The sequence below is a fragment of the Sceloporus occidentalis genome, unplaced genomic scaffold (genome assembly GCF_023333645.1).
Source record: "Sceloporus occidentalis isolate IW3139 unplaced genomic scaffold, rSceOcc1.0.p SCAF_14, whole genome shotgun sequence".
Lineage (NCBI taxonomy): Eukaryota > Metazoa > Chordata > Lepidosauria > Squamata > Phrynosomatidae > Sceloporus > Sceloporus occidentalis.
Window position 1 is genome coordinate 8,022,298 of NW_028316994.1, and position 54,156 is coordinate 8,076,453.

General features: G+C 46.8%; 9 protein-coding genes across 12 annotated transcripts; 6 read left to right on the forward strand and 3 right to left on the reverse strand.

Annotated features, from left to right (window-relative positions):
• Positions 1-899: 899 nt before the first annotated feature.
• Positions 900-8,234, forward strand: FIZ1 (FLT3 interacting zinc finger 1). Of its 2 annotated transcripts, none has more exons than XM_089480346.1 (2): positions 900-1,319; positions 4,727-8,234. In XM_089480346.1, exon 2 carries the CDS (start codon positions 4,743-4,745, stop codon positions 6,192-6,194), a length of 1,452 nt encoding a protein of 483 aa, XP_089336472.1. In that variant the 5' UTR covers positions 900-1,319; positions 4,727-4,742; the 3' UTR covers positions 6,195-8,234. The 2 variants fall into 2 exon arrangements, with proteins under 2 accessions (XP_089336472.1, XP_089336473.1); XM_089480347.1 differs by having other exon boundaries at positions 900-1,114.
• Positions 8,235-14,004: 5,770 nt separating this feature from the next.
• On the forward strand, positions 14,005-14,316 carry LOC149303748 (histone H4). Its single transcript, XM_089480809.1, has one exon. The coding sequence runs from the start codon at positions 14,005-14,007 to the stop codon at positions 14,314-14,316; it is 312 nt and encodes a 103-aa protein (XP_089336935.1).
• A 7,725-nt stretch (positions 14,317-22,041) lies between these two features.
• LOC149303749 (uncharacterized) lies at positions 22,042-22,767 on the forward strand. Of its 2 annotated transcripts, XM_089480394.1 has the most exons (2): positions 22,042-22,485; positions 22,579-22,767. In XM_089480394.1, exons 1-2 carry the CDS (start codon positions 22,042-22,044, stop codon positions 22,765-22,767), a joined length of 633 nt encoding a protein of 210 aa, XP_089336520.1. The 2 variants fall into 2 exon arrangements, with proteins under 2 accessions (XP_089336520.1, XP_089336518.1); XM_089480392.1 differs by having other exon boundaries at positions 22,042-22,767.
• Positions 22,768-24,414: 1,647 nt separating this feature from the next.
• LOC149303750 (histone H3) lies at positions 24,415-24,825 on the reverse strand. The gene has a single exon (XM_089480810.1). The coding sequence runs from the start codon at positions 24,823-24,825 to the stop codon at positions 24,415-24,417; it is 411 nt and encodes a 136-aa protein (XP_089336936.1).
• Positions 24,826-25,572: 747 nt separating this feature from the next.
• Positions 25,573-25,884, forward strand: LOC149303751 (histone H4). Its single transcript, XM_089480811.1, has one exon. The coding sequence runs from the start codon at positions 25,573-25,575 to the stop codon at positions 25,882-25,884; it is 312 nt and encodes a 103-aa protein (XP_089336937.1).
• Positions 25,885-36,233: 10,349 nt separating this feature from the next.
• LOC149303752 (histone H4) lies at positions 36,234-36,545 on the forward strand. Its single transcript, XM_089480812.1, has one exon. It carries the CDS (start codon positions 36,234-36,236, stop codon positions 36,543-36,545), a length of 312 nt encoding a protein of 103 aa, XP_089336938.1.
• Positions 36,546-38,689: 2,144 nt separating this feature from the next.
• LOC149303753 (histone H3) lies at positions 38,690-39,100 on the forward strand. Its single transcript, XM_089480813.1, has one exon. It carries the CDS (start codon positions 38,690-38,692, stop codon positions 39,098-39,100), a length of 411 nt encoding a protein of 136 aa, XP_089336939.1.
• A 1,647-nt stretch (positions 39,101-40,747) lies between these two features.
• LOC149303754 (uncharacterized) lies at positions 40,748-41,473 on the reverse strand. 2 transcript variants are annotated; one of them, XM_089480472.1, is made up of 2 exons: positions 41,030-41,473; positions 40,748-40,936 (listed from the first exon to the last, which is right to left on the reverse strand). In XM_089480472.1, the coding sequence occupies exons 1-2, from the start codon at positions 41,471-41,473 to the stop codon at positions 40,748-40,750; spliced, it is 633 nt and encodes a 210-aa protein (XP_089336598.1). The 2 variants fall into 2 exon arrangements, with proteins under 2 accessions (XP_089336598.1, XP_089336597.1); XM_089480471.1 differs by having other exon boundaries at positions 40,748-41,473.
• Positions 41,474-46,296: 4,823 nt separating this feature from the next.
• CUNH19orf85 (chromosome unknown C19orf85 homolog) lies at positions 46,297-47,262 on the reverse strand. The gene is made up of 2 exons (XM_089480814.1): positions 47,060-47,262; positions 46,297-46,792 (listed from the first exon to the last, which is right to left on the reverse strand). The coding sequence occupies exons 1-2, from the start codon at positions 47,260-47,262 to the stop codon at positions 46,297-46,299; spliced, it is 699 nt and encodes a 232-aa protein (XP_089336940.1).
• Positions 47,263-54,156: the final 6,894 nt, after the last annotated feature.

Below are 54,156 nucleotides of genomic sequence, written 5' to 3' on the forward strand. Positions count from 1 at the left end.
CTCACCCTCAGAGGATGGCAATGACAAACCCCTCTGAACAAATCTTGCCAAGAAATCTTGCTAAAGTGACCTTAGGGTCGACATAGGTTGGAAACAACTTGAAAGCACACAACACACACATACACATTATATATATAATAAAATATATGTATTATATGTATGTATGTATAATTTTATATATTAGATATATATACAATACTATATATAATTATATATAGAATATATAATTATATACATATATTGCTTTATAATATATATGTATAATATATATTATATATAAAATAATACATATAAATGTATGTAAGTATAATTTTATACATATATGTATATAATATTTTATGTATTATACATTATATATAAAATAATATATATATATGTATAAATTTATGCATACAATTATATATATAATTATATCTAATTATATATCTAAATATATCTAATTATATCTAATTTTATATATACTGTATATAATTAGGTACATATTATATTATATTGTAGAATATATATGTATAATACTATTATATATGTGTGTATGTGTATTAAATGTATGCATATATATATATATATATATATATATAAAATCTTCTTTGTTATTGCTGCTGCCCAGAGGCAACGAAGATGGTGCCTAGAAGAAACACAGCAGCCCTTCTCTGGCTCCCATAAATCGTTTGCCAGCTCTTCCTCGACTGAAAGGATCAGGAGAGTCTCTACTCTCCCACCGCCGCCATTGTTGTTAAGGGCTGAGGGATCTTGCCCTTCCTTTCTGCCCACACCCAAAATGGCGCCGAAGAGCAGCCCTCGAAGGCTTCCCTCCCTTCGCGTGCCCGCAGTAAAGATGGCGGCGGTGTGGTCGTTTCTGCTCCGCCCCGCCCCCTCCTTGCCCTCAGCAAAGATGGAGGCGGGGTGACCTGTTAACTTCTCCCTCCAGAGGGGCTGGCTCTGGCTCTGGCTCTGGCTCCGAGGGTGGCGGAGGGACAGTCTGTGGGGAGAGGGCAGCCCCCCACAGGGCTCTGGGGCAATGGAGGAGGAGCTGCTGCTGCTGCTGCTGCTGGTGGCCCCCTTCCTCTGGAGGACTGGCTCCCTGACACTAAAATGTCGCCGCCTCTAAGAAGTTGTGAGTACCGGCGAAGGGGTTATGATGGGGCTCTTTGGAGCGAGAGAGAGCAAGGGGGCTCCGGGGCATTCCTCTCTGGCAGAGGAAGGAGAGACCAGACAGACCCCCATTTCCTCATCCTAATACCCGCTGCACGCTTCTTCCGTGTACAAGGGACGTGTGAACGCCAAGAGAGTCGTGTCAATGAGAAAAAGAGGCCCAGGAGGTGAGGCAAATGGGGATTGGTTTAGGACGCCTGGGGTCCTTAGTTTGTGGGACCCTAATAACAATACACAACCAGGACTTGTCTCATCAGGAGGCATCTATCCACGCTGCAGAAATAATCCAGTTTGACACCGCTTTAATTGCCCTGGCTCCTTGCTATGGAATTCTGGGATCTGTATTTTTGTGAGGCATTCCACCTTCTCTGTCAGAGCTCTGGTGTCCACAACAAACTACAGTTCCCAAGGTTCCCTAGCATTTCAGCCTTCTGCATCCAAACTGCAGAAATAATCCAGTTTGACACTGCTTTATCTCCCATGGCTCAATGCTATGGAATCCTGGGAACTGTAATGTGAGACATTTAGGTACAAAACACACTGCAGAAATAATCCAGTTTGAGACCACTGTAACTGTCCTGGCTCAGTGCTAGGGAATCCTAGGAATTGTAGTTCATTGTGGCATTAGAGCTCTCTGACAGAGAAGGCTTAAATGTCTCACAAAACTACAATTCCCAGAGTTACCTAGCATTGGGCCAGGGCAGTTAAAGTGGTCTCAGACTGGATTATTTCTGCAGTGTGTTTTGGACCTTAGTCTTCTCTGTCAGAGAGCTCTGGTGTCCAGAACAAACTACAGTTCCCATGATTCCCTAGCATTCAGCCATGGTGGTTAAAGTGGTGTCAGACTGGATTATTTCTGCAGTGTGGATGCAGCCTAAATGCAGGTGACCAGACGTCCTCTTTTTCCTGGACATGCCCTACATTTCAGCCTTCTCCCCAGGAGGAATTCTAAAACTTTGCTTTGCTCTGGTGCCCCAACAAACTCCAGTTCCTAGAATTCCACAGCACTGAGCCTTAGCAGTTAAAGTGGTGTCAAACTGGATTATTTCTGCATGTGAATAGGCTGTGTATGGGAACATTTTGAGTGTTGAATGTGTGATTGAAAGTTACAAGGTTCAGGTTTGGAGAAAGGATGCTTGGATGAAATGGCTTACTTGGGAAGAAATAACATCACTTCCTAGCTGTACATCTTACAGCTGCAAACCTAGGCTTTCTGCTTCTATGCCCCTATCAATAATTAGGTTCATTTTTCACACTACACTTTAATACCTATTTAACTCCCATGGCAGCAGTATGTCAAATCCTGGGATTTGTAGTTTGGTGAGGCACTAGAGTGGCAAGGGTGTGTTTTTTTGGCAGAGAATTCACAATACCATAGGTTCTGAATCCCTTCCGTATGGTCTGAACTCGACAGTGATTGTCCTCCAGGGTACTGTATATGCTCAACTATTGGTCAACCTCATGTATAAGTCGAGGGCAGGTTTTGGGGATTTTGCTATGACCCATGGATAAGTCGAAAGTAACATTTAAGAGCATGTAACAGAGGGATCTGACACAATCCTTCAATGAAGCAAAGGAAAACAATGCCAAAGAACTTGTAAAATTCCAGCAGGCATAACTATTTGTGCTCACAATAAAGGCTGGATGGATGAGAGAGCAGAGGAGGGTCAGTGCTTCCAGAACAGATAACACCTTTCCTCAGGGAATGGTTCCCTTTTTTAAAATAAGAGTTAAGGTACAGTACTTACATTGACCTGTGGATGTTGACTCAGTTTTTTTGGTTCAATTTTTAAACTAAAATTTCTAGACTTATACTTGAGTATATACAGTATTTTCTCATTGTTACAGGCCTCTTCATTTTTCTTGGCAGTTTCCTCCTGTTGGTTCCATAGGATCAATTATTTCAGTGTTCTAGCTAGTCTTCATGTTCTCTGATGCATTGAAGGGACTCAACATGTGGCCACGGTACACTGACCTTCATTTCCAAGAGAGCTATCAATTTGCTGCAGGTGATGTTTTCTTAAAAATAGACAAACATTCTACATATCTTGCAGCAGTCAACTGTGGATCTTTCTGCCTCTATTTCTGCAGTTATTTCTCTCCCCTTCCTTCCTGTAATATCTATATGGGATATAACTGCTGCTCTCTTGAAGTTACAGGAGAGTAGATTTCAACTGAACATTAGAAGGAACTTCCTGACAGTAAGAGCAGTTTGGCAGTGGAATCAAATTGCCTAAAGAAATTGCGGGATCTCTTTCTCTGGACATCTTCAAAAAGAGACTGGACAGTTACCTTCTGTGGATACTTTTCTTGGAGACCCTGAACTGAGTAAAGGGTTTGGAATCAATGGCCCATGAGGCCCCCTTCAACTCTGTTTATTCTATGAGTTTATGATTCATGAAATTACAGATCCTGTGGGAAAAGAGCACCACACATTTGCCTTCAAGAAAGTCAGCAGCTAAAAGACTTACAAAGGCGCGTTACAGACCACCCAAAACAGGTGGTCTCGCGCCGCTGCCGGTTGCTGCGTCCAGGAACCGCAGCAGCCAAACTGCGCGGTTCCTGGGTGCAGCAGCAAAGAAGCGCCAAAATGGGGCTTCTTCCTGGGTCCTGGAAGAGGCGCCGCAAGGCACGAGGCACATATTCGCGGCGCCACTTCCGGTGCGCAACGTCCGGACACTGTGCATCCGCGATGTCAAAGTGGCAGCGCCCATCTGTATGTGGTGCTGCCATTTTGACGTTGTTACACGCGAGGGGCAAGGCGTGTCAGGAAGCGCCGCCCCTCACGCGTAACGACAGCGCCCCATAGGGCCCGTCTGGAATGCGCCCACATTTCTGACCATGCTGCATTGCTCTACAACAGTTCCCAAACTGGGCTTTCCCAGATGTGATTGAACTACAGTTCCCAAAATCTCTGAACATTGGCTGTGGTGGCTGGGGATCCTGGGAGCTGCAATCCAACCACATCTGGGAAAGCCCAGTTTGGGAATCACTGCCTTGCTGCTACAGAAAGGTAATAGGTAGGCTTACTTCTTGTCCTTGCCCAATCACTTTAGAATAAGATGTACAATACAGTTTTTAAATGGGTATAATAAATTCTTACCTCATTTATGGGTCATATCAACCAAGTAAGTCCAATTAGGGTAGGAACTCAAATGGGGGCTTCCTTGAGGTCAACCTTATCCATCATGGCTGGTTACAGATTTTGACAGCCAGCCTAATACCTCTGCTAGCTAATGTCATTTTATAGAACTGAGAAGATTTGAGAATTCCTCAAACTCTTTGGCTTAGTTGCTATTTCCATAGGCTGAACTATATCTTAACCAAATTACTGGAAGAACTTGAAATTGGATCTGAAATGTACCTTCCAGGGATGTAAAGGCTCCTGTTCACACTTCAGAAGACTTCTAAGGTAGACTCTGATAGTACAGATTACTTAATTTTATCTGGAAAAGAATGTGTGTTTATATAATGAATATATGTTGCAGGTGGTGGTACTTGAGATTTGGCCTCATCCTCTTTGGGGTCCTGTACAGCTCTCTGACTTTATGTATCTCTTCTTTCTGCTCCCTAGAGGCAGTGCTGGATAGATGGATAATTGCAATGAAGTGTGGCCAGAGGGCCAGTGTTCCCTCGGAGCTCCAGGTGGCATTCATACCACCACTGGATCTGTAGAAGTGTGCACAGTTCTATACTCAGATGTTGATGATGACCCATCCCTCCTGACAGACAATGGGATGAGCGCCCGGGCTCCTTTTCACTGCTCTGAGTGTGACAAGAGTTTTCGCTATCGCTCTGACTTGCGTCGACATTTTGCCCGACACACAGAGCTGAAGCCTTTCCAGTGCCCGCACTGTGTCAAGAGCTTCAAGCATTCCTTTAACCTGGTGAACCATATCCGGAGCCATACGGGAGAGCGCCCCTACCGCTGCACCATGTGCCCGAAAGGTTTCCGGGACTCTACAGGGCTCCTCCACCACCAGGTGGTTCATACTGGGGAGAAGCCTTACTGCTGCCATGTCTGTGAGCTCCGGTTCTCCTCCCGCAGTAGTTTAGGCCGCCACCTCAAGCGACAGCACCGCACTTCTGCTGCAGCAGCAGCCCCACAAACACCCGTACCCCGCTGCCTCGCCTGCGGCAAAGAGCAAAGCCCTCTTGGCCATCTATGCAGTGCCGGGAGAGGCCGGGCTGCCCCCTTTGGCTGCGGGGCCTGCGGGCGGCACTTCCAGTTGGCGTCAGAACTGCGCCGCCATTGGCTGGCCCATACTGACATTAAGCCCTTCAAGTGCCCTGAATGTGAGAGGGACTTTAATGCAGCTTCCTTGTTAGAGCGCCACAAACTTACCCATGTGAAGGGCAAGCCACCACCATGCCCAGTTTGTTCTGAGAAGGTCCAGCAGAGTGATGGAGTGCCTAAACTGCCAGGTCTGGAAGAAGAGCCAAAAGAAAGAGAGCAGGAGAAGAGGAAATCCCAGCAACATAGCAGAGGCTGTCCGACTTGCCAACCTCCAGATGCTCGTCCCCCAGAGACTCTGTACCAGTGTGAGTGTGGGACCTTTTTCGCCAATGGCAACACCCTGGCCACTCATTTGGCTGCCCACGGAGGGGAGCCCTCCTTCACCTGTGGCATCTGTGGGCAACCCTTTGTAAACTTGCAGATACTGGAGGAACACCAGCTTAGCCATGCTGTATCCCCTTCACCAATGCCTGGCCCGGGCAGTGAGTTGGAACGCCACCTTTTGCCCCAGCTGGACCTTCGGACATTCCCATCCCGTCCTGGCAAGAAACTTTATAAATGCAGTGAGTGCGAGAAATACTTCCGCAGCCCACGGGATTTGGACCGTCACGTTTTGGTGCACACCGGGGAGAAACCCTACCAGTGCACCGAGTGTGGCAAATTTTTCCGGCATGAGTGCTACCTGAAGCGGCACCGGTTGCTTCACAGTGGTGAACGCCCTTTCAAGTGCACTGTCTGCCACAAAGGCTTCATCACCTTGAGCAACCTCTCCCGCCATCTCAAGCTGCACCGTGGCATTGATTAGTGAGGAGAACTCCAATCTTTGCCTAATAATAGCCCCCATCCTGCCCAGCACAGTTTTCCTCTACCTCCAACCTACTGTGGCAACAGAAGTAATTGATTTTGTTGGAGTATCACTCTGACCAATGTGGTAGAACTTTGTTCATTCTCACCCTTTTTCTTGGTCCATTATTCTAGAGCAAGGACATGCAACCTTGAAAGGAATTGAGAAAAAAAGTATTATTATTGTTATTTACTAATGCTCCACTACTGTTAAATAGAGTATGTTGCACATGCTTGGCAGTTATAAACTCTTTGGACAGGGGTGAAGGGTACTTGGCTGGATGTGCTTGGATCAGAAACTGAGATTTTTAGATTCCTGCCCATAATAACCCAAGGCAGAGTGAAGCTATTCCCAGAAAATTTCATCCCTTGCTTCTGTAGGTACTTGGCAATAGTGCTAAAATGGTTTTGCCCCAAAGAGTTTCAATATTCAGTGGTTCACAGAGTACAAAGTGCGTCTTCCAGTTATCATACAGGATACAAGGTCCTCCAGTGGCATTATCAGGAGACAGATTACAGCCTGTAGCACTTTCTAGTCACTACAGTATAGGAATCTTTAGTCCAAGGCTGAGTAAAATGTTGGCCCTTCTAGTGTTTTGGACTGCAAGTCACATCAGTCCCACCCAGTATGGCCAGTAGTAAAGGATTATGGAAGCTGTAGTCCAAAATATTGGGAGGAGCAAAGGTTCCAATCCCTACTCAAGCTTTTGGGTTAACAGGCAAGTGCAGCTAGAGAAAACACATTTACAGGAACATATAATCCTGTAGTACAACAGATCTCAGTCTTTGGTCCTCCTGGTGTTTTGGACTTTAGCTCTCAGAGTCTGTGACCGTTGACCACTCTGGGTAAGCTTCTCAGAGTTAAAGTCCAAGCCTCCTGGAGGCCCAAAGGGTGGGAACTCCTCCTGTGGCACTAGGTGGCTCTGCTCTTTTCTTCTTCCTTGATTTCTTTACCTCTGACAAGAGTGACCAAAGATATGTGAAATTTCTACCTTTTCCTTCCAAACTGAAAGGTATATTGGCATCAATATATCAACAGAAGTTCATGCTCTTCACAACATTTTGGGCTTTGTAGTTCTATAGTATGGGGAGAGTGAATTAAAGATCAAAGAAATCTCTGCAGCCTCACAGAACACCTATTTCAGAGGCTTCTTTGGCTGCATCTACACTGCAGAAATAATGACAACACTTTAACTGCCATGCCTCCATCCTATGGAATCCTAGGATTTGTAGTTTGCTGAAGCAAAAGAGCTCTCTGGAAAAGAAGACATAATATCTCACAAGAACTACAAACCATAGAATCCTATAGCATTGAGCCATGGCAGTTAAAGTGGTGTCAGACTACATTATTTTTGCAATGTAGATGCAGCATTTGAAACAAGCTAGACAATGAAACTACTTCACAGTCCACTTAAGTTTGTAGGATAACTGTACCCATTATTTATAGAGGGACTCAGACATTTAGAAAAGTTGCTTTAGAGAACAATATATGTCAGCCCTCGTATATGTATCCCAGAAAACAAAGAAAAATGCTGGTATTGTAGTCTTCAGAAAAACTAAGTATATAATCACAAGATTGTGAAAACTTGCAAAATTAACTAGATAAATCAATGAGTTTCTGAGTTTCTAGCTGCCCTCTGGTTTCTTAGCTTTAGTTCAAAGGCTGTTGTTTTATTTCAAGAGATTTTCTTTATATTCATAAGAAATAGAAATCTAACCTTCAAACACACTGTAATCATTTTGTTTGTTTCATCCCTAGTAGAGCAAAATTGCCTTGATGACCAACATGCTGCCTGTAGATTTTATAGCAGTCAGGTTGTCTATAGGCATCCGATGTTAAACGAAGCCTTGCATGTTTGCATAACTTTTATCCGTAGGCTTTCTAACTTTGTTAAACCATGCACTCTTTTCTTATAGGAGGGCTTCTGCTTCATTCTTTTATCCTGACACTGTTTCCCTTAGTTTTAACTTGCCAAGCATAAAGATGTTTGTTTTGAATATTTTTCTGTTTCTCAAAACTAGTCAAAGGTGGAAGGGATGCATTTGCTCGGATATTCACATGCCGTCCTTGAAAATGTTTTACATTCAATGCAGAGTAATATGGAATAACATATTTCATTGAACAGGTAATACTTAATGTGTGTTGACCCTAAGACAAATTCCACAATTTGCAGACATACCTTTCCTTCTACAGGTTACTTTAAGTCAATCAAAAAAGGCACAACATTTTTTTGTGCAAGCTTTTGGGACAACAGGTCTCTTAGGTCTAATCTGCACTGCATAAATAATGCACGTTGACACTGCCATGGCTCAATGCTATGGATTCCTGGAATTTGTAGTTTGCTGAGGCACCAGAGGTCTCTGACAGAGAAGGCTAAATATCTCACAAAATTACAAATTCCATAGCATTGAGCCATGACAGCTAAAGAGATGTCAAACTGCATTATTTATGCAGTGCAGGTTAGATCTTAGTCGGGTGAAGATATTTCAGCAAAGAGCTAAGCTAGAGTGTTTGAAATTATATTGGAAAGCTGGATAAATCTGTCCTTCATTATGAGCTGTATGTGGGCTGGAGGTGAGGAAAGGTCCTGGATTGACCTTGGCTTATATGTTCATGTTTCAGTTTGGTCACCAAAAATTCTGGCCTCATGAAGGAGATCATAGCATTTCAGGAAGAAATTTGGGTCCCTTGCGAGTTCAGAAACTACATTTAACTTCATTCTTGTGGTCAAATAATGAGAGAACCACACAGGAAAAAGAGAGGCATATTTTATATGCTGAAAAATTAAGATGCAGGTTAGGTGTTGCCAGTTTCCCAGTTTTGTCATACAAAGAGAAAAGCCAAAGTCCTGTAAACCCTTGGGTCGGTTCATCTTAGCCTGCTTGTGACCATCTCTATGGCCTCTTGCTTTGGACAGATTGGTTCCTACATCTCTATTAATTAAATCAGATTCCAGAATCGAGATCTGCCCTCCCTCACCCCTATGGAATTATTTACTAAGAAATAGTTGGCTCTCTCTGTGTGTCTTTCTCTCTTTCTCGTTCTCTCTCTCCCCCTCTCTGCTGTGTTTCGTTTCTTTCAGCTCTTGGTAGGCCCTTGAAAATAATCTAATAAAAGTATGTTCCTGGCCAAATTCCAGTTTCTTATCTGCTGTGGAGGGCAAGCTTTCTGGCTGAGCATTCCTAAGAGTATGTATGTACATCACCTGTGTTGGAGAGAGCAAGGTTATCTTAATATACAGGTAAGATGGCCATATGCAAGATGACCTTTACAGAACACAGTCCTGAATTTCAAGGCACCCTCTATTTCAGGGGTGGTCAAGCTCTGAAGGTCTGGGTCCAGTTTCCACTGAGATCTATGACACGCCATTCCACCCTGAAAAATGAAACCAGAAGGGAAGGAAGTCCACTTTGGATTTTGTAAAAATGCTTTTTGGGACAACACAAGGTGTGTTTTGGCTCTGTGTGTTGTTTAAAAGGGAAGTCATTACTTCTGTGCTGTTTTTGATGGGAAGGAAAAATTGATGCAGGGAGGGTGCAGGCCTAGAAAAAAAAACAGGCGGTACAGCCATTCAGTCCATGTCTTCCTTCATGCCCAGCTCCTTCAACCTTCCCTCATATGTTTTGTCCTTCATATCTCTTATCATTCTTGTTGCCCTTCTCTGAACCTTCTCTAATTTGTCTGTGTCCTTAAAACGAAGCACCCAGAACTGATGGCCTGCCCAGTGCAGAATATAGTGCGACTATTACTTTTCTTGACTTGGAAATAAAATATTTAAATAAACAGAAAAGTAGAATGGCCAGAAAGGAAGTAGGGCCAGGCTTACAGTTAGGACTAGAGTGAAACACTTTAGTGGCTCCTCTGGGCTGGGGAAGTAGGAATAAAAGTACAGTGGCCCCTTGGTATTCATGGGAGTTTGGAATATTTTCAAGCTGTGGATGGTTGAATCTGTGGATATGGGGTGCCAGCTGCAATCATACCCAAGATCTTGGGATAGGTTTTTTTGTTTTAACTGTCTTACCATTCTCCTATACAGGGATTACATTGTCCTATACAGAGAGTCAACAGAACCCCCTGATCCCCTTGTGCCAGAATCTCTGCTTGTGTCCTCTGAGAAAGACAACCATTTTGATTCTTCTCAGGGTGCAACTCAGCAACATTCTCCACTTCTGTGTTCTGTCTGTTCAAAGGCCTTATTTTTCAAAGCAGCCACTTTTGCATGTTTGTGACAAGGAGTTCAGATTCTCTTGTGACTTGTGACATGGTACTGCATTACTGTTTAGCCAGTTGGCATGTATGGCAAGCTCCAAGCACAGCCATTCTGTGCAACTAGGCTGCACCAATTTCCACTTTCATGAGCTGAATAAAATTCTCCAGTATCCACAAGCCTCAGTGAGGAGGAAGGGGAGCTGAGCAATTCCTAAAATTGCCGTGATTGCCACTTCCACTGCGAGAAATGAAAAACAGATGATTCTTCATGAGGACATTACTATGCCTTGCCTGCAGTGAGGCTTTTGAGACCAAGAGTGAACTGACTGAAAGCCAGTAGGTTTTTCAGAGAGGTGACAAGTCAGGCTGATGTGGAGGAGCAAGTGGTGGCAAAACAACGCCAGTGTGGCATTTGCCACACAAAATATTTGCTCAGCCCTGCATCCTGTCTTATCATGACCTGGTCCACACAGGTGAATATCCCCCCATTTTGCTGTGATTTTTGTATATTTACTGCTCCAACCTTTTCCTAAGGCAAAGGGCTATCTATGCTAAATAATTAGCACTCTTTAATACCAATTTAGGTCTCACAGCTCCTTCCTATAGAATCATGGGATTTGTAGTTTTGTAAGGAACTTAGAATTTGCTGCCAGAGTCCTTGTGCTGTACTGCAAAGGAATGGAGTAAAGAGAGAAGTGTGTGAATGACTAAAAAAAATACAAAAATTACTCCTGCCAAATAAAGATCCAATAACACCAGCAAGGGATTGCTGCCAATTTATATGTGAACTGTAGAAAAACAGAATAAATGTAAATCATTACAGTAGGCAGTTAATTAAAATTTCAGAGTATTCACACAATTTGTCGAGTAGAAAGACAACATGTATGTGAAACTTTGTTTATGGTGTGTGTGTGTGTGTGTGTGTGTGTGTGTGTGTGTGTGTGTGTGTGTATATATGGTCACTGCATATAATTAAAATAGAATTAGGGTTTCCCATACAATCTGAGCTAATAAAATAATAAAAATATATATTAAACATTAGCTCTCTAAATTTTCTATCCTTACATTGTGATTATATAGGACCATTTTCCTTTATGGTGTCATCTGATATCCAAAAACACTTTAAAGGAGAATCCTGCAGAAACCCCTTTCCCCATCTGCACTGGTCACCAGCAACATGTCTTGTGGGCATTCAAATACATGTAACAACACTACCTCTGCAGAGGTTGGGGTTTTTAGTTTGGGGACTATAGTTTCCGCAATCCCCAGGGAATTGTAGACCAAAAAGTAACTTTTCCAAACTTTGCTTCTTGTCAACAAGGAGTGACCATCATTACTGTATACTAAGTTTTTCTTTCAGGAACATTTTCACCTCCTACAACTCTCCCCATTTAGCAGGGGTGGCTTCAATTCATCTCCTGCTGTTCCACTTTCTCAGTTACTTTTAAAATGGCCCACTTTCTCTCTCCTTCTCTCACTTTCCTTCATCTTGGCTTATTTCAACTGCTGCTGAATTCAAAGGGCAAAGGAAGCATTCAGTTAACTCAGCAGGAGGGAGAAGAGATGAAGGGTTAGAGACTCTTGCAGGCTCAGGCTTTCCTAAACAGTAAATAAATTCCAAGGGTTTTCTACTTTAAACAGTAGTTTTGTGTTCTTCCTCATTAATAATTTCCCCCACTTGGTTTCCTGGCCACAGCATTTTTATTTCATATAAGGTCCTTCTACCCACCCCCACCCCCCAATTATTGATTTAATAATTCCTCTGATCCCCCTTCACTACCTTTGTTGTTGTTTACCTTCAAGTCATTTCCAATTTATGGTGACCCTAAAGTGAACCTATTATAGGTTTTTCTTGGCAAGTTTCTTCAGAGGAAGTTTGTCATTGCCAGCCTCTGAGGCTGAGAGACTGTGACTTGCCCAGGGTCACCCAGCAGGGAGTTTAACCCTAGTCTCCAGAATCCTAGTCCAATGCTCAAACTACTGCATTAATCAGGTAAATAGGCAAATTAAACCACCTGGTTCTGCAAAGTGAGGGTCTGTTTAAGCCTCTTGGTTCTCAGAGTTCCTTGGCAAAGAGCAGAGAGGAAGCTAGAAACTTGCAAATATTGTTGCCACTTCATTCTTTTTTCTGCTTGCATTCAATTCCACATTTGTAGGTTTTTGTTGTCTCGAGTTGGACCCTTGAATTTTAAAAATGCAAAACATAAATTGTTAGTTTTCTAAAGTAAAATAAAAAACTTAATCGACAGTAGTGTAATGCTTGCATTAATCCAAAGAAATGTGCTAGAGCTGGAGCCTTCCTAATCTCTTAATCAGACAATTTCTTGCAAAGTAAGCCGCTTGGCACAATCGGAATTTTCCAATTGGCAACCACACATAACCTTTTAAAAATATACATATACATACACATATACCAGTTTAAGAGGCCAGCTTTAAAAAGTCAGATTAACAATACTGTGTCTTTGAATATATCTATATATATGTGGGGGTGTGTATGTATACTATTTAAATACATATACTGTATAGTATATATTTTCAAAGACATAGCCCTGCTAATCTGGGTTTTTAAACTAAACCTCTTAAATGTATAAAAATATATAAAAATTCAGCCCTGTTAAACTGGCTTTTTAAAGTAAACCTTATATACATAAAAATTCAAACACACAGCCCTGTTCATCTGTTTTTTTTTAAAGTAAACATCTTAAAATATATGAAAATATATAAAAATTCAAAGATACAGCCCTGCTAATATGTCTTTTTAAAATTAAACTCTTAAATATAAATTCAAAGACACAGCCCTGCTAATCTGATTTTTTAAAGGAAACCTCTTAAATATGTAAAATATATATATTAAAAGTCAAAGGCAGAGCCCTATTAATCTGGCTTTTTAAAGCAAACCTTTTAAATATATAAAAATGGATATTAAAAGTCAAAGACAGAGCCCTGTTAATCTGTCATTTAAAAGCAAACCTCTTAAATATATATACATATATATATATATATAATATTTTATATTAAATTTTATAATATATTAAATATTTAATATATTTAAGAGAATATATATATATATATATATATATATTTAAAATTCAAAGGCTCAGCCCTGCTAATCTGGCCGTTTACAGGAAATCTCTTAAATATGTCAAAATATATATTAACATTCAAAGGCAGAGCCCTATTAATCTATTTTTTAAAGTAAATCTCTTAAATATATCAAAACTTATAAAAATCCAGCAGGCGCAGCGCTGCTAATTTGCTTTTTTAAAGTTAAATATATAAGAATCCTCCTGCGCTCTGATTGGACAACGCTCGGCGAGCTCTGATTCGCCTGTCTTTCCATCTCCCTTTGCCTGATTGGTCGAGAAGCAGTCGCGTTGCCCTCTGGAGGGAGGCGAAGCTGGGGGAGGACTGGTGCCATGGGGGCGGGGCTAGGGCAGTCTCAAGGTAGTTTTCACTCAGGTCCGATACCAAAGTATATAAACATCGGCTGAGGGGGTGTTGTTTTCATTCTCCGCGCCGGAGTTGTAGTTGTTGGTGCTTTGAGATTCATTTAGCTGCAGCGATGTCTGGACGCGGTAAGGGAGGGAAGGGTTTGGGCAAAGGAGGCGCCAAGCGGCACCGGAAGGTCCTTCGCGACAACATCCAAGGGATCACCAAGCCTGCCATCCGCCGCTTGGCTCGCCGCGGGGGAGTGAAGCGTATCTCGGGGCTGATCTATGAAGAAACCCGCGGCGTCCTGAAGGTCTTCCTGGAGAACGTGATCCGCGATGCTGTGACCTACACGGAGCACGCCAAGAGGAAGACCGTCACCGCCATGGACGTCGTCTACGCCTTGAAGCGCCAGGGCCGCACTCTGTATGGTTTCGGCGGCTGAAAACAACGCTTTTTCCTACTTACTAAAGAAAACCCAAAGGCCCTTTTCAGGGCCACCCACGCTTTCTTGGAAAGAGCTGTTTTCTCTTTGGGCGCCATATTGGTCTAAAATACTAGACCAACTTTGAGACTAATGAGCCTCGGCCTCAGAGGATGGCAATAGCAAGCCCTGCTCTGAAGAAGCTTGGCAAGAAAAGCCCATGACAAGGTTGCCTTTAGGGTCGCCAGAAGTGATGGTAGAGTTGAAAGGCATAGATCCAAAACACTGCAGAAATAATCCAGTTTGGGACCGTTTTTACGGCCCTGGCTCAATGCTAGGGAATCCTGGGAACTAGTTTTGGGAGACGTTTAGCCACAATAAACTACAATTCCTAGAATTAAAGCGGTCTCAAACTGGATTATTTCTTTAGTGTGTTTCGGACCATAGCTGTCTTAGTCTGGAGGAACCAATGTGCGAAGAAGGGACCTTGTTGCAGCTCGTTTGCGACTGAAACAGGAATAATTACAGTGAGCTAACTCGTTACTCGTATTCCTAATGAGTTATTCTTTATGCCGCACAAAGAATAGCAATACCTTCCCTATTGTTTCGATAGATATTTATTTCTTAATTTCCTAGCTGGTATTGCACTTGATTCATAGGAATGGGGCGAAGATGGCGCAGGGCTCGGTTCTTCTCCCGCCATGATGGCCGGAGAACAAAGAAAGCCTCGGAGAAGGAGGGAAAGGTGTGGTTTTCTAGTTGCGCGCCGCAAGAAAGGGCTGGAAAGCGCGGGAAAATTCAAAATAAAGGACAATGTCAAAACAGGGCCGTTTGCAATGAAGGCGAGCTGCCGCCAGGTGGCAGCAGAGAACAAAAGGGAGCCTGAAACCTTTATGGGCCCAATCCAAATGCACAAAACAGGCAGCTCTTGGGATTGTGGTTTATTGTGGCACCACAACTCTGACAGAAAAGCGTAAATGTCTCACAGAACTACAGTTCCCAGAATTCCCTAGCATTGAGCCAGGGCAGTTAAAGAGGTGTCAAACTGGATTGTTTCTGCAATGTGTTTTGGACCTAACCGAAAGAAGTTGCCAACTAAAATGCACAAAATAGGCAGCTCTTGTAGCACCTTTGAGACTAAGGACCAAAACACACTGCAGAAATAATCCAGTTTGACACCACTTGAACTGCGCTGGCTCAGTATTAGGGAATTGTAGTGTAACTGTGGCACCAGATCTCTCTGTCAGAGGAGACTAAATGTCTCACAAAACTACAGTTCCCAGAATTCCCTAGCATTCTTCCAGGGAGGGTAAAGTAGTGTCAAACTTGGATATTTCTGCAGTGTGTTCTAGGCCTGACTGAAAGAAAGAAGCTGGTAGCATGAGCTTTGAAAGATAGCAAGATAAAGACTCAACCAATGCAAATGAGAAATCTCCCAGGGTCAGGGGTTTCCCAGCAGTCAATGAGCACCAACTATCAAGCAGGCATTAACCCTCTTGTGCAGACCCTCCCACCCTGACAATACACATGCAAATCACTCCTGCCTTTCCAGGTCACACAGTGTGTGTGTGTGTGTGTGTGTGTGTATATACACACACATACACACATACCCACCTTTTTCCAGGCAAACATTCTCTGAAGATGCCAGCCACAGATGCTGGCGAAACGTCAGGAAGAAATTATTCTAGAACATGGCCACAGAGCCCAAAAACCCCACAAAAAAGCTTTGGTAGACTTCAGTCTAATTCCTCAGATGCCTTTGGTGGAGTGAAAAGCCAAGGACAGACCTATATATGCCATTGAGAAGACTATAGGGAAATGCACAAAATCTAGAAAACACTGATACCTTTATGGAACCAATCAAAATGCACAAAATACACATTGCAAGCTTTTGAAGCTCCACTGGCTTCTTCATCAAGCAAAGGTATTTTTAAAAAATCATACAGGAGAAAGAATGCAGAGAAAAAGACTATCATAGCCCTACATTTTTATTATATATTATAATTTTTATTTTTATTATATATATATATATATTGTTATATATTATATTTTTATTTTTTGTTATTATATTTTATAATTTTATTTTTATTATATATATTTATTTTTATAAGTTATTATATATGTGTGTGTTATTATATAATATAATTTTATTTTCCTTATATATTTATTTATTTTTATAAGTTGTTATATATTATAATTTTATGTGTATTATATTTTTTTATTTTATACATTATTATTATTATTATATAATTTTATTTTTATTTTTATATATATATATATAAGTTGTTATTATATATTATTGTTTTATTTTTATTTTATATATATATATTTATTTTTATAAGTTATTACATATTATAATTTTGTTTTTATTATATATTTTTATTTTTTTATAAATTGTGATGATATTTTTATTATGTATTATAATACAGCCCTGCATTTGGTCAAAAGGTGTTTTGGTTGTTGTCCGCAGTTCAGATGGCATGGGAGGGTATTCATGCAGATGGTCCCCTCTTCCTTCTTGCCATTTGGTTTGGGATATATAGCTCTCTAAGCACGTGGATTGTGTATTTAATGTTTTGCAGAATTACTGCAATGTAGTCACTGTGTATAAACAATTCATTATTGCTTACATGCTAAGAGTGGTGGTTTCATTCCCTTACATATTTATTCCGATATATATCACAGTTGCATTGGCTTTTGCTTGCATTTTTTCTTTTTCCTGTCAGGGTTACAGTTTGTGAAGAGCATGTTTGCATTTGGCACATGAAGCTCTTCAGGGTCAAACCAAGGCAGAATGGCAAATGTATGCTGCATTTTATAGTAAGAAATCTGTGGGTGAAACAGCGTTGTTTCCATTATTCTTGGTCTGGGCAACAATTCCCAGAATTCCCCAGCATTGTCTATGCAGGGTCAAACCAACATGATGATAGAAATTATAGTTCTCCAAAATCCGAAAGACTACAAATTGCTCACCTAATTCAAGTGAATTAATAACTAAATAAATATTCTATATTCATTCATTTATTCAATGTTTATTGTGCTAGCCAAAGGCCATGACAAAAAGCTTATCTAAATACATAATTGGCACGAAGGTACAAAGGGCGAAAGACATCCCATCAATTTAACATGCGCTTAAAAATTGTTACTGATATGAGGAGGAAAGAGGGGAGAAAACATTTTCTGAATATTGGTAAATGTATACATTATGCCATCATAAAAATCCAATTAATACTTTGAGCCTCCGTGGCAATTTATGGCCATTTAATGTAATTCTCTCTTCCTAATCTTTTTTGCAGCCGTGGCAAAAAGAGCCTCTCTGTGTGTTACATTGGAGTCATTGGAGCCACTCAAAGAAATTGAACCGAATCTCCCAGAAAGCTCCCACTTTTGTTTATTCGACATGCGTGTTAGGGATTTCTCTCTAGGGTTGCTATACAATGGACAAAGGAGCATGCATTGGACAGTGTCCTCCGCCTGAGACTGACTGCAGACACATAGTCTCTTCTCAAACAGCACTTTGTTGTAGCATCCATCTAAAACCACAGCCGGCATTACTTGAAATCGTGGCTCAGGGAAGGCAAGTCTTAAGGTAGGTGCCTTAAGTTTGGCCAAGTATCTGGCTCTAAAATGTATATTCTATATTAACAGTACAGTCTCTGTACTGTGAGTACAATACTCCAAATGATGTTGGTTGTCAACTCCCAGCATTCTCCATGACTGTCTATGCTGGCTGGTGCTGATGGGAGTCACAGTCTAACAATATCTGGAGTATAGAACATGGCCACATAGCCTGAAAAACCCACAGAAAACTATGGATGCCAACCATTAAAGCCTTCAACTTCTCAATATCTCGAGTACTTCATGTTGTCCACCGGTCATAGAGTGAAGTAGATATCTCAGGGCTCATGAGTTCATTGTTGCACACATTTAATTAATTCTTGATTTATGTCAATCCTATCACAGGGTTTTGTTGCCCATAGTGATTCAGAAGAGGCTTGCCATAGCTGCCCTGTGAGGCTGAGAGAGTGTGACTTGCCCAAGGTTACCCAGTGGATTTCCATGGCTGCCAAACATGGCATTTCCATATTTGAACCCTGGTCTCCTGGAGTCTTAGCCCAGCATTCACATTGCTACTCCATGAGGCTTAAGACCATCTATCTATCTATCTATCTATCTATCTATCTATCTATCTATCTAATCAGTTTCCTTTAAAGTCAAGAATAAACTTCTTCAGTTCTTATCTTTACACCCTCCCTGACCTCCAAATACTTTCCAGTGCCAAGGTATGTTCCAGCTCAGCTGCTGTGTAACATTCATTTTGAACTGCAGTCTTATAAACTTCAGACCCGTTTCTTAAATGCCAAAGCCAGGAAGGGATTTATTTGCCCAGGTCCAAAGGATCCTTTTCATAAGAAAAGTGCTGATTTCAAATTGATACCTGTCTTACTGGATCTCAGGTCATCCTTCTGTACTTACAGGTCAGGCTGTTGCAGCTGAATACACACACACACACTCATCCCTCCATATTTGAGGCCTTGATATTTGCAAATTTGATTAATATGTTCTCTCTAGGAATATCTAGGTCCTCCAGTGCAACTCTATGGTCAACTTTAACTAAATGTTGCACTGAAAGACCTAGAGATTCCTCAAGAGAATACTCTACTTGGCATTTGTAGCTTCTCCAGTGCAGTTCTATGGTCAGTGTCTGTCGGATATTGGCCACAGAGTTGCATTGGAGGACCTAGAGATTCCTAGAGAGGTGTCTTCTCAGCTAAAAACATGGTGTTTTTGTTATTTGCATTTTTCCATATTCACGGGGGACTTGTGCCTTGAACCCTAGCTAATATGGAGGGACAAGTGTATATATAACTTAAAAATCTGACAAACACACAAAGATGGCATTAGCTTTCTCCAGTGCAGAAGGGTATGAATTACAGTTAGAAGACTTGCACAGAAACAGATGCCTGTTGATAACAAGACAGAGGACACAGAGTAGATCAAAATGAGATCCTATTGAAAAGATACAGTCTGAGTGTTAATGACAGAAAGTTGTCAAAAGGAGGTGAATGGTGTGCACTACACCAAATGAGAGAGAGAGAGAGAGAGAGAGTCCCTTTGTTAAAATGAATTATCCAAATCTCATCAGAGTCGAGATGAAATCTGATAGAGGCAAATCTCCTAAAGAAGTCTGCTCTGTATAAATGAAAGGATACCAGTTTGCCAGATATGAGCAAAGTTACAGCACAACTAACTCACCGAAACACAACTAACCCAGACTGACACAAGTTAGTTGTTTTTCAGTGCTGCAACATGCCTCACATCTGGCAAATTGTGGCCCCAGTCCATCATTAGCAGAGCTGCTTAACTCTTTCTGGCTGAAGGCTATGGAATTCTGGGAGTTGGAGTTTGTTGTGGGACCAGAGCGGAGCAGAGCTCCGCTCTGGGCCCCACAACAAACTCCAACTCCCAGAATTCCATAGCCTTCAGCCAGAAAGAGTTAAAGCAGTGCCAAACTGGGTTATTTCTCCAGTGTGGATGCAGCCTTTGTTTCTTTTGTTGCAACAGGTTGATTCAACTGTCTCTTTGCAAATGGTTATGCTGTCCAAGGCTTTGGGAACACTTGCCTTTATCCACTTGCGCATATTTAGGGGTTTGAACTGTAACAAGTCTGTTGTCACATGTTTAAATGCATCCCATGTTAGGATGTTGGGAAGCTGGAGCGTGTCCAGAGGAGAGCGACCAAAATGGTGAAGGGTCTGAAAACCATGCTTTATAAAGACCAACTTAGAGAACTGGGTATGTTTAGCTTGGAGAAGGTTACGAGGTGATATGATAGCCCTGTTTAAGTATTGGAAGGGAAGTCATATTGAGGATGGAGCAAGCTTGTTTTCTGCTGCTCCAGAGAACAGGACCTGGAACAATGGTTGCAAGTTAACAGGAAAAGAGATTGCAGCTAAACATTAGGAGGGATTTCCCTGACAGTAAGGGCTGTTTGACAGCAGAACACACTCCCTTGGAGAGTAGTGGAGTCTCCTCCTTTGGAGGCCTTTAAACTGAGGCTGGATGGCCATCTGTCAATGGGGATGCTTTGACTGAGAGTTCCTGCATGGCAGAATGGGGTTGGTCTAGAATAGATGGCCCTTGGGGTCTCTTCCAACTCTAGGATCCTGTTATTCCAAATTAGAGGCTTTTCTCTGGACAATCCTGGTCCAAAGGGCATGAATGAATGAATGAACAAATGCATGAATACATACTTGAGACCCTTCCAAGGGCTTTCCAAACTGGAACCTTTTCTGTGGACAATCCTGGCCTCAAAGTGAGTGAGGGAAGGAAAGAGTGAATCCATGCATGCAGAGAGATCTTGTAGCGCCTTTGAGACCAACTGAAAGAAAGAGGTTGGCGACCTGAGCTCTCTGAGGGATTGAATGGCTCTGACTGTCAGAAAGTTCTTCCTAACATTGAGGTGGAATCGCTATTCTTTTAGTTTGAATCCATTTTTCCAGGTCCTAGCTTCTGGAGCAGCAGAAAACAAGCGTGCTCCAACCTCAACATGACACCTCTTTAAATAGTTAAACATGGACCAAATGCATCTGAGGAAGTAGACTGAAATGTACGAAAGCTCATGCTGCCAAATTCTTCCTTTCAGGGGCTACAGGATCTCTCTACATGCAGACATTCATTCATTCACTCACTTTGGGGCCAGCTGCAAGATCTCTCTACGTACAGATTGTACAGACTAAGGTCCAAAACACACTGTAGAAATAATCCAGTTTGAGACAGCTTTAATACCCCTGGCTCAGTGCTAGGGAATTCTGGGAACTGTTGTAGTTAGCCTTCTCTGTCAGAGAGCACTGATGCTAAAATAACAACTCCCAGGATTCCCCATCACTGAGCCAAGGCGGTTAAAGTAATGTCAAACCGGATTATGCAGAGGAGCCCCCAAAACTGGGAGGGAGAAGCCCCTGAGGGAGGGCCAAGAGGGCCCAAAGGGGTCCTCCCTCCCTCCCTCCCTCCCTTTGGGGCCCTGAAGTGGGTGGCCTGGAAAGTGTTGTGGGTACATTCCGGACTCAGGTCTTTCAAAGCAAAGGAAGAGGTTGAACGTGGGTTTTAGAAACCGTTTAAAGCTTTCCAAACTGGAGGCTTTGCTCCGGGAAATCCTGGCCCCGAAGTGCGAGAGTGAAGGAATGAATGGATGGATGAATGAATGTAGAGAGACCTCGCAGCCCCTTTGAGACTCACTGCAAGAAAGACGTTGGCAGCAGCAGCAGCAGCATGAGCTTTCCGTAGACTGAAGTCCCCGCTCCTCGTGCGGCTGCCAGTTCCTTTCCTCCAAGCTCTGTCTGCCTCCTGATTTTAGAGACTAACACAGCTATACCTTTGAATTTATTTTGAAATGTCCTGGTGCTTTTGGCAGAGGAGCCCCCAAAACTGGGAGGGAGAAGCCCCTGAGGGAGGGCCAGGGCCGAGAGGTCCAAGGGCTCCCTCCCTCCCTTCCATTCCTTTGGGGCCCAAGGGAGGACCCCCCAAAGAGCCAGAGCCAGGAGGGGCGGGGCCAATCTTGGGGCGCGCGAGGGGGGGCTCCGGGGGCTGACCAATCAGGGCGCAGCGCCTGCCCTATAAATACCGGGCGCCGGGGAGCTCGCGCTCAGTCGGAGTCCGGCGCTTGGAGGGAGCCCTTAGTGCCTCGTTTAGAAGAAGCATCAGAGAGAGCGGGGGCCCCTTCCATTCAGCCTCGCCCTCATAATCATGTCGGAGACGGCGCCCGAAGCCCCCGCTGCAGCCCCCGCGGCCACGGCCTCCTCCCCGGCGGCCTCCCCTCCGTCCAAGGCTCCGGCTAAGAAGACGGCGGCGGCGGCGGCGGCGGCTCGGTCCCCGAAGAAGGCCCCTCGGAAGGCGGCGGCGGCGTCAGGGTCGGGGGGTCCGAGCGTGACGGAGCTGCTGACGAAGGCGGTGTCGGCCTCGAAGGAGCGCCAGGGGGTCTCTCTGGCCGCCCTGAAGAAGGCGCTGGCGGCCGCCGGGTACGACGTGGAGAAGAACAAGAGCCGCATCAAGCTGGGCCTCAAGAGCCTGGTGGGCAAAGGCACGCTGCTCCAGACCAAGGGCTCCGGCGCCTCGGGCTCCTTCAAGCTCAACAAGAAGCGCCAGGCGCCCCAGGGCAAGCCGCCCAGGGCCCCAGCGGCCAAGAAGAAGGCCAGGGCCACGGCTGCGGCGGCGGCGACGGTCAAGAAAGGCCCCAAGAAGCCGGCGGCGGTCAAGAAGGCCTCTGCGGGAGCCAAGAAGAAGCCCCCGCCCAAGAAGAGCCCCAAGAAGGCGGCGGCGGCGACGGGGGCCAGGAAGGCCTCTGCGGGGGTCAAGAGGAGCCCCAAGAAGGCCAAGGCAGCGCCCAGGAAGGCGGCCAAGAGCCCCGCCAAGGCCAAGGCCCCCAAAGCCAAGGCTAAGGCCAAGAAGGCCAAGGCCCCCCGGAAGAAGTGAGCCTCCGTCCCCCGGACTCAGGGAGCCCTCCTTCACCCCAAAGGCTCTTTTCAGAGCCACCCACAAAATCAACCTTAAAGAGCTCGGACGCTGGCGCTAATCTTGCTCCAATCGAAGGAATAACTAGGCCTCAAAGAGGAAGCGGGGACCAAGCGGGCAAAAGGGGGCCAGTCCTGGATCTTGGCCAAGTCGCCCTCGCCCTCAAGGAAAGCCATGGCAAACCTGGGCGAGAGAGCCCCAGAAGAGGAACGTCTTGGGGTCGCCATCGGTGGCAAAGCCGACAAACAAAGCCAGAAAGAGCGGGGAGACCTGCTTCTCCGGGCGCAGAGAGAAGGAAGGGTCCCTGGGGACACTATCGTTGGGGAGGGCCTCTGCGAGTTCAGTGCTGGCTTTCCCAGCTGCAAAGGCTCCATGACATGCCCCTAGTCAAGGAGGCACCGTCCCCACGGAGACAGTTCTGCCCAGAACTAGGACCTGCCGAGATCCCTCACTCCATGTGTACACACACACACACACACACACACACACACACACACACACAGATATATAGATATATATATCTCTATGGCCCATTGGGGGCAAAGGGGGAGGGAGGCCCAAGGCGCTTAAAAGGATCCCTCCGTTAAAAGCCACCAAGGAAGGCGGCCTCGGGCGAGGCTGCAAGAGTTAAGCAAATCAAGGAAGTCGAAAATCAAAGTCCTCCGGCGCCTTGGAGGCTTCCTGGGCTTCCCTTCGGGATTTCCCTGGGCCAATAGAGTGCCTTGCTTTGGGGACTGGGACGGAGCGACACAAAGGACAGGACTTGCCCAGAAGGAAACCATACTCGCCCATCGGGAGGGATAGGAGAACAAAAAAGATACATAGGAGAAGACTTGTCCTCGGTTTCCCGTTGGAAAGAGACATTTGGAAACATACAGAAGCGAATACTTGCCGAAAGGGAAAGGTAGCGCAAGTGTTCCCCTAGGTATCTCTATGGGCGCGTAGGACTGTCCTTTGGCTCCTCCGGGGGACTAGGGCTTCGGGAGAGCATGGACAGCCGCCGAGTGACCTTTCACAAGCCACACTCTCTCAGCCTCAGGAGGCAATGGCCAACCCCCTCAGAGCCCACATTAAGAAAAGGGGGCGCCTCCCGGGTCCTTCAAGGAGCCTAAGCCGAAGAGGCGTCTCTCTCTGTGTGTGTATCTGGAGAAAAGGATGGCAGACTTGGGCTCTTGATTCAGGGGAACTCTTCAGTTGGGGAATAAGCCCTAAAAGAGCAGCGCTTTCCCGAAGAGAGAAAGGCTGCAGTCTATGGGAAATGTGTGGCAGAGACAGAAGCCTCGGTCTCTAGGGCTTGATAGAAGAAGAAAGCGACAAGCCCCATTAGGAGCTGCAAGGTCCCGTTTCAGCAGCGATCGACACCCCACCCCTAAAATACACCGACATTGGTTTAGTTAGGATCTCCCAGCCGGAGAAGGCAAAGGCCAACCCCTCGGAGCCCCTCTTGCCAAGGACCCCTATGGCTAGCCTCACTCGGTGGCCCAGAGCAAGGCAAGGCAAGGCAGTGCAGTGCAGTGCCTCCAGCTCTCCTCCTGGAGGCGGTGCTGGCCCTGAAAAGAGCCTTTGGGTTAGAGATTTGGGGGAAGGGAAGGGCAGGCCAGTCTGGGCTCAGGCCCTCTCCCCGCGGATGCGGCGTGCCAGCTGGATGTCCTTGGGCATGATGGTCACCCTCTTGGCGTGGATGGCGCAGAGGTTGGTGTCCTCGAAGAGCCCCACCAGGTAAGCCTCGCTCGCCTCCTGCAGCGCCATCACCGCCGAGCTCTGGAAGCGCAGGTCCGTCTTGAAGTCCTGCGCGATCTCCCGCACCAGGCGCTGGAAGGGCAGCTTGCGGATCAGCAGCTCCGTCGACTTCTGGTAGCGCCGGATCTCCCGCAGAGCCACCGTCCCCGGCCGGTAGCGGTGCGGCTTCTTCACGCCGCCGGTGGCCGGGGCGCTCTTGCGGGCCGCCTTCGTCGCCAGCTGCTTCCGCGGAGCCTTGCCGCCCGTCGACTTCCGAGCCGTCTGCTTCGTGCGAGCCATTTCTCCTTGGAACAAAAGCCTAACAACTGACACGGAGAGCGGGAAGAACGAATGGACAGGCGGAGAGGAGGCTGCTGGGCTTTTATAGCGTCCTCCACGTCTTCTGATGGGCTGAGATTTTTTTTTCAAATTAAGAGAATCTCCCAAACTGCGCAGTGATTGGACAACGGCGGAATAGGGGCAGAATTCAAAGCTACAGCCCTGTTCGTCTGCGGAATAGGTCTCTAGAGAGATTTCGCAGCATCTTTGAGACTCAGGCTGCATCCACATTGGAGAAAAACCCAGTTTCAGACCGCTTTAACTCTTTCTGGCTGAAGGCTATGGAATTCTGGGAGTTGGAGTATGTTGTGGACCCCACAACATACTCCAGCTCCCAGAATTCCATAGCCTTCAGCCAGAAAGAGTTAAAGCGGTCTGAAACTAGGTTATTTCTACAGTGGGCCTTAATCTGCGCCTTGTGTAAAACAAAACTGACAATCCTATATTGAAGTTCCAATTTCTTCCAAGTATAGTGAAACGGGTTAATTTGATTGGTCAGATACCAACCTCCAGGTAACTGATTGGTGGAAGAAACCCAGGTCTTGTGATAGATAAAGGGGGGGCGGGGGCAGGAGAGAGAGCTGACCTCAATTGTGAAGTTCTCACTCAGGTCGGGCAAAGTGATATATAAACCCGCACTTTGCTACCGTTTCGTTCCCTTATTGCTTTTGGTCGCGGTTGGAAGGGGTCGGTCTTTTTATCGCAGCCATGTCTGGCCGTGGAAAAGGTGGGAAGGGTCTTGGCAAAGGGGGAGCGAAGAGGCACCGCAAAGTCCTCCGAGACAACATCCAAGGCATCACCAAGCCTGCCATCCGCCGCTTGGCTCGCAGAGGAGGAGTGAAGCGCATCTCGGGGCTGATCTACGAAGAGACCCGCGGCGTCCTGAAGGTCTTCCTGGAGAACGTGATCCGCGATGCTGTGACCTACACGGAGCACGCCAAGAGGAAGACCGTCACCGCCATGGACGTCGTCTACGCCCTCAAGAGACAAGGCCGGACCCTCTATGGATTCGGGGGCTAAATTCCTATTTAAAACTCGCATTGATCTCTATTCACCCAAAGGCCCTTCTCAGGGCCACCCACATCTTCATAAAAAGAGCTGTAGTACTTAAATGACAAGTCTATAAAACAAATATTCCATATAGAATGTGTGACAGGACATGGAAAATACATATAAATTAGAAGGTGCTAAAAGATACTAAAGTTGTGTTATGATGTATATATGAATGGTTTTTGAAGTATATCATGTCCTCCATTTCAACCTTCTGCCCAGGAGGAATTTCAAAATGTCCTCCATTTTGAGCATGACTAAGAAGCATGAGTTTATTGCCTTCCTGTGCCCCTGAATTGAGTTTTGTACTTTATTGTGGCCCCAGAGGTTTCTGGCAGAGAAGGCTAAATGTCTCACAAAACTGTAATTCCCAGAATTCCCTAGCATTGGGCCACGGCAGTTAACTGGATTATTTCTGCAGTATGTTTTGGATCATAGTCTAACACTCAAAATCACTGCATCCATACTGGAGAAATAACCCAGTTTGGCACCTCTTTAAGTGTCTTGGCTCTTTGCTATGGAAATCTGGGAGTTGGAGTTTGTTGTGGGCCCAGAGCAGAACAGAGCTCCTCTCTGGGCCCCACAACAAACTCCAACTCCCAGAATTCCATACCAAAGAACCAGAAAGAGTTAAAGCGGTGCCAAACTAGGTCATTTGTCCAGTGTGGATGCAGCCTGAAGGCTCTCCTCTCTAAGGTACCGAAGCTCTTTCCAGAAGGACAGGTTGCTTACCTGTAACAGTATTTCTTCGAGTGGTCATCTGCGAATACATACAAATGGGTTTCACTGCGCCTGCGCAGTGCTGTTCGGAACCTACTGGAATCACTGGGCAGAGTTCACTCTGCAACATATTGAAACTTTTTGGCGGTAACTCCGCCCACCCGTTATAAGGCCCCTGCCTTCCCGCTCTTTTCCCCAGTTCCGCAATTTTTCCGCCAAGCAGGCGAAGGAAGAGAGCCAATGAGAGCAGGACACTGAGGGGATGGACGGGTGGGATTTGTATGTATTCGCAGATGACCACTCGAAGAAATACTGTTACAGGTAAGCAACCTGTCCTTCTTCTTCGTGGTCTCTGCGAATCATACAAATGGGTTTAGACTGACAAGCTAAGGTCTGCGGCGGAGGGAGTGTCCTGAAACCAAAGCTATGGTAAACCAAAGGTATATTTATTACAATAAACACCTTGAATCAGAAAGAGTCAGTCTTTTGTGAATGCACCGATAAATTAGCAATAACTTTGCTAAACGTGAGAAGGGAACAGAGGTCATGCAAGACCGATCCCAAGGAAGTTGTGTAAACCAACATTGAACAATAAAACAGTGTAAACTGTATAACACAAATACATCAGTAGTGCATTTAATGCAACCCTGAGACCAACACAGCCCTCCCGAAAGCTGCGTCTCGGATGGCCCTGGTGTCCAACCTGTAATGCTTAATAAAGGTGAGGGGTTGGGACCAGACAGCAGCCCTACAGACATCCTCCAAAGGAATCCCAGCCAGGAAAGCTGAGGATGCCGCCATAGCTCTTGTGGAATGTGACCGAACCCTGCCAGGGAGAGGTTTGCCCAAGAGTTCATAGCAGAGGTGGATGGTACCAGCCACCCATTTGGAAAACCTCTGCGTAGACACGGGCAACCCCTTCTTCGGTTCCGAGTAGCATTGGAATAGTCTCTCGGATCGGCTGGAGGCAGCAGTTCTGTCCAGGTAAAACGCCAGCGCCCTCCTGACATCAAGGGAGTGCAGGCGCCGTTCTGCATCCGACGTCGGATCGGATGCTAGAGTGGGCAACACAATGTCCTGGCACATGTGGAAAGCAGACACCACCTTCGGCAAGAAGGTGATGTCCATACGGAGGACCACCTTGTCCTTATGGAACCTCAGGAATGGTGGGTCCCTCCGTAAGGCACAGAGTTCGCCCGCACGACGGGCAGAGGTGATGGCCACAAGGAAAGCGGTTTTCCAAGTCAATAGTCTCAAGTCCGCTGTGGCCATGGGTTCAAAGGGCTTGGATTGGAGAGCGGACAGTACCGACTCCAAACTCCAAGCCGGTGTTGGTACCGACACAGGAGGATATAGGTTGGCACAACCCTTCAGAAACCCCTTCACCAAGGGATCTTTAAAGAAAGACACCCTCCCCCCGAACTGATATCTTGCACAAATGGCAGAAAGGTAGCCCTTGATGGATGTGAGGGACAGCCCTCCATCCAAAAGCGCCATCAAAAACTCCAGCACCACTGGAGTGGAGACCTGTAAAGGAGACAAGCCCTTCTGGTCAAGGAAGAGGCAAAATCTCCTCCATTTGAGGGCATAAGAACGCTGGGTGGAAGGTTTTCTGGCAGCCAGGATCACCGTCCGAACCGATTCCGGCAAGGCGGTCAGGGCCGGATCTTCCAAGCCACCAGCGGCAGGCTCTCGATGTCCGGGTGGAGAATTCGTCCGTCCTGGATCGACAGCAGGTCCGGACGCGGGTCGAGACGGAGGAAGCATCTCCTGGAGAGGTGGAGAAGGGATGCGAACCACGGTTGTCTCGGCCACCACGGGGTGATCAGGATCGCCTGCGAGCGGTCCGTTGTAAATTTGGACACCACCCTGATGATGAGAGGGAACGGAGGGAAGGCGTAGAGGAACTCCTCCGTCCAAAGGAAAGCGAATGCGTCTCCAAGGGATCCGTCGAATCGCTTCCTGGAGCAGAACTGGGGACAGTGACTGTTCCGGCTGATCGCGAAGAGGTCGATCCGGGGGGTTCCCCACCGATCGAAGAGGTCGCTGACCGTCTCGGGATGGAGCCTCCACTCGTGGCACACCGACGGAGATCTGCTGAGGCGGTCTGCCAGCTCGTTGTCCTCTCCGGGAAGGTGAATCGCCTGGAGGAGGACACGTCTTTGGATGCACCAGTTCCAGATGCGGAGCGTGAGGTCGAGCAGGGTCCTGGACCTGGTACCACCTTGCTTGTTGATGTAGTACATCACGGTGGTGTTGTCCGTCCTCAGGAGGACCACTCTTCCTGAGACAGCAAACTCGAATGCCCTCAAAGCCTTCTGTACTGCGAGCATCTCCAAAGCGTTGATATGGAGGAGCTTGTCTTGTGTAGACCACCTGTCCTTGACGACAAGGTCGAGCAGGTGGGCGCCCCATCCCTCCAGGGATGCATCGGTTGTCAGCGTCAGCTGTGGCTGAGGCTGATGGAAAGGCATCCCGGTGCAGACGTTGGAGCCGTCTAGCCACCATCTGAGGGAAGCGGCTATAGGTCTGGGTATCGTGAGCCACTTTGAAGGTGGGTCCTTGAACGGAAAGAAGACGGATAGGAACCAGGATTGGAGAGGACGAAGACGCAGTCTTGCCCAGGGGGTGACGAATGTCGTCGATGCCATGTGGCCTAGGGCGACTTGGACGTCTCTGGCCCGTATCCTTCTGTGTGAGATGCACGGCCTGAGGGATGTAGCCAGGGCCTGGAACCGGTCCGGAGGGAGGAAGGCTAGGCATTTGTCGGAGTCGAGGATGGCCCCGATGAACTTGACCTGTCTGGACGGCATGAAGTGGGACTTTTCCTTGTTGACAAGCAGCCCAAGGGAGTCGAAGAGGTGCAAGGCGAATGAGACTGCCTCGTGTAGCTCTTCCTGGGATTCGGCTGCAAACAGCCAGTCGTCCAGGTAGGGAAAAACCATGAAGCCCTTTTGATGAAGGTATGCCACCACCGGTGCCATGCATTTCGTGAAGACCCGTGGGGCCGTGGCCAAACCGAACGGGAGCACGTTGTAGTGGTACGAGTCGGAGCCGACAGCGAAGGCGAGGAATCTCCGGTGGGATTCTCGGATCCCGATGTGGAAATAGGCGTCCTTCAGGTCGACAGTCGCGAACCACAGGCCCTGGTGGAGGAGAGGCAGAATGGAGGTCAAGGTTACCATTCGGAAGCGACGGTAGTTCAAAAATAAGTTCACTTGTCTCAAGTCCAGGATGGGCCTGATGCCCCCATCCGCTTTAGGTACGGTGAAGTACCTGGAGAAAAAGGCCCAAGGATGCTGGTCGGGCGGTAAAGGGGAGATTGCCCCCTTTGCGAGCAAGGCGCGCACTTCGTCGAGAAGGGTGTCCGAGGGGGGAGTGGACATGAAGGCTCCAGTTGGAGGGAGCTCTTGGAACTCGAGGGCATAACCCCTACGGACGATGTTAAGAACCCACGAGTCCGATGTTACAGAGGCCCAGGTGTTAACATAGGGCCTCAAGATGTCCAAGAAGAAGAGGGATGAGGGGGAGACGAAGCGCGCTGCGTCCCTTCAGGTTCTCTTCTTCCCCTGGTCGGTATCCTGCCGGCGGGACTTGCGGTACCGAGGCGGGAAGGTGCGACGGCCAGAGGAGGAGGAAGACTGCGAAGGGAAGCGCTGTCTCTGAGAACCTTGATGCTGGGGCTGTCGGTCCCGGGAGAAGGCCCCTTGTGACTGACCTTGCGGTTGCCACGGGCGCTGTCGCTTCCGGAACGGAGAAGCCGGCGCTGAGGACATGCCGTGCTTCTTTGCCGCCGCCTTCATCCTGAACTTGCGGTTCAGGCGGTCGTCGGTCTCGGCATGGAAGAGGCCGGTCCCGTCGAGCGGCATGTCCTCAATGGTTGCTCTAACCGTCGGGTTGAGGTCTGAGGCCCTGAGCCATGCATGGCGCCGAAGAGCCATGGCAGCTGACATGGACCTCCCGGAGCAGTCCGCTATATTCCTGGAAGTGGTGATTAGCCAGCTTCCAATGGAGTGTGCCTCGTCTCTGATCTCTACCAGCTGCCTCTGGATGTCATCTGGGACGTCCTGAACAACGGGAGAGATCCGTTCCATGAGGGTCTGGATGTAGGCCCCCATGCAGGCGGTGTAGTTGGCGGCCTTGACCCCAAGAGCCGAAGCCGAATAAACCTTTTTTGCCAGTCCATCGACCTTCTTTGACTCTTTGTCGACAGGGGAAGTAGCCTGCTTCGGAACGAAGCTATGCTGGGCTCCCTCCACAATGGCCGAGTTTGGTCTGGGGTGTTCCGCCAACCAGGAGCAACTCGCCGGGGCGACCCTATAGAGGGACTGGACCTTGCGGGGAGGCGCCGATAGCGCGGCCGGAGCATCCCAAGACCTTTTCACGATGGTCTGGAGAGAGGGAAGGAGAGGAAGGCATGGCGGAGTGGGGACCCGTCCATGAACCCTACGCTCGACCGGGTCCTCTGCGTCGTCACTCGCGGATGCGAGCTCGATGTCAAGTGCCCGTGACATCCTGACTACGTGCTCCGTGAAGGCCCTGACGTCTTCCGACGGCGAAGACGGTCCCGGGTTGTGCATCCTCTGCGGGGAGACCGAACCCGAGAGGACATCCTCGTCCGAGGGTGCCTCCGAAGGTGGCAGCGGTTCGTCCTCAGAATCCAGGTCGGAGGAGAGAGGGTCCGTCACCCTGACCTGAGATCTCGGGAGGGTGAAGTCCACCGACGATCGGGAGCGTCTACGGGTTGGGGACGGCGACCTTTCACGTGGAAGGAGTGGAGACGGCGACCTCTCGCGTCTACGGGATGGAGATGATGACCTCTCGTAGACCGACACAGTGGGAACCGCTCTGGCCGGGTTAGCTCGGTCTGTGGGGTGCGGGTTCACCCTGGTGAACTCCCTCAGAGCTCTGTCCTCCGGTACCGACATGTAGTAGCGGCGCGACTGCACGTCGTAGAAGAGGTCCGGGATCCCCCGTGTGTGGGCCAGGTCATCTTCCGCATCGGTCACCGGCCGATGATCAGGAGAGCGAGGGGCGTCATCTGTCCCGTGGGTAAAGTCCATGGCCGGGGGAGGCAGGGATGTAATCAGGGTCCCCTGATCTACCGGTGTCGGCTCCTGGTATGGAGCTGGCAAGGCGGAGGCGCGGGCATGCCTGGAGTGGGAGCGCTCCTTGTCCTTTGCCCTCGGCGGGTCGGTGATGGGCCGAACCTTGGAGGGCTTGGCCTTTTTAGGGGCCGGATCCCGGTCCGCCTTGTCCTGGTGCCTCTTCTTCCCAGACTTGGGAGTCTCCTCCGATGGGAAGAAAGGGTTGTCCGGGAAGTCCAGGAGGACAGCAGCCGGTGTCGATGACGAGGGCTTCGGGGACCTTGTCGCCTTGGATGCCTTGGAGGACGAAGGCGAGGCAAGATGGACCTCCGGTTTGGGAGTCTCTTTCGAACGGGAGCCCTCCGGTCCCTCCTTCGGCTTGGAGGCCCGTTCGGTACCCTCAGTCCCCGATGATTTATGGGGGCGCTTGGAGGGTTTGTCGGTGGCACTGGGCGGTTTGGAGCCACGGGCCACATCGGTGGTGGTGGAAGGAGTCCCGGCCGGGACACACACCACGCTGGGGACGGTCGCTCTCCCCGATCCCAAGCTGGAGACACTTGCCCGGGAAGATGAAGCGGGGGGCGGCAAAGGCGGGACAGACGAAGACCGCGAACCCCTTTCCTGCAATTTTCCCAGGGCAATCGCCGAAGTAAGCCGGGACTCACGGTTTTTCCGGGCCTGGGAAGAGAGGGATCTGCAGAGTCCGCAGGCCTTGGGGTCGTGACTTGGACCAAGGCAAAGCAGACAGGTGGAGTGCGGGTCCTGAACGGGCATCTTGCCCTTGCAAATGTCGCACTTCTTAAAAGCCGCAGGCATTTTGAAGTCGCTGGAGATCCGAAAAGTTACCAGGGGCGGGAGACAAAGAATGTGTCAAGATACAGTCTAAAACGAAAGTGATTCCAAGCAAGCAAAGCAAGCGAAGGTTCCTCTGAAGCAGCTAGCGCGGCGGAAAAAAGGAACTGGGGAAAAGAGCGGGAAGGCAGGGGCCTTATAACGGGTGGGCGGAGTTACCGCCAAAAAGTTTCAATATGTTGCAGAGTGAACTCTGCCCAGTGATTCCAGTAGGTTCCGAACAGCACTGCGCAGGCGCAGTGAAACCCATTTGTATGATTCGCAGAGACCACGAAGAAGAAATACTGTATCTGAAACTTTGCTGCAATGTAACAAGAAGGGTTGGAGGAAGGCTACATTGTATGCAACACAATGCCACAGCAAGGCATGTTAACACAGGCCCAAAACACACTGCGGAAATAATCTAGTTTGAGACCGCTTTAACTGCCCTGGCTCAGTGCTAGGGAATTCTGGGAGTTGTAGTTTCTTGTGGCACCAGAGCTCCCTGACAGAGAAGGCTAAATGCCTCACAAAACTACAGTTCCCAAAATTCCTTTGCATTGAGACAGGGCAGTTAAAGAGGTCTCAGACTGGATCATTTCTGCAGTGTGTTTTGGACCTTAATTGCACTTTAACCTTTTCTGTGTAAACATCTATTTAAGGAGGGAGTGAAGAAATAAAAATCCTTGGTCGAGTGACTCTTGTGCTCAATTTAATCCTTTCCATCAGTGATTCCCAAAATCTGGTCTTCCAGGTTTTTGGACTTCAACTCCCAGAAGCCTCAGCCACTTTGGCCAACGGTCAGGGATTCTGGTTGCTGAAGTCCAAAAAATCTGGAAGAACAGAATTTGGGAACTGCTGCAAGGTCTGCTATTTTAATGCTTCTTTTTCCTCAGTGTATTTTGATACCTATTGCTCCCCATCTACAAGGAAAGTGTCTGCCATCTTGTTAAGTTTAAAACAAAGCAAAAAAATACTCACATTCCATGATACGTTTCTTTTTATTTATATTATTATAAAAGATATAATATATTATTATTTATTATTATTATATTATTATTAATATATTATTTATTTATTTATTTATTTATTTATTATTAATATATATTATATATTATTATTATATTATTATTATATTTATTATATGTAATAATAATAATAATAATAATATATTTGTATCCTGCTCTTTTCCCAGAACTGGGACTCAGAGCAGCTTCACAACATTAAAAAACCAGTACAATTAAAAACATAGAAAAAAAGTATATTAAAAAGGAATTCAATTATTATAATATTAAAACAGATTGTTCTTTCCCCCCCGAAGGTTTAATAGTAAGTGAGACAGCATGGTGTAGTGGTTTGAGTGTTGGAATATGACTTTGGAGACCAGGGTTCAAATCCCTGCTCAGCCATATAAACTTATTTGGTGACCTTGGGCAAGTCACACTCTCTCAGCCTCAGAGCATGGCAATGGCAAACCCCCTCTGAAGAAACATGCCAGAAAACCCTTTGATAGGGTCGCCATAAGTCTTGAAGGTACACAACAACAAATAGTCAAAAAGAGAGGTGGGTGTCCTCCAAAGCAAAGGAACAAGAAGTAGCATAAGGGAAGCCAGGGTTTCTGTTGTCTTTATCCAGTTGTAGCTCAGTGTGGGAAATTCAAACTGGTTCCAATGCCTGCGTCATGCGATCTGTGTAGCCAAGTGCCTTCATTCTGATGACGTCTCCTTTTCAGAGCTTCCAACACGGATCTGAAAAATACATAAAACATTTTTAAAAATCAACTTAAATTGAGTGTTCAGAGTTTGTTGCACAAAATGGCCCAAAAATTTGAACTTATGGGGCAAACCGACCGAAATAACTAACTGGACTAAAGTAACTAACTAAAGTAAACTACTAAAGAGCCGCTGGGGGTAGCCATGTTGGCCATACAGCAAATCCAATAACATCCAAACAACGATATCTTTATTTGGGCCAATGCACAATTACATGTTGTAAGCTTTCAAAGTCACACTGGCCTCTTCATCAGGGAAACAGGAGAAAGAAATTGAAGATGTTAGTCCTAGGCCTGCATTTTCTGTTTCTGGTCTTAGTTCAGATGCTAAGGAGGTCTATCTGCAGGCTGGCATCTCCTCTCTCTTTTTTTGGCCATGTGGTCACTGGTAGTTTTTCACATTCAAGGAAATTTAATGTCTATTTGCAATTCAAATTTGTAATTGTGCATTTTGGTTGGCCCCATTAAGGTATCATTGTTTGGATGTTACTTAATTAAGAGCAGGTAAAGAAACCCACTCAGAAGCATAGTACTGTCGTTAAAACAACAAAACGCCTTGTAACACCTTAAAGATCTGCAGAGATGTGTTGTCACCTGCCTTCAAATCGTTTCTGATTTAATGGAGGCTCTGAGTTGGGGGTTTCCTTCGGAAGATTTGTTCAGAGGGGTTTTGCGCTTGCCTCCCTTTGAGGCTGAGAGAGCATGACTTGCTCAAGCTCTCCCAATGGGTTTCATGGCTGAGCTGGGACTCGAACCCTGGTCTCACTGAAACATATGGCAACCCTATCCTATGTTTTTTGGGGGGGCAAGATGTATTCATAGGGGGTACACCATTGCTTCCTCTAATGTAAAACCCTCCTTGGGCAAGTCACACTCTCTCAGCCTCAGGGAAAGGCAATGGCAAGGCCTCTGTAGAAATTCCCAAGAAAACTCCATAATAGGGTCGTCATAAGTGGGAAATGACTTGAAGGAACACAACAACAAGAACAAGAGGTCTTCTTATAAGTCTTGTCCCAGCACGCAACCCACTACACCATGCTGATATAATAATAATAATAATAATAATAATAATAATAATAATATTTATATCCTGCCTCTCCAACCAGATCGAAGCAGCTAACAATATTAAAACAAAATTAAAATACAGTAAAACATTATAACCCATAAACTCTCCCATCCTCAATAAAAATACATGTTGATTATAAAACTAAGCAGGGACAATTGTGCTCTTGTGGGCTGAAGCTTTGTGAGATATACATTTAATAGACAGTAATGTATATCTGATGAGAACTGTGCTACTCAGGAGGACCAGACATCCTCCTTTTCCAGGACATGTCCTCCATTTCAACCTTCTCTCCAGGAGGAATCCCAAAATGTCCTCCATTTTGAGCCTGATTAAGAGGCCCACTGAGTAACAACACCATGTTTGCTAAGGGATCTCTCAGCACCTTTGAGACTAACTGGAAGATATTTAAAAACAGAAAGCCAGAAGAAAAAGGGTGGTTGCCGCTAATATCGCATGCACTAAAAGTAAATAACCGAATATACTGTTGCACCGAATATACTAAATGTATTATATGTACAGCACTGTGCAAATCTACAGCACTATATAAATAAAACATAATAATAAGAATAATAATACCGAATACACGAATTGTATGGCGGCAGAAGAAAGGATTCATTGAGCAACAAAACGGGCGCCAAAATTCGACCTAAGTTTGAATTTTTCTCCCTGGATTCCTATTGGTCAGCCACAGCGCTCATTGATTGGTCAGACTTCCAAGGGGCACGAGGCTTTGCAGTTTTCCCTCTGGTCGGAATCAACCCTATATAAACCGAGGCTCGCGCTGTATTTGGCCTCATTCATCTTTCTTTGTAACGAGGAGAGTGTTGTGAGAGCTATTGAAAAGATGTCTGGACGTGGAAAAGGTGGGAAGGGTCTTGGGAAAGGAGGCGCCAAGCGGCACCGGAAGGTCCTTCGCGACAACATCCAAGGCATCACCAAGCCTGCCATCCGCCGCTTGGCTCGCCGCGGGGGAGTGAAGCGTATCTCGGGGCTGATCTATGAAGAAACCCGCGGCGTGTTGAAGGTCTTCCTGGAGAACGTGATCCGCGATGCTGTGACTTACACCGAGCACGCCAAGAGGAAGACCGTCACCGCCATGGACGTCGTCTACGCCCTCAAGAGACAAGGCCGGACCCTCTATGGATTCGGGGGCTAAAAGAAAGCCATGCTTCCAAACACAAAAAGGCCCTTTTCAGGGCCACCCACTTTTGCAAGGAAAGAGCTGTGTCCTGGGGCCTCTTGGGTGATAACTGATCAATTAGCAATAATTGAATGGAAATGGCTACTCCATTGGGTTTTTGGGGCGATGTGGCCATTTAGAAGAGTTTATTCCTGATGTTCCACCTGCATTTGGCTGGCATCTTCAGAGCACCTTCAGAATGAGAAAAAGGTATTTTAGGCCTAAGATTTCATAGACTCAGCCTCAATTCATCTTAAATGGAGAGAGCTACTCTTTGGTTTATTTACGATGAGTGAAAACTTGGTGATAAAGTGTATTAATATCGAACAAAAGGAATCTTGTAGCACCCTGAGACTGGGAGAAAGGCCCTTGAAGGGTAAGATTTCATAGATTAAGTCTAATTCATCTTAAATGGGGATAGCTACTCTTATTTGGTTTATTTACTATGAGTAAAAGCTTTGATGATAAAGTGTGTTAGTATTTCCAGAACAAAATAAATGCTGTAGCACCCACAGATTGGGAGAAGGCATTCATAGCATAAGATTGTGTAGATTTAGTCTGCTCTACTTAATTTGTTTATAATGAGTAAAATCTTGGTGATGGAAGTGTTTTAATATCCGAGAACAAAAGGAATCTTGTAGCACCCTGAGACTGGGAGAAAGGCATCCCTGCTTTGACTGCCCTGGCTCAAGGCTATGGAACTCTGGGAGTTAGAGTTTGTTGTGGGGCCCAGAATTAAAATAACCCAGCTTGAGACTGCTTTAACTGCCTTGGCTCACTGCTAGGAAGTTCTGGGAACTGTAGTTTTGTGAGACATTTAGCTGCCTCTGTCACAAAGCTCTGGGGCCACAATAAACTACAATTCCCAGGATTCCCTACCACTGAGCCAGGGTAGAGATGTGAAGGTCTGTAGAAAAATTAGGAAGAAAAAAAACCTTTTCTCCGTGTTTTCCCTGAATCATGCTAAAATAAAATATTTCATAAGTGATGGGAAGAACGGGGGGGGGGGGGGAGGAAATGGGGGGACAAGTGTGAGGGTTTGATAAACCCCTTCTCTCACACACAGCTCTTCCTTTGGCTGAGTTCACCCCCCTCTCTTCCTTTCTCTCCTCTCTCCATTTTCCTTCTCTCAGCCTCAGCACATAATAAGAATAATGATAAGCAAGCTTTGGTATCAATGCTTGGTAGTGTATAAAAGTTAATATGTTCATCTAAAAATATATGCCTAGTTTGGAAGGAGGCCTTCACAGGGGAGGATGGGATGCAAAAGGGAGTCAGAGATGCCCAAGGTCCTTGGCTCCCCGGGAGAACAAAGAAGCCTCATGGTAGACTGAGAAGGAAAGTCTGGTTATAGAAACGAAAGTTACCTTCTCTTTGTTGGAATGTCAAAATGCTATGAAAGCTTTGCTCCCTGTTTTGGTCGGGGGCACAGCTTGGAGAATGATTCCCCTGTGTTCTTTTGCATGCAAATAAAGGCCATCTTGGATCATGGACCTAGTCTGTTTGTTTCTCCTGTTTTGGTACCTTAACACAAGAAAAATAGGGGGGAGGAGAAGAAAATCAATTGTGGAATATTTATTGAACCCTTTCCTGTATTGCTATGTATTATTTATACGTATTATGCTATTATTTCTTAGACTGTATGCCATGGACTGCGGGTTTACTCTTATCTGTTTTATTGTTCGTATCTACAGTGCTGTGCAAATCTACAGTGCTATATAAATAAAGCATCATAATAATAATGATTCAGGGGAAAAACACGGAAAAAATGAGTCCCCCCCCCCCCCCAATTTTCCGCAGGGCTTCCCATCTGTAAGCGAAGGGCATTAAATCGGTGCCAAACTGGATTTATTTCTGTGTTTTGAACCAGAGAAAGTACATGGCCTTTCCCTTCTTGCAGAGACACAAAATGTCCGGCTCCTTTTGAAATTCATCTTAGCCTCTCTAGTCCAATCAGGGCAGAGCGCGGCGGGATTCCAACACTGCCATTGGCTAATTTGCTCAGCCAATCAGGAGACCGGAAAGCGGCTATAAAAACGCCGCCGGCCACGCGGACGCTCTCATTCCGGCCAGAGACTGCGAAGTAGAAGGCAGTAAGGTTTCCCCTCTGAGGCGGAGAAATGGCTCGCACGAAGCAGACGGCTCGGAAGTCGACGGGCGGCAAGGCTCCGCGGAAGCAGCTGGCGACGAAGGCGGCCCGCAAGAGCGCCCCGGCCACCGGCGGCGTGAAGAAGCCGCACCGCTACCGGCCGGGGACGGTGGCTCTGCGGGAGATCCGGCGCTACCAGAAGTCGACGGAGCTGCTGATCCGCAAGCTGCCCTTCCAGCGCCTGGTGCGGGAGATCGCGCAGGACTTCAAGACGGACCTGCGCTTCCAGAGCTCGGCGGTGATGGCGCTGCAGGAGGCGAGCGAGGCTTACCTGGTGGGGCTCTTCGAGGACACCAACCTCTGCGCCATCCACGCCAAGAGGGTGACCATCATGCCCAAGGACATCCAGCTGGCACGCCGCATCCGCGGGGAGAGGGCCTGAGCCCAGACTGGCCTGCCCTTCCCTTCCCCCAAATCTCTAACCCAAAGGCTCTTTTCAGGGCCAGCACCGCCTCCAGGAGGAGAGCTGGAGGCACTGCACTGCACTGCCTTGCCTTGCCTTGCTCTGGGCCACCGAGTGAGGCTAGCCATAGGGGTCCTTGGCAAGAGGGGCTCCGAGGGGTTGGCCTTTGCCTTCTCCGGCTGGGAGATCCTAACTAAACCAATGTCGGTGTATTTTAGGGGTGGGGTGTCGATCGCTGCTGAAACGGGACCTTGCAGCTCCTAATGGGGCTTGTCGCTTTCTTCTTCTATCAAGCCCTAGAGACCGAGGCTTCTGTCTCTGCCACACATTTCCCATAGACTGCAGCCTTTCTCTCTTCGGGAAAGCGCTGCTCTTTTAGGGCTTATTCCCCAACTGAAGAGTTCCCCTGAATCAAGAGCCCAAGTCTGCCATCCTTTTCTCCAGATACACACACAGAGAGAGACGCCTCTTCGGCTTAGGCTCCTTGAAGGACCCGGGAGGCGCCCCCTTTTCTTAATGTGGGCTCTGAGGGGGTTGGCCATTGCCTCCTGAGGCTGAGAGAGTGTGGCTTGTGAAAGGTCACTCGGCGGCTGTCCATGCTCTCCCGAAGCCCTAGTCCCCCGGAGGAGCCAAAGGACAGTCCTACGCGCCCATAGAGATACCTAGGGGAACACTTGCGCTACCTTTCCCTTTCGGCAAGTATTCGCTTCTGTATGTTTCCAAATGTCTCTTTCCAACGGGAAACCGAGGACAAGTCTTCTCCTATGTATCTTTTTTGTTCTCCTATCCCTCCCGATGGGCGAGTATGGTTTCCTTCTGGGCAAGTCCTGTCCTTTGTGTCGCTCCGTCCCAGTCCCCAAAGCAAGGCACTCTATTGGCCCAGGGAAATCCCGAAGGGAAGCCCAGGAAGCCTCCAAGGCGCCGGAGGACTTTGATTTTCGACTTCCTTGATTTGCTTAACTCTTGCAGCCTCGCCCGAGGCCGCCTTCCTTGGTGGCTTTTAACGGAGGGATCCTTTTAAGCGCCTTGGGCCTCCCTCCCCCTTTGCCCCCAATGGGCCATAGAGATATATATATCTATATATCTGTGTGTGTGTGTGTGTGTGTGTGTGTGTGTGTGTGTGTGTACACATGGAGTGAGGGATCTCGGCAGGTCCTAGTTCTGGGCAGAACTGTCTCCGTGGGGACGGTGCCTCCTTGACTAGGGGCATGTCATGGAGCCTTTGCAGCTGGGAAAGCCAGCACTGAACTCGCAGAGGCCCTCCCCAACGATAGTGTCCCCAGGGACCCTTCCTTCTCTCTGCGCCCGGAGAAGCAGGTCTCCCCGCTCTTTCTGGCTTTGTTTGTCGGCTTTGCCACCGATGGCGACCCCAAGACGTTCCTCTTCTGGGGCTCTCTCGCCCAGGTTTGCCATGGCTTTCCTTGAGGGCGAGGGCGACTTGGCCAAGATCCAGGACTGGCCCCCTTTTGCCCGCTTGGTCCCCGCTTCCTCTTTGAGGCCTAGTTATTCCTTCGATTGGAGCAAGATTAGCGCCAGCGTCCGAGCTCTTTAAGGTTGATTTTGTGGGTGGCTCTGAAAAGAGCCTTTGGGGTGAAGGAGGGCTCCCTGAGTCCGGGGGACGGAGGCTCACTTCTTCCGGGGGGCCTTGGCCTTCTTGGCCTTAGCCTTGGCTTTGGGGGCCTTGGCCTTGGCGGGGCTCTTGGCCGCCTTCCTGGGCGCTGCCTTGGCCTTCTTGGGGCTCCTCTTGACCCCCGCAGAGGCCTTCCTGGCCCCCGTCGCCGCCGCCGCCTTCTTGGGGCTCTTCTTGGGCGGGGGCTTCTTCTTGGCTCCCGCAGAGGCCTTCTTGACCGCCGCCGGCTTCTTGGGGCCTTTCTTGACCGTCGCCGCCGCCGCAGCCGTGGCCCTGGCCTTCTTCTTGGCCGCTGGGGCCCTGGGCGGCTTGCCCTGGGGCGCCTGGCGCTTCTTGTTGAGCTTGAAGGAGCCCGAGGCGCCGGAGCCCTTGGTCTGGAGCAGCGTGCCTTTGCCCACCAGGCTCTTGAGGCCCAGCTTGATGCGGCTCTTGTTCTTCTCCACGTCGTACCCGGCGGCCGCCAGCGCCTTCTTCAGGGCGGCCAGAGAGACCCCCTGGCGCTCCTTCGAGGCCGACACCGCCTTCGTCAGCAGCTCCGTCACGCTCGGACCCCCCGACCCTGACGCCGCCGCCGCCTTCCGAGGGGCCTTCTTCGGGGACCGAGCCGCCGCCGCCGCCGCCGCCGTCTTCTTAGCCGGAGCCTTGGACGGAGGGGAGGCCGCCGGGGAGGAGGCCGTGGCCGCGGGGGCTGCAGCGGGGGCTTCGGGCGCCGTCTCCGACATGATTATGAGGGCGAGGCTGAATGGAAGGGGCCCCCGCTCTCTCTGATGCTTCTTCTAAACGAGGCACTAAGGGCTCCCTCCAAGCGCCGGACTCCGACTGAGCGCGAGCTCCCCGGCGCCCGGTATTTATAGGGCAGGCGCTGCGCCCTGATTGGTCAGCCCCCGGAGCCCCCCCTCGCGCGCCCCAAGATTGGCCCCGCCCCTCCTGGCTCTGGCTCTTTGGGGGGTCCTCCCTTGGGCCCCAAAGGAATGGAAGGGAGGGAGGGAGCCCTTGGACCTCTCGGCCCTGGCCCTCCCTCAGGGGCTTCTCCCTCCCAGTTTTGGGGGCTCCTCTGCCAAAAGCACCAGGACATTTCAAAATAAATTCAAAGGTATAGCTGTGTTAGTCTCTAAAATCAGGAGGCAGACAGAGCTTGGAGGAAAGGAACTGGCAGCCGCACGAGGAGCGGGGACTTCAGTCTACGGAAAGCTCATGCTGCTGCTGCTGCTGCCAACGTCTTTCTTGCAGTGAGTCTCAAAGGGGCTGCGAGGTCTCTCTACATTCATTCATCCATCCATTCATTCCTTCACTCTCGCACTTCGGGGCCAGGATTTCCCGGAGCAAAGCCTCCAGTTTGGAAAGCTTTAAACGGTTTCTAAAACCCACGTTCAACCTCTTCCTTTGCTTTGAAAGACCTGAGTCCGGAATGTACCCACAACACTTTCCAGGCCACCCACTTCAGGGCCCCAAAGGGAGGGAGGGAGGGAGGGAGGACCCCTTTGGGCCCTCTTGGCCCTCCCTCAGGGGCTTCTCCCTCCCAGTTTTGGGGGCTCCTCTGCCAAAAGCACCAGGATATTTCGAAATGAATCCAAAGATATAATAACGGGGTTAGTCTGTAAAGTCAGGATGCAGAGAGAACTTGGAGCAAAGAAGTTGGCAGCATGAGCTTTCGACTTGAAGCCACACAACAACCAAACCCATGATGATCAACCTCTTCCTTTGGTCTGAAATACCTGGGTCTGGAAAGTACCTGCCACACTTTCCAAGCCAGCCATGTCTTGTTCTGTTGGCCTCGGGCACAATCGATCACATCAGTTCCCGTTCTCTGACTCGACTCTAAGGCCAACGTTTCCTGGGGTTTTCTTGAGATGCCCTCCTCTGAGGCTGAGAGAGTGTGACTTTCCCAAGGTCGCCCATTGGGTCTCCATGGCCAAGCCAGGATTCGAACCTGGTCTCCATTGCACCACTTTGTCTAACTCTGTGAACTGGGAAATGTATTGTTTCTTTTCTTTGCCTTCTCTAATAATTCTGTCCTTGCTCTAAAATTATTATTATTATTATTATTATTATTTGATTATTTCGTTTCTTTTCCTTTTCTAATAACTCTCTCCTTGCTCTAAACTCTTTTTCCTTCTGTCCATCATCAGAAATGCTTATTCTTTATTATAGCATGTTTAAGGGATGGCTTTGTAATCTGCATTGATTCCACAAGGAAAAGGCAGAATATAAATAATAATAATAATAATAATAATAATAATAATAATAATAAATGTTCTAAATTGAAGTGCATGGGGCATATAGAGCCATGAAGAATGAAATTCAACACAGAGAAATGTAAGGTACTGCACTTAGGGCAGAAAAACGAAAAGCACAGATATAGGATGGAGGACACCTGGCTGAATGAAACTACATGTGAAAGGGATCTAGGAGTCCAAGTAGACCACAAGTTGAACATGAGTCAACAGTGCGATGCGGCAACTAACAAGGCCAATGCTATTTTAGGCTGCATCAATAGTAGTATAGTGTCTAGATCAAGGGAAGTCATAGTGCCACTATTTTCTGCTCTGGTCAGGCCCCACCTGGAATATTGTGTCCAGTTCTGGGCACCACAATTCAAAAAGGACATTGAGAAACTGGAGCGTGTCCAAAGGAGGGCGACAAAAATGGTGAAAGGTCTGGAAACCATGCCCTACGAAGAACGACTTAGGGAGCTGGGTATGTTTAGCCTGGAGAAAAGAAGGTTAAGAGGTGATATGATAGCCCTATTTAAATATTTGAAGGGATGTCATATTGAGGAGGGAGCAAGCTTGTTTTCTGCTGCTCCAGAGACTAGGATCCAGTGGAGCAATGGATGCAAGCTCCAGGAAAAGAGATTCCACCTCAACATTAGGAAGAACTTCCTGACAGTAAGGGCTGTTCGACAGTGGAACAAACTCCCTTGGAAAGTGGTGGAGTCTCCTTCTTTGGAGGTCTTTAAGCAGAGGCTGGATGGACATCTGTCAGGGATGCTTTGATTGTGATTTCCTGCATGGCAGGGGGTTGGACTGGATGGCCCTTGCGGTCTCTTCCAACTCTATGATTCTATGATTCTATGGTGTTTTCTCACACAGCACACCTAAACACTTCTTTTAGCATCCTCTTATGTGATCTTGCCTATTCTACTGCCCTCCAGATGTGCTAAATGCACTAAACAACAGCTCCCATAATCCCCAGCTACTCCCATAATTCCTAGTTAGTGGTGGATCATGGACTCAGAGGTAGGACACCAAGGTAAAGGATCCTGAAGATTTGAAAACTTACCACTTTTTAAAAAGCTGTTCTGCTTGGTTTTGGAAAGGTATTACAGTCACTAGATTTTGGAGACGGAAGGGGTTGGGATATTTTGCTGTCTCACTGGTGCATTTGCAGGTATTGTTTTAGGACAGGCAGAAACTATTTTTGATATTCTGCTTCTTTATCCTAATGTGACAAGTTCAATAAACCCCTATTGTAGATTCCTTTCCCTTTTATAGGTAACTATTCCTTACTTAGCAATGAAGTAAGCAGAGACATCTTGGATATCAGAGGAAGTACTTTTTTGTATTGCTAATGGAATTCAAATGTTAAATCTGTGAAAGAAAGGCAGCATATTAAGTGTATGTATGTATGTATGTTCTAGCCTGGAGTCTGGAATGCTTTGTTCCCAGTTCTACATGGCCAGGAGGAGGAAAGGGATGCCTGGATAGATATCACTTTGAACTATCTCAACACAAATAGTTCACGCTATCTCAAAACACAACAACGTCTTGATAAAATGCAGCCCTGTGACTAACATTGCCATACTATTATTTTTTTTTCTCCTGTTTGATTTTTAACACTTTTGCCTGACAAAGAAGCCAGTGGAGGTTCGAAAGCTTGCAACATGTATAATGTGCATTTTGGCTGAATAAAAGTATCACTGTTTTGTAGATTTTGGATGTCATTGTACTTTGCTCTATGGCCAACACAGCCATACCCCTGAATACACCCTGCTTACTTTTGGGCAGGCTTGTTAAAAATCATTATTTGCCTTTGTTTACCCTTTGTGATTTTTAAAATGAAAAAGTAATATAAAATGAGATACATTGTTGTCAGCTTTTGAAGTCTAGGACTGAAGTGTCACCTGGTGCAGTCCATTCCCCCTGGATTTTCCACAAAGGGCATTTTAATTTACAGTGCATGCCTTTTCTCTACAAAGGAATCTTGAAATTATTGTTAATAGCTGGATAATAATGGAAGAGTTCACTAGGTGGCAGCAAGAAACAAGCCTTTAATAGTCACATCACGAGTACAGAACTAGCAGGCACATTCTCTGAGGAAAGTCTGGTTTGTTTTTTCCAAGTGGGGGCTAGAACATATTCACTTTCTGCTCCTCACTTGCTAGGATAAAAGGTTTTTTTTTAAAAAAAAAAATTACATATGATTAAATATAATTTACATTTAAATAATATGGCCGGCATCCATAGTTTTTTGTGGGTTTTTTGGGCTATGTATGTCTAGAACATAGTCACATGGCCCAAAAAACCCACAAAAAACTACAAAAGGAAAAGTGTTCAAAATGAACAATACAATATATATTGGAGACAAGGAAGGAATTTATAATGCAATTAAACCAAAGCAATTTCCTCCTCTACAATGGAGGAAAAACTACAAAAGCTGGGGAAGTCACCAAAGAAGGGTGTAATGGGGAACTGGTTGTGGATAGAGGGGGAAATCCTAAGGACCAGATTTTCTCCCAGGGTCAGAGGTTCTTCTGCTCTGGCAAAGAAAATAATTTGACACTAGAAATTTATCTTTTTGTAATGCTAGAGGGGAGTCGGGGCAGGGGGAATCAGGGGGATATTGAAAAATGCTCTCCCTGGTTCAGAGCAGAATTAGAAGATGGGGGCTAACAATGGGAAGAAGGGTTGCTAAATCTCAGGGCCTGGGCCCGAGTCTCCAGTTTCCAGGGGTCATCTCCCGGTGGGATGGGAGACAAGGGTGCAAATTCTCCAGTTTTGGAGGGATCAGCTCCAGTCATGAGGCTGGGTGCAAATTTCCCACTCACCTAGTAGAGCAGTGGTTTGCTACAATTTGCAAGGCTTAATAGTTTTGGAGGTGCAGTTTACAAAGGTTTGCAAATATGGTGTGTGTGTGTGAGAGAGAGAGAGAGAGAGAGAGAGAGAGAGAGAGAGAGAGAGAGAGAAACTGTCAGCAACTGTTGCTGATACTTAATGATATGCTTAATGATATCCCTGTAGTTGTTCCTAGCCAGTGGCAACTTAGGAAGGTGCTGGGGGTCCAGACCGCACTGGATGACACCCAGAAGAGGGCTGACACCTGGTTGGGCCTTCTTCCTTTTCGGGACAGGAGGGGTACATGTGTGTCCTTGCTGGCTGCTCAGTCCCTAGGCTTTCTCTCCGCGCTGAAAGCCTGGGGATGGAGGATCAGGAGGGGCACACTGGGTGATACCATAGTTACTGATGCCATTGTCCCCAGGTTTCAGGCTTCAACCTTGAAACATCAAGGCCTGGGGCAATCTCAAACTGGCAACCCTGCTGGGACGTCACCACATTTCCAAATCCGACAAAGGCATGTAGGTGTCATGGTCTGGAATGACAAAGGACCCCACCTCCAAGGCAGGGCTGGAACAGTCAGCTGCAACAGAGGGGTAGACCATAGGCTCCACACAGGTTGCAGAACCTGTAAGAGGATGTGGCATGTGGGAAGGTGCAGCCCACCCTACCAAGGTCGATCCTCGATCCAGGCTGAGAGGTTCCCAGCTGTGGGGTGCTGCTGGCTCTGTCTCTCTGGTGATGGGTTCAAAAAGTTCATCAGGGTCAGAGGTCAGGGCATCAAGAGACAAGGCCCAGCCAGGGCTTGGGTCAGGAGCCACGAAAGCTTCGGCAATGCCTGAGAAAGAACTGACAATTGGGGGTAGTAGGAGGGTGCTGGGTCGAACGGGGGCCCTTTGCTGGATTGGTGCAGGAGCCACACAAGCTTCCTGGGAAAGGATGGAGGAGGCCAGACGGCGAGTAGCAGCCTCAATATCTGAAAAGCTCCTGAGGAAGAAAGAGAGAGAAAGGTTTGCTGAAGAAGACTAGAGAATAAATCAGAGCTCATGGCCCTTTCCAAACTATACCAGCCATGGGCAATGGGATGCCCACAGGGCCTTCTTCAGAGTTTGTGGCCTTGCATGATTGCCCAGCAGTGCCTTCCAGGGATGCAGTTTTTCCCAACTAAGTCGCTCTGAATCTACTTGTAGACACTGCTAGGTTCTTTAGAGGACAACGGCAGGGAAGGAGGTGATGGAGATCAGGCAATCCTACCTGCATATCTGGTTCTGTAGGAACCTCCGGTGATTCACTTTCCTCTTCCTCGGCTTGCTCCGGCAAGGTCTCTGGAGGGTCCGCATGACATGGGTTGCTGCCGTTGACACAAAAGTGCAGAGATCGCGCCCACGCTCATAGGTAGCCAGGGGCCGAGGAGATGCCAGGAATGGTTTGGTTACGGGGCTTCTGTTGTGAGGCATTCTCTGTTTTAGTAGAAGGGCCACAGAGGGTTCAATTGAGGTTGCTGTCATTTAGTCCCACTCAGGCTGTCACTCTGCTCCCCCCCCCCAAAAAAAAAAAAATCAGAGCTGGGAAGGATTTTGTTTTTGTTTCTTTGTTTCTTTGGACTTCCAGTACCAGAATACCCTTGTACAGCGCTGCTCAGAGTGGCAGTTCCTGGATTGATGTTGGTTCTTGAGCTGTTGACTGCCGGGCCCTGTTGAGTTTCTAGGAAGGAGAAAAATACAGTTGTATTCAATGCGCACAAATATGGTGCGTGGCCCTGGCATATTCCACACACACACAAATAGTTGCCAGTCCCTCACACCAAATAGCCTGAGAAACCCAGATCTGACCAACATGGCAGCTGCAGAATTCTGACAGTGCCAGTTCAGAAAGCACAACCATCCTATTGGGCCTGACCAAATATCAACCTAGTCCACAAGTGAGGAACCTTCAGCCTGACAGTTGATATGTGCATGTGCGTGCCTTCAAGTTGCCTGTCAACTTATGGCACCCCCTTGGATTTCATAGCTTTTTCTTCAGCAAGAAATACTCAGAGCTGGGTTTTCCAGTTCCTTCCTCTATAGCCTACAGCACCTGGTATTTGTTGGTGGTCTTCCATCTAAGTACTATCCAGTGATGACACTTCTTAGCTTCCAAGATCTGATGGGATCTGGTACTTTCAGGGTATATAGGCCTGTAAGGGTTGAGGTACTACCCTTTTAATTTTTTCTGTTTTCTTCCAGACATTTCTGGTGGACTGCTGCTGATGAATGACACTTGTAGTACGTTCAGCAGTGGCATCCAACCCCTGGGCTTTGCTCTCCTTTCCTGTTCCTACAGAAATACTCCCTAAAAGAAGGAGCAGTTATGAACCTTCACCTGCCTCACAGTGTGAAGACTGAGAGGTAGCATGGCACCTATCTTTAAATATCTAAAGGGATGTCATGTAGAAGATGGATCTGACTGCTGTTTGACAGTGGCATAGACTGTCTCAAAGAGTGGTGGACTCTCCTTCTTTGCAGGTTCTTAAACAGAGATTGGATGGGCTTCTTTCAGGAGTGCTTTAGGTTTGTATTTCTGTATGACAGAGGAATGGACTAGGTGGTCCTTATGTTCTCCTCCAGCTCTAAGATTCTGTGACTTTATGTTGTATCTGCCTGTCAGTGGATCCCATCCTGAATAGCCATAATTTCAGAAGCAGGACATCAATTCCCTTTGGATGACAATATATTTCATTTCTGTCTCTTAAATGATCCATTGTCATTTGCGGTTCTGAGGGTGGTGACCAGAGTCGGCTTGTGGTTTCCATGTTAATGGGGCAGTGAATCTGCTGTGGGGTTTAGTTCAAATTTTATAGGATTTCTCCAAGTTGTTCAGCCTATTTTGGGGATGGCTCCTTTTTCATTTTGACCCTCCATTGAGATGGAATCCACCAGTTGCTTCTGCTGATTGATTATAAAGGAAAGGGCTTTTTAGGGGTCCTCCCCCCAGCTACAGAATGATCTCCATAATGGCTCCTACATTCATGCATCGTTATCACCAAATACTTTTTAAAAAATCAGAGTTTTAAACAGAGCTTCGTAAAAAGTAACATTTTGGACATCTGCCAGCCTCATTGTCTTGTAATCCATAATAAATGTCCCAAGCTCTATTTTTGGTTTTTGTCTTAGTATCATCTAAATACTCAAATTAATTATTTTATTCTCTTCTTTTTGGCAACTTATGTTTCATCCTATCAACGACTATTTTAGCTCTCTGTGATTAGTTTCAGTGATTGCACTTTGTATAGTTTATGCTATCTCTGGTTTTGTTTTGATTTTTGAAACGTTGTCCCATTTCCATTATACAACCACTGCTGTATAATGGGGAGCAACATAGTGCAACAAATATGTGATGGATGCCAATGCACATGGCTATCATCATTCATTATTATTTCACTTATTTAATTAATGTATATCCCACTTGTCTCTCATATGGGATCCAAAGCAATGTAATGCACAGTGCACAAGAGTCAGGACAATGCAAAACTACATGGCAAATGCACATTTGCACACTATTTTTTGAACATCCATGTAGAGGTAAAAGAGCCCTCTCCCTTATTTCAGCTGGCAACCCTAAGTGTGGCAAAATATTATCTTCTTCTTTTCTCCATTCCCTATTTCTTGGCAAGGTGATCTTTCCCATAATCCTTAACAGCATATTTTGCACAATATTACATCACCCAAATAGCTTTCCAACAAATAAAACAGTGTTGTACCAGATTAAAGGAAACCCCATTCCCAAAGCCAATCCTAATTCCACATACCTGTTCTTAGAAGAAGAGGTTTGGAAAGGTGGATTTCAAGTAAAGCCACCAATACCTGTTAATGTTGCTGCCTTCAAGAAACTCCTTCATCTGCCTCTGCCACTTCTTTTCCTGAGGCTGGCTGCTCAGAGACTGGTACCCAGCACAGAATAAAGGATGTCAAAGATGCTCAAAAGCTCCTCCCCTTTCCTTCTTCATGCTCTCTCTCCCATTCCCATCCTTGCCAAGGAAAATCACATCCACTACAGTCAAACTGGCACAGGATTGACATTAATTCTTGCAGGGAATTTATTGTTGTTCTTAGATAGGAAGGACATTTTGGTCACCCCACTTCTCAGAGTTGCTAGATCTCTGTCTGGATCAGGTAAGATGAACTTGCCACTCTAACACCCATATTGCTCTTTTTCAACCTGTCACCTTCCGGATGTATAAGAATGCAGTTCCCATAAGGTTTGGCTAGTCTAGTCTTTGAGTTATCTGAGCTTGGAAATTTTGGGCTACAGCTCCCAGAATTCTCAACGTCATAGTCCATCCCCCTACTCTGGTTTTAAAATATTCAATAGTTATAATGTATAGAAAAACAGATCTATCTATCTATCTATCTATCTATCTATCTATCTATCTATCTATCCATCCATCCATCCATCCATCCATCCTCTCTTTCACACACACACACACACCTTGCCAAAGTATGTAAGAAGGACATTATTGAAGAATCTGATAAAATGAGATAGGAGAAACTACCATCCCAGATTTCCAGCTTATCCAGCAGATGCAAGATGTCATAACAGTTAGGAAATGGTGTCCCTCTCTAGACTTTATCCCACTGATGGGAATCATAGGGCCCTCCAGATGCAGCTCTATGCAGCCCTCGCCAGCCTGGACAATGGTGAGGAAGGCTGCAGTCCAGCAACAACTGAAGACTCATGTGGCCCCCATCCCTACTTCCTTAAGGCCAAAAGCCTATAGGCACTTGCCAATGAGTAGGTACGATTGAGTTAAGTGGGGTTTACATCTAAGTGAACATGTGCTATGTGTATTTCTCCCAACCTGCATCTCCAGTTCTGTCTTATTCCCTCCTGTCCTGGTCTTTTTGCTCAGTTGTCAGTCCATTTCTATCAAAGCTTTCCTGTTATAGTGCACTTTTCATCAGTTGTCAAACCGAAGGTAGAACACACAGTTTCCCAGCTGATCTCCCAGCCTCACATGAACTAAACTCAGATCTCAGATTTCTGCATCGTGTGCTTTCAGACTGTGGCCTAGGAACAGAAATAAAAGGTGGAGGAAGCTTCACTTGAATAAATTTCTCTCTGTCAGTTCAGTCATTAACAGCATAGGAGCAGAGATAGGGGGGAAAGTTGGCAGCTCTAAGCAGGGCTGCTTTCTGAACTACAATCCCCAGAAAGCCCAGCCAAAAGGTGCTGTAATCCAAAAGAATACTTTCAAAACCAAAGGTGGACTGGGAATTCTGGGAACTATAATATAAAAAAATAACTTTCCGATTCTGCCCTAAAGCCATCTTTACACAATACCCATCACAATGTCTTTAGATCTGCTCTTTCCTCTGCTTCCACAGACTGAGTTCACAGCCTCTATCTTGAGATGATGGACTGTCTACTCCCAATTATGGTTTTTTGTCACACTCCTTGCTGCTGTCACCAATTAGTTTCTGCCTTCATTTTAACCTGCCACCATCCCTTTTTTCCTCCAGTTCCTCCTTTGTAACCCTTCACTTTCAAGCACATCACCAGCAGCTTCCCAATTAGCACATAGTTCTTCCTGGGATGTGGCTGCTATTGCCAGCTGCCCCAATTACAGATGTCTGAGGCCTTCGACACTCTTGGGGCACTTGAGGTACCACAAGGCACCCTGGAGACACCCTCCATGGCATGGAATTTGCCACCACAAAAGAAGCCAAACGCTTTCCTCCTTTCCCTTCCTCTTCACCCCTTGGACTGAGTCCCCATGATAATGCCAGCAATTATAAAGAAATTGGTCATCATTGCCATCCAAGTAATGATTAAATGCAGATCTTGTGCTCGCAGAAAAGAAGGCAGGTGGAGGGAAGGAGAGAGAGAGCGCAGTAATAAATAACCAATTATGGGATCAAAACAGATAGTTAACCAATACTTGTATTTTTCTTTCCCTCAATGTACTGTGTCCAGCCGTTTTATTCTATTTGGCTTGCCATTCTTAGCTGTTTTACTGCTGAAAGGAAAATCAAGATCTTCCATTTCTGAAAATACCATAAAATAAAACCACTATAAATTAGGGAAAGGTGTGCATTTATTTTAATTGCTGTTCATATAATATGAGTTGTGGGGCAGTGAAGTTACAGTAACAGAAATACAATAACGGAAACAAAGAATAGAGAATATAGACATGACTGTGCATCCTTCTGTGGATCAGATTACATATGTCAGTGACTAGGAAACAGGAGAAAAGGATACAAAGAGTGGCTAGTTGCACATCACACCACACACACCCCAAAAAAGCAGGGGGGGGAACCTGTAGATTGTCATAATATCTGCATGCATTAATTTATTTTATGTGTATAAATACACATTTAGAAATAATAGAAATGCAATTAATGCCCTCCCCATAACCGAGAAGATTGCAATCATATGACTTTTATTTCTGGGTGTAATTTCAAGGTCTCTGTACAGCATTTGTTAGGAAACAGGCATTTCTGCACAATAGTCCTGCCAAGATGTACATATATATGTTCTGAAATGGACGCTTAGGAGAGCAAGAAATGACTGAAAAGACCTCTGGTCAAGTAGACAGCACCCATGTTGAACTTCTTTATCTACCATCACCGGGTTTGCTATGTTTACTGATTAAACTATTGGAATATTGAATATAGTAGGCCCTTGGTATCTACTGTCTAATCGGAAGGCTTACTAGGAAGTAAGCCCCATTATGTTCAGTGAGGCTTACTTCCACATAAAGATGTACAGGACTTTTCCCTCTCTCCCCCCACTGCACAAAATGAGAGTGCTGCACTCACACCATTCCTCTGAGTACACAACTAGGTGTCCTGTATCTGGCAGTGGGACTTGGCACTCCCACTTCTGCATGTCAGCAAATATCACTGCTTTCCCTCCCTGAAAAGATGAAATCAAAGCCTCCTGCCAAACTCCCCCTTCTTCACCTCAAAGCGCTTGTCACACACAGGTGGCAAAACAAACTCTGCCCATGAACAAAGATCCCTCTTATGTTCACAGACTGGCGAGAGAGGCCAAGGCTTCGCACAGCAGGGAACGGCGGTCAAGAGACATTTTTGTCCAAAACTCATTTTCTCTGCTGGGCCTGACTACTGTCTCTGATTCCTGCGGGTTGTTTTTTTGAAAAAGGGATAGCCTCTTCCAGAAGGGCACAAAAAGAATAAAAGTGGGGAAAAGGAAACCCACCAGTATTTGATTTGCATGCCTTAATGCAAAATATCTCACATGCACAGCCACATTTAAATAGATTGTTTTCCAGCCTTGAAGCCAGTCTGGGACTCTGTGGAGAAACTTGGGTTCAAGTCCCTGTCAGCCAGTACTGCTAGACAGGTCGGCTTCCGTTGACTTTTCTCTATGTCCTTGACCTCTATAAAATGAGAAGAAGATATAACCTACGTAACCTGTTTTTATTTATCCTGCCAGTCCACTTCCTACAAGATCAAGAGTAATTACAGTAGAAGAAATAAAACAAAAGTCTGCCTTTCTTACCATGCATAATTTTATAAACCTCTGTGCTGAGAGTGGGAATCATGAAGTCTTCTGGTTGTTATTAAATAGCAACTCCCAGCATTTCTCACCATTAGCTATGCTGGTTGAGATTGCTGGGAGTTACAGTCTATCAATATTTGTAGGACTCTGTGATTCCCACTCCTGTTTTATGATGTTCCCTTTTGCTCATCCTACACTCCTTAGGTGTTCTTTGCATACAAATATAAAAGTGAAAACTTTGAATCTTAAACTCCACTTTCTCAGACTATTCTGCTCTGCCACCCACATACACAAAATCTTACTTTGCTTTAAAATGTAACTGCAAACATGTTTTCTCATTGCAGTGATTCTTACCAAGGACTCATTTGTGCAAAACTGTTGTTCAAGGTACACCTTAGAATCGGGGAAAATGAGCTTCTTTGAATGCTGTAAGGGCAAGGACCCAAATTCACCAAAGACATTTTGTTGCCAGAGGCAAAGAACAAAATATCAACAACCCAGCCACCTAAGTCCTGTACGCATTCCAGCTGGATGGATGGATCACTTGTCATTCATGTGGGTCCATGTCTCACGCTGTACCTGAAGGCACACACCTTCCAACTGTCCTGATTTGGCAGGGACAGTCCTGATTAATCCTTTGAAATTTCCAGCTGCTTTTAAAATGTCAGCACTCCCTTTCCCTTTGCATCCCACTTACTTCAATTAGTGCAAATTAGTTTAAAGGGCAAAAGCAGCTTGCATTTAATTAACTCAGCAGGGAGGAGAGTCGGAGGGACAGAATCTTACCTTTCCCAGTAGGCTCAGGCAAAAGCAAACTACTGCAGCTTCTCCTAACTTGTGTGTTGCTC

Bases quoted from the DNA above. Each gene is read 5' to 3' on its own strand.
- LOC149303748 (XM_089480809.1), top strand. From the start codon at position 14,005: ATGTCTGGACGCGGTAAGGGAGGGAAGGGTTTGGGCAAAGGAGGCGCC.
- LOC149303754 (XM_089480471.1), bottom strand. From the start codon at position 41,473: ATGTCGGAGACGGCGCCCGAAGCCCCCGCTGCAGCCCCCGCGGCCACG.
- LOC149303749 (XM_089480392.1), top strand. From the start codon at position 22,042: ATGTCGGAGACGGCGCCCGAAGCCCCCGCTGCAGCCCCCGCGGCCACG.
- LOC149303753 (XM_089480813.1), top strand. From the start codon at position 38,690: ATGGCTCGCACGAAGCAGACGGCTCGGAAGTCGACGGGCGGCAAGGCT.
- LOC149303752 (XM_089480812.1), top strand. From the start codon at position 36,234: ATGTCTGGACGTGGAAAAGGTGGGAAGGGTCTTGGGAAAGGAGGCGCC.
- LOC149303750 (XM_089480810.1), bottom strand. From the start codon at position 24,825: ATGGCTCGCACGAAGCAGACGGCTCGGAAGTCGACGGGCGGCAAGGCT.
- LOC149303751 (XM_089480811.1), top strand. From the start codon at position 25,573: ATGTCTGGCCGTGGAAAAGGTGGGAAGGGTCTTGGCAAAGGGGGAGCG.
- CUNH19orf85 (XM_089480814.1), bottom strand. From the start codon at position 47,262: ATGCCTCACAACAGAAGCCCCGTAACCAAACCATTCCTGGCATCTCCT. The intron at 46,793-47,059 runs GTAGGATTGCCT...TTTCTTCCTCAG, and splicing joins CTACAGAACCAGATATGCAG to GAGCTTTTCAGATATTGAGG.
- FIZ1 (XM_089480346.1), top strand. From the start codon at position 4,743: ATGGATAATTGCAATGAAGTGTGGCCAGAGGGCCAGTGTTCCCTCGGA.